The sequence below is a fragment of the Condylostylus longicornis genome, unplaced genomic scaffold (genome assembly GCF_029603195.1).
Source record: "Condylostylus longicornis isolate FDR11 unplaced genomic scaffold, ASM2960319v2 ptg000009l, whole genome shotgun sequence".
Lineage (NCBI taxonomy): Eukaryota > Metazoa > Arthropoda > Insecta > Diptera > Dolichopodidae > Condylostylus > Condylostylus longicornis.
The window spans coordinates 5067371-5139459 of NW_026577978.1; the positions used below are offsets into that span (position 1 = coordinate 5067371).

Below are 72089 nucleotides of genomic sequence, written 5' to 3' on the forward strand. Positions count from 1 at the left end.
TCCAAATTCTTACTTTGCATATATGGTAGATCTGGCGCTGGCATTGATATAGTGTGGCAAGGTGATGGCTAGTCGTGAATTAATTTTACGATAACATTTGTGAATCTGACTAATTTTGAATTAGCTATTCTAATCTATTAATTAGAATTAGTTATTCTATACAATCGAGGAAAATATTGTAATTTTTTACAAATAAAAATTTTTAAACTAACAAAGAATTTTATGTAATACTTTTTAATTCTTAAACATTTACGATAAATTTCTATATGGAAATATTGTTCTAGTGGTGCGAAATAAAATATTTGAAAATTATTATTTTTTTTTTTGTAAAGGATTCTAAACTTTTTAATTTAATTTTTGTATAAAATGCCTAAATTTATGCAAATTTAATAGAATAATAATTCAAGTGAAAATGATTTAATTTTCTGAAAATTGATTAAATTTTTGGAATTATTGCAATTTTTCAGATTGTTTGAGATTTTTTTTAAAATATGTCCTTGAAAAATTACAACAATATCAAAGAATACTATAGGAAATTGAAAAAATGTAGAGTATTTTAAATTGTTTATTAAAATTGTTAATTTAAAAATTAATTCGTGTAAATTCGTTAATTCGTTCGTGTTAATGCAGATCTAGTTTACTTAGTAAATTTCTTAATGTTTTCAAGAAGAAAACTGATTATAATTGAATTCCTCAATAGGTAATCTTAATTAAATTAAGGTGAATGGAAATTGAATGCTTTTGTATGTAAGAAGACAACGAATTTTGATAATGTTTCAATTTTTTCGTGAGTGCCTTGCAAATAATTGAAAATATCACTTTTCCTTTCTGTCTGCGAACATATAGGCTCTCAAAATTACTAATTTTTTCCTCAACATAGAATCACCATTAGAATCAATCTTTATATAATAGCAGTTCCATTATGATGCAATTAATTATATTATTGGCACACCCGACAAAATTAAAAGACAATTCATTTTCCAAATTAATAATTTTCTTTAATAATTAATTGTACAACACACCCAAACTGAATCCATTCGAGAGATTTATTTAACTTTTAAATCAAACTCTAATTATTTCAAGTATTTTTTTAAATACCTTTATTTCTTCAGAACTTCTTCCGTTGCACTACACATAGACAAACCCGCCTCAATTCCTTTACTTCTTTTACAATTTTATTTGTACATATTTTTTAATTTTTCCTCTTTTTTTCCCCTATATCACCATTATTTTTATTCTATTCTTTCCAATTTTTTTGTTACACATTTAATTATATATAATTTTTTTTTTGAAGAAAATAAGAGAAAAAGTCACTTGAGTATGATTTTTACTTATTATTATTGTAAAAGAGCTTCATTTTAAATGAAAGATTTTAATTATGGTAATAATAACGGTACAAGATGGTCTAAAGTAAATTAATGTGAAACAAAAATTAAGTATAGAAGTTTTGAAGCTCTGAAGGATTAAAAGGATAAAAACAAAATTAAAAGATAAATAGAAAAAAAGGAACTATGAAAATATTCCAACAATACAGGCAAAAAGAAAATTCATTAAGTAATTTTTGAGTTTTTTCTTCTCTATAAAAAATAAAATGAATTCTATGTTATGAAACATTTAAAGAAATTGTTGTTATGCTGGTAAAAAAAAAAGGAAATCACTACTCATTCATGCAAGAACATAAAAAAAGAAAAATCTATGTGTAGAAAAAAATGTAAAAGGATTCATGCCTTTGGTTTATTCTATTGTGATAGAAAACTATTGTACCCGTAGGAAAAACTATTAAAACGAGCAGAAAAAAAGGCATTTAAAGCAAAAATTTGAGTATGCAAAAATTCGGATGAAAAACTCTTGAAAATAAAAATGGTGAAAAAGAAAACGAGTATAGTAAAAGGACGAAGAATCATAGTTAATCTAATCAACTTAGAGAACCTTTAAAGAACTCTAGTTTTGACCTTTTTTCTTTGATTTTTTCTGTCTTTGTTGTTGTTTATGATTACGAGATTTTCATTTTGTACAATTTTTTCTAATTTCAATTTGATTTATTTGATTAAGATTCATTTTTGGTATTCAATTATTGGTGAGATTTTCTTTGTTAGCACTTTGTAATCAAAATTACAGATTTTAGAATACTTCCTTTGGTACAAAATACCAAAGCACCATATTAATAGAAGCACCTTATGGCTACTCTGTATCACATGGTTCCGAAATTATAGAACTTTTTTTATATGTAGGAAAAATCTGGTACCTTTTTCTCCAACAGACTATTGCTCTATCTACCCACCTCCCTCCCACCACACTGATGCTGTTTTTCATGTGAATTGTTAAAAAAATTTATTCCTGAGCTTATTTGCAGTACACCCTGTATATACCATTATTTCTAAGAATTTTTGTTTTGTAAAAATATGATTATCAAGTTTAAGTCTGCAGTTTACAAGTTTTCGGCTACATTGACTTATAATATCCGAATTTCGAAAACAAGTTTAAGTGATCAATATTTTATTCATTCATTTTTAATTAAATACAAAATTAAAAATTTTACAAATTCTTTGACCACACAAATATAATTCACAATATTGGAAGACTAATGCATGGAATCCGAAATGGTGATCTCAAGTATTTAAATTCGATTATCTTTGCGCAATTCTCTTACATAATATAAATACGATATTAAGGTATTTACGGCATAAAATATCCGTGTCATCATATAAGTTTTGTGCATTCAACAAATACTATGATTGTTAACTTTTGAAAACAAATCTAATCCAAACCTAATGCTGATATAAAACACCTAATCCAGGAATATGCTCAATTAAGACTTGAAATTTAATTTGTGAGCAAAATCATAGAATAATTGAATTCAATTAATTCTGCCTTTTCAAAATGCTCACCTATAGTTGACTACCAGGCTTAGTTACGGATACTGCGATTTTTCTAAATTGAACAATGACAATAAAGTCGTCTGAACTATGTAGTTAAACAACATCCTTTATAAGGCAATTTGTTTACATTATGAGTACACATATGTGTAGGCCCACATTAATTCCAAGTTTAATAAAAATTTTATAGTCACATTACTTTTATTAAAAAAAAAAAGGGAAACAGTAACCATTTATTTTCTCTAGACTGAAATAATTAATTTTTTGAAATCCTTTTAACAATACACATAAAATACGTTTACAATTTCAAACCATTACGCCAAACATATTGCACAGTGATATTAAAATATTAACACACTATTTAATCTAAAGAGTGCACAATAATATGTTTAAGCCTTACAATAGCAAATTGCAATTTATTCTACCGTAGAAAATTTTCCCATGATAATAACAGTAAAAATAAAAAATAAAAGAAAAAAAAATTTTACAAAATAAAAAACATTTTTTCTTTTTTATTTTCTGCTCATTTTTTTTTTTTTTGTTAATTTTTTTCGCTTCTTGCTTTCATGTCCCGTGTTGAAAGGATAATATTTAATATCAAGTTTTTCTTTCTTAATTTTTATTCATTGTCGTCCCTATGAGAAACAATGAGAGAAAGAAAGAGACATGCTGAGTAAAAGAAAGGTGGGTAGTGGTTGTGTGGTGAAAATGAGGACAGCGTGAGAATTTCTTTATTCTTTTCTCTTTTTCCTTATTTTTGTTTTTGAATTTTTTAATAAAATCTTCTTACGAAATATTTTATGATTTTATTGCATGTTTTCTTGTTTTCGGTTCCTACTCATGTTTTCATATTCTGTTCCATGTACAAAGCTGTTGTATGCAATTTCTATATAGTTACGTACATAATAATAGTATTGTAAGATAAAAAATTATTGTGTGTATGCACTCACAATGCATTAAAACAATTATTTATAAAAAAAAAGTGTAAATTACATACTTTGGTGTTTGATTGTAATAATAGATTTTTGATGGTGTTTTGGTAAATTTTTTCCATTAACTTTTTGAGTAGCACATAATCAAAGAACTTAAATAAAAAAAAAGGTTTGGTTATTTTGTTCTTCTCTTGAGCTGAAAGTCTATATTGTTTATAAAAGTAAATTTATATTGCGAAAACACTAATTAAATTTGATGTCTGTCTGTCTAACTGTCTGGAATGTAATTTGCACAAAAAATCATCAAAAACTGCAACGAAATTTCAATAAGAATTCTTCAGAATTACAAGAAGATGCTTACCTGGAACACATTTTACAAGAAAAATGGTCAAAATTTAGAAAAAATGTCAGTCTGGAACAAAATTTCGATGAAAATTCTTTAGAATATGAAAAAAATTGTCTGTCTATGTAACGCAGTTTCAATGAAAAATCGCAAAAATTTTAGAAAAATGTCTGTTTGAAATGTAATTTAAGGGATAAATCGTTAATAATATTGCAAAAATGTCTGTCTGGAACGCAATTAACATGAAAAACTAACTAAAATTTTTAAACATGTTTGAGATTTGAATCTTTCTTAGGACTAGATTCCGAAATTTTTTATTAACTCTTTATATTACCACCATTTCTGCTATTATTTCTCACAATTTACAATTTAATTTAAAATCCGTACTATTATAAAACTCGTATATACATAAATTTTTGTATATAATTTTAAAAGGATATTTTTAAAGGATATATTATGTAGGTAATAATAAATTTTATTTTTAATATCCAATTTTTCTAAAATAATTCTCTTGTTTTTCTCTATATATTTTATTTAGTGTATCCGATACACTCTAACACTTATATTATAATAATGTTGGCGCTATACACCAATAAGAGAAAATTTAAAAAAGAAACCAACCGTGTGTAAAACTATACTAAAGGCTTTATATATAGAAACACTTAAAATTTTTATACATTTAGTTAAAAAATATTTTCTAAATTTTTTCCGCCTTTCCTATTAAGTTGTAGATTAGTATACAAAGAAACAAAAAAAAAAATAAAAAAAAAAATGGGTAAAGTATTTAACGGCATGAGAGTAATTTCACTTTTTTTTTTGTTTCTTCTCTCGTAATACAATAGAGTTGCTGTTCTTTTTATTTTAAAAATATTGTGAGAAACACTATTCCCACCAACACAGTTTCAGAACAAAATAAAAAAACTGAGCTATAAAATATGGTTATTTTTATATTCTACTTTTTTTTGTTGAGAGAAAATTTGTTAAAGAATGAAAAAATATGAATAACAAAAAGAGTGTATGTAGGGAAAGAGAAGAAAATAAATAAATAAATAGTGCATATAACCAGGATAATGTAAAATGTAATTTTCCCTGACAGGCGATGCACTATTAAATTTATTACAATAGAATAAGAAAGAAATGAAAAAAAAGAAAACGAAAAGTACAACGGCTAGAATAGAAAAAGGATAATACTTATTATAAGCAATCCTTTACATTTGAATCTGCTATTCTTTGTATAATGTACAATGTATATGTGTATATATTTTCCATTATCACAATATTTTATTTATTTTATTAAACTTTGATGTACCATATTATATAACAATATTGGATCTTTTTTTTTTGTTATATAAAAAAGAAAGTAATAAGCATGTTTCAAGATATCGTGGAAATGCTATTGTTCTGTAATTTATGAAATATTAAGGCTTCTATTCGATAACATGCATATACATTGTGATTAAACCACATTACATGTAAAGTAATATGGCAATTTATTAATTTTTAATTAATTTAAAGCTAATAGTCGAAGAAATCAGTACAAAATGAACACAATTTTTTCAATTCCGCATCATTTCACCTAATTGTATATAGTTAAGCTGTGTAATTTTAAGAATTTGAATCTGAATTTACAATTTTAAAATATTATTATAGTGAAAATAAATTAAATTTAAAGTGGTTCAGCTACATTTTTCTCTAAAATATTTACTAAACGAAATAATTAAAATCACAAAATTAAAATACAACTTTTTCAGTAAAAAAAATAATTTCTCTTTGATGATTTCTAAACTATTTTTTGTATCAAGCTGTTTATTTTAACATCTAAAATTGTAAAGAATCCTTTATGATTATCCTTTATGAAATATTACAATTATAATGACATATTTTTGTTGTCACAAAGCATTCATTTGACTATGAGCAATAAAAAGCAAAGAAAAATTTTCTTTTCACTGACATTGCATATACAATATTACAAGGGTCATGAGATGATGACTGTGTATTAAATTTTCTCATATTTTTAGTTTATATATGTATAAAACAAATATGTACATTCAATTTTAATAATGAATGTTTTACAAATTTAATTTTTATAAATATATTTTAATTACTATAATTTTGTTTTGTAATATATTGCAATTCATTAATTTAAAAGACTGCTCTATAGAAATTTATTTTAATTATTAAATGCTAGTTTTTAAGAAATTAAAACCATCTAAGTGAATCTGTATGTATGAATGCATAATGAGAATAAATATAAGTCTTTATATATAATTTTTCTAGCTCTTAATATTGTAACTTGTTTAATGTTTTATGTGTTAGAATAGAAACTCTAATAGAAAATAGAATACTACTCTATTATTGTATACTTAAACTCTTATATGCTTGAATATGTTGATTCTAATAGAAAATATATTACAATATGGAGATTCAAGCAGAGAATTTTAAACCAATCATTCTCGTTCCCCAGAATATGCATAATCCTTAAATTAACACATATGTAAATTGTAAAATATTGTACATAATGTAAGTAAATAAATATACACGTACATACTATAAAGAAATTTTATCATATAATTTAGAGTTAAAAATGATAATTAATGGTTATTAACACAGTTTTACATTGACATAATTTCTAAAATACATAATGTTGGGGACACAAAATGTTAGCTTGTAAAAACTATTAAATATTAATTTGCTTAACCTTGTGACACTTTCCATTCGAATCACTATTATTAGATATTTGACTACATTTATTGCAAAGCAAAATTTAAGACTACAAATTGCTCTTAGTTTCTTTCTCATATGGATTTACTCATAATATTAAAGGATAATGTTTGATTTCATTTGAAATAGTTCATGCATCTTAACCCATAATATTCATAACCTCTATTTTAGAATAATTAACACCTTAACGTAAAATACAAATGTATTTGCATTAATTTACCCCAACTATGACTTATTGTGTATTAATTTAACTACGTATCAACTTTTTAAGACTTTAAGATTAGAACGCATTAAAACTTAAGAAATTTGTTTTATAAAGAATAACAACAATAACAAAAATAAAAGGACTTACAGCAAATATTCCATTATAAAGTCCTTGAAAAACTATTTTAAACATTATATATAATATGAGGGTCTCAGAAGCAAAGTGGCGTAAGTCACAAATAAAAAAAAAGTTTTTTTTTTTTGCTGCAATCGGTTTTGTACACCTTCTAAAATCAGTGATATTAAGTTCCAGTTTCGAAATGACCTTTTTTTCTATTTATTTTTCACAAAAGTACTTTTGCTTTTGTGAAAATTTTTTGATTTCGTAAAAATTTTCTGATTTTTCAAAAGAAAAACCCACATTGTGGCTTACGCCACTCAGCTTCTGAGCCTCTCATATAATGTACACACATTTGCATAAATACAATCCTTTAAAATGTGGTGTCTATTTTAATTATGTACGATAGAATAATATATTTCAATATTTTTGAAATTTTTAGAGGATTCTGCTAAGTTTAGTGATTATTAGAAGATGATTAGAGGATTACTAATTGTAATATTTTGTAATATAAGACCTAAAATCCTCAATGATTCTTACGAGCACAAAATATAATAATCTTTCGTAAAATATAATAATCTTTGAACCCAGCTCAAAAGTATAATATTAAAAAATATTAATTTTCTCAATTTATATTTAACGAATTTACCCTCATTTTCTTATTATGAAAGACTCGTTAAATTAGAAAGATTTATAATAGAAAAAATACTTAGTTTTATAAATTATTAAAATTATACTCTTATTAATTATTATAATATATAAAATAAATGTTATTAGGGTAGGGTTACACATTTTCTTTTAATGAATTTAAAAATTAATTTAAAAATCTTTTTTATAATAATCTTTAATTTAAATAACTACATAATATACCATATACCATTATAATTATTATACAAACGATATTAAAAATAATTATCCTTAAAATTTTAGAAAATTTGTTCAATTAAAAAAAAATTTTTTTTTCTCTTACAATTATTTCTTCTCTTCCTTTTAATTAAATGTTAAAGTATTAGAATATGTTATAATTATTGTGCGTTTGTTACTCACTCACATATGTGTGTTTGTGTGTGTGTGTGAGATTTACTTGAATGACAATGTGAATAATATCATGTATGTACGTGATTTCTTTTAATTATTTTTTCATGTCATCAACCAAAAAAAAAAATTCAAAATTATATGATTGAAAAATTAATTATAAAACTTTAGAATTAATTAAAACTTTAACATTTTTCTCATTAATTTTTCAATATTTAATAAAAAAGAAATTTTAGAAAGAAAATAATTGTAAGGAAATTCAATTTATTCATCTAGTATAATATTGGAATTATTTTGGGATTGATATTAAATTAGGAAAATTAGGAAAATTTAGGATTTTATAATTTTAATGTTATCTTGATAATTTATTTATTAATAATAAATAAAATTTTGTGCTCGAATTTTAATCAAATAAACTAAACAAATACAATTAAATAATTGGAATATTCTTCGGAACAATATTTTGATAAAATTTTTAATTTCCATATTGAAATTTGTTTCAAATTTAAACTAAAACACGCTGATTTCTACATAAACCTCATAGTTTGTTTTGAAAAACACTTTATATAACTTTTGAACTTTCTCAAAATTTCACTTTGTATCGGTACCTGAAAGTTATAAATCCCATTTTTGATAATTTTTATTTATCAACGCCTCCACGGTTACTTGATAGTTTACTTTTTGAAGGCAGATATAAAACGAGACTGGGATCTTTTATTACAGCTTGATAAGAATTTATTCTTTTTCTTTAATTATGATTTTGTTGAATGTATTCTGGTTCCAGTCATTTAAGATTCCAATTCAATTTATTCCAGTCCAGTTTTAATTTATTCTGTAAATACTTCAATGTCTTTTAAATATTTTTGAATTCTTTCATTATGATGGTGAATTCAATTCATTTCCTTTAGATATTAGAATGTCCCCAACTATATTTAAAATTTTAGGTCTAATTTTGGTTACTACAAGTATACGTACTACAAGTATACTCAAGTTTTATGAATTCGTTTATCACCTTGAATTTTTGTATATTTTATAATTGCAAGTCTATTTTCAGAATCTTTGTGTTTATATATATTACTTACTAGTATAATAGTTTAAGTTGATGAAAATAAAGTTTAATTATTATTATTTTTAATTTACGATATAAAAGTATCTTTTAACTTAACTAGCATGAAAAGAAGTTCAATGGCATAAAATTTCGAAATTTAAGATTTTTAAGGTAATCATAAGAATGTTTATGGAAACAGAAAGCAGTTATATCCAATTTTTTTAGTTGTTAGCTTCCCGTAAATCACATTTATTATAATTTGAAATTAATAATCCATACCCTCTGAAATTAATCATATAAAATGATAATCTATAAATATTTTCTTAAATTTTATATAAAATATTTTTCAAAATTAAAATCAAGTAAAATATTTGTGTTCACTTTACTTCCAATAATCAATTTATTGCTATTACTTAATAAGCAATTCATCAATTCAAGAAAGACTTTAATATAGGATAAATTATATTTTTTTTTTTAAAATCTCTTCATTTCGAAAAATAAAAATAAAAATTAACTATAAAATAAGGAGTTTAATATTTTAATATATGATTATGTTATACAGATAAAGACATCAAGGATATAATGATCCTCTTAAATAAATTAAAATGCAAATTATATTCAAAATCGATTTTATTTCGATATCATATACTATTCAATATACTAAAGTAATACTTGAGTAAGTATACACCAGATATCCTTCTCATTTACAATTTTTTTTCCCGAAAACTTATTTTGGTGTTCATTTAGACAACCCTCGAATACAATATTTTTATTGTTATAGCCAAAATTAAATATACGGTCATTTTATTTAAATCCAAATAAATAATATCCTCCTTTTCGATTCTTTAATCATTGTGCCCTTTATTTTTGTTTTCCTTCCCCATTCTTTTGTAATATCCTTATATTTCAAGTATGGTGTTACTATATTACAATATAGTTTAAGGTATATATATTTATAATATTATAATACAACTTTAGAATTTTTTAAATAATCAATTAGAATACTAAAATACTTAAATATTGAAAATCCTCTTAAAAATATATTATTTTGCAAGACTTCTCAATTATAAATTGATCCCAAACATAAAAAAACAGGAAAACAAAAAAGGTTCAAAAGGATAAAATGAATATAAAATAAAAAATAAACTTAGTATAATCTATAAGAGAATAAAAAAAAAAAAAAAACGAAACAAAAAATTCTTAAAATTCTTCAGGATATTATAACAGTAAAACAATAGAAATTTTGTAATAATAGAGTGAAATAACATGGAAAAGAAAAAATAGAAAAAGAAGACAGAAATAATGTGAAAAACACAATATATACAAAAAAAAAAAAAAACTAGAAATGTATGTGTGTGTACAAATGAAGTGGAAGAAATAAAAGTGTAAAATTTTATTACCATTATAGAAAAAGAAATAAGTAATAACAAAATAATAATGGGAAAGAAAATACTTAAGGACAGTGACAGTATCAAAACACAATAGAAAAAATAATGTTATATACAGTATAACAAATAACGGAAAAAAAAATATTAAGGAAAATAAAAATTCATCTACTAAATTGATCTTTTCAAATTACATGACCGTATACAACTATATTATATTGCATATAAATATAAAATACATACACGTATACACAATATGAATCGTACATTGTCCCGATTCTATATTAAGGGAAAAAAAACAGTAGTTTATTGTTTTAAAAGTGGAAAATAAAAAATCTCATAAATGATTGGATATTGAATGATATTGAACTGTCCAATATTAAGGTATTGCTTTGTATGGAAATAAATCTGTATATCAAAAGAGTTGCATCCCCATTTTCATCCATTTCAAATGTGAACTAGATGTCATTTTGTAAATACGCTATTACAAAAACGTAGTCAGCACCAAACATTCTTAATTGACTGCCTTTTCTATTTTTGAAATAAATACGTAAATTTCATTCTTGAATTCAAACTGGTTTCCTTCCTCGCATCGTTTGGTCATTTTGTAACAATTCCTGACTTTGTATGTCTTGCTTCATTAATTCGTGCAGCTAACCAATATTACAAATTTCCCAAAAATTCGTTTACCGAGACATTTTCCATTAAGCTTTTAATTCGAATGAAACTATCATATTTGACCATATTCTATTGTTAAATTTTTCTTCTTTCTAATAAAATTTTTCTTGATATTAGTAAATGTCTCCGAAGTTTATTTCCAACTTTTCAAATTTGCTGCCAAGTTACTTTTCGATTTTGTATACGTATCAACCGGAGATTGTAATTTGCATTTTCAATAATAAATATTTTATCATTTTTTTACATAATCCGTGAACTTTAAAATATTGGTCATAAATTGCGAGTATTAACTATTTTTTAATAAGAATTTATTTAAAATTTCCCTTTAAAGTGTAAGAAAATTTTAAAAATTTTTCATTGCCTTTGAAATTTAATCAACAAATGAAAAATAGGAAGGATATTCCAGGTTTTCCTAAAAATATGCAATTTGCAAAAATTGCATAACCATCGCTTTATAAAAAAAATGAATAAAACGTTCCCTTCCTGAGTCAGAATTAAAAATTTATGTTAAAAGAAATTTGTATAGGAAATTAATATGTTTTATATAAAAATTATGTTTTATAAATACAATATTTTATGCCCTATTTGTTATATTTATTCAAACTATATTTTAATACAGTCGAATCTGCGTAACACGAACCACCATCATACAATAAAATTAGTTCATTTCAGTGATGATCTATCCTTGATGGTTTAAGGGTTAAGAAAAGAAAATTTAATATGGTACAAAATGAAAAAAAAAACTGTTTCTATAATGAATGAAAAGCTCGTCTTCCTGGAGTTTGTACTATAAATGTTCGTCTGTAACATAATTATTAATAAATATTCAATTTCCACAATATGAATTTTGAGGTTAACTACAATTTTTTAAATATGCTGTACCTAAAACAAGTTCAAATATATAATTGGACCTAATATAAATAATGACCTTAAAATCGTTCTATAACATTCTTATTCTCTAATTGATTCTGTTATATACTTATACCAACCGGTAAAATTTTATAATTATAAAAAAAAAATTTAATATAATATTATTAGAGATTGAGATTTTGTAACATAACCTTATAGAATATATATAAAATCACTGAAGGACATTAAGGATTACTTTTTAACGATCTTATAATTTTATTGTGATTTTTTTCTTTTTTATATTTTTTAAATTTCATTTCTTATTCTTTTTTATTAAATTTTTTCTCTGTTTTTTTTTTTTCATTTGCAGGAAAAAAAAATATTTTAGAGCATCTGAGTACCTTATTATACATGAAGTACCTATATATGCGGATATAAGTGGAATACGTTCAACAATAATATTATATTTTTCTCCTTCTATATTATTATACTTTGAATGTTTATACTTACAAATGTGTATATGTGCAATAATAACAATATTAAATTTTACTCTTGAATACGACGGCGAGCACATGTAATCTATTCGTTTTTAAATCGTTTATTTTTTTTTTTTTATTATTATTTTTTTATTTTATTCTCTTTTTTGTGCTCTCTTGTTTTTTTCTTTTGCTTCAAATTTAATAACCATTATACATGTGTGTAATTTAAAAAAAAAATAAATTAGAAAATAAAAAATTGTAATAACTATTTTATAATAATAGTAATAAAAGAGAGAGAGAATAAAAAAAAGAGAGAAAAACTTAATATATAAAATTGGTGATTTAGTGAAATTATATACTGTTATACTGGTGTACGGTACGATAGAAATATGTGTAATAAATAATTGAATGGTATATACAGAAATAAATATATATTATTAAAAAAATATAACAATAATAAAAATATCTAAATAGCACAAATAATATGAGTTTCAAATATAATTTTAAAATATACAAGATAATTGAATAGTGAATTAAATTTTATGTGTATAATATAAAATATATGTATGAAAATCGAATAATATTGTAAATAATATAAAATTCATTAACAAGACTAACGATATTTGAAGTTAAAATAAAATTTAGAGTCTGAAAACCAAAAAAAAAAAATAAATATAATAAAATAGAGTGAAATAAATTCGAAACAAAATTATTAAACAGCCGATTAAATTTAAAGTGAATAAAATAAATATTTAAATAACAAATAAATAAATCAACTTGTATAACAATATAAATTTTTAAAAAACCCTACATAATATCTACATTTTTTCGTATATATATAAATGGGTATACATAATATGCAATAAGCTTTAAAAAATAATATTAATTTTAAAAAAATAAAACCATAAAATATTGAATGAATTGATTACAAATCTAGGCGAAGCAACAAACAAAAAAAAAGGATACAATACAAAATTAAGGAAATGGATTGGAAAATAAATGAATTGATTTTTTGTTTTTTTCTTTTATTTGGTTATATATTAGAACCAATTAGTAGCGCTAGACAAAGTAAGTATATACAGATCTAATTAATTATATTTTTTCCATATATTCTTTTTTTAATATTTTATAATAAAATTTATTATTAAATATGTAAGTATCCCTGGCTTCCATATTGTTAAAAAAGAAAATGATTTCGCAGCAATGTTTCATGTTCCATATTGCATTTAAAAAGCTTTTGATCATGTAGTATATTTAAAAATTCAAAAAAGCAGAGAAATTTCCTAAGCTTTTTATAAATTTTGTTTAAGCTGTGCTCTACTGCCACTGAATGTAAAATTTAATAAAATCTTTCTGCTTGTTAACATTATTTTGGCAATCTATAGTAAAAAATCTTAAAAGCTAGGTTTAACGAGAAAAAAAATAGAGTTGACCTTGTCAACTCTGTGATACCCGTACGAATTTGTTATCATATGTGCGAGTAACTAATGTGCCATAACTAACTATGGGGCAGACTATGACTTTAAGTTGCCGTATTACCATATTAATTTATGCAAAATTTCACTGCTGTGTTTTCAAAATACTGTGTGTGGCAAACTGCTATTGAAGTTGTATGGCAGCTACCAGAAAGAGCCAAGCAATTTTAACAAATTTTATCAAGCACATCGGCCTTACTAATATACTCACTTGAGTGAAATCTCAATATCACAGCTTTTATAGTTTCTGAGATATAGCCAAATAACTTTTGAAGTTGTATGGCAGGTACCAGAAGGAGCCAAGTAATTTCGACGACTTTTACCAGATACATCGGCCCTACTAATAAATTCGTTTGTGTGAAATTTCAATACCATAGCTTTAATAGTTTCTGAAATATAGTCAAATAACTTTTGAAGTTGTATGGCAGGTACCAGAAGGAGCCAAGTAATTTCGACGACTTTTACCAGATACATCGGCCCTACTAATATATTCACTTGTGTGAAATCTCAATATCACAGCTTTTATAGTTTCTGAGATATAGCCAAATAACTTTTGAAGTTGTATGACAGGTGCCAGAAGGAGCCAAGTAATTTCAACGACTTTTCTGGGGCATATTGGCCCTACTAATATATTCGTTTGTGTGAAATTTCAATACCATAACTTTTATAGTTTCTGAGATATAGCCAAATAAATTTTGAAGTTGTATGGCAGCTACCCGAACCGGTACCCCGATCATGTCCAATTTAAATAGGGTTCTGGCACTTACTACAATAAATCATTTGTGAAAATTTGGTGAACTTAGCTCAATTAGTTTTTGAGTTATCGTTCGGACGGACGGACGGACGGACGGACGGACGGACGGACGGACGGACGGACGGACGGACGGACGGACGGACGGACGGACAGACAAAGCTAAATCAACTCAGAATTTGACGCTGATCAAAAACATACACTTGAGTCTATATCTAAGACCGTTATTTCTTAGCGTTACAAACGGTAAGGCAAATTTAGTATACCCTTCGAACATACGTTCGTACGGGTATAAAAATGGCTTAAAAATTTTGTTCTTTAACAATGTAGAACTTATCCTATATATTGTATATAAAATTTCTATTGTAATAGGCGAAAAAAAATTTTAATATCAACAATTATTAGATTAACCCTTAATCACTTACTAATGGACTAATAGTATTTTCTCATCAAAACGTGCCTAACATTTTGGCTTGTTTTTCAAAATTTAATTTTTTTTTGTTTAAAGCCAAAATTTCCTCAAAAAATAAATTGGATGGCACGAAATTTTCTCAACAAATAAATTTAAAAAATAATTTGTGAGACTAGCTATGTATTTTTGTGTTTCTTTTCAGCTGACTAGCTGATGTAAGGTGCTTTAATACAAAAATATTTTGTTAAAGTTTATTAAACTTACAATCAAATAATTAATTATGAAATTGATATAATTTCAAAAATAGACGACAAAATAATATTATTAGAAAATTAGAATTATCAATAAGTTCTAAATCGACATTTTAATAAAAGTTTATCAATGTCAAATTTTTTATTCATACATACATAATATTATTTTCAAATGGGAAGGGGGTTATCACTATATTAAAATCGTAAATTATTTAATAAAATAATAAGTCGCATGATATTGTACACATGCCTTTGACTGTGATAGAATTTATTTTTGAGTCTTTAAAATTTATTATGAGTTAGAAATGAATCATATTCAGATAATACAGAAAATTGTAAACTTATATTTTATACACACATTTACATTTGAAATCTTCAAAATTTTCTGTAATGCTATATATTTTGTTGCTATAGACAATATAAAACACTGATTATTTAAAATATGAATAAGAATTATATTGAAATTAGAGGTGAATAATCGGTATTAGGCCAAGTTCATATAAAAAATCTTGAATTTTGAGAACTTTTCAGATGAAATTGCTTGTTATATTTTATTATAATGTTACAAGTACATATATTAAATTATGACATTGACATTAAATACCAAATTTATAATAGGCATGGATTTTATCAAAAAAAATTTGCGGAAAGCAAATTTGATTACATTAACTTCAAACTTTAAAATTCAATGCTCAATCTGGAGGGAGTTTTGAAAATTTTGATAATTTTTTATTTATTTATTCATTGCCAGGTTTTATACCTCCAGGTTTATCGATTTTTTTGTTTCTTTAAAGGTTAAGGATTTTGTTTCGATTAATTTAAATTTAAAGGAAAATGGAAAGAAAAAAAAATTTTTGAAAATTTTAAAATGAAATACTTTAAAATATGAACTTATACTCTACATTCTTACATATATAAAAAACCTACAAAAAATTATTGAACAAAATTTCTAAAAATCTTCTATTTATTAATTAAAACCCTTTTTATTTTGCAATTCTATTCTACTAACTCTCTTTTTAATGGATTTATAGAATTGAAACACGACTTCTAGAAGGTAGGCGAAAATTTGCTCGAAATTGGTTTATGCGGCTCGACCAATTTCGTGTAATTTCCCAGTCCGTAATTTTCTAGTAACAAAATGGTTTACCTTGTATTAATTTCAAAATTTTATTCTGCTTAGTAACATTAAATTAAAATAATTTTAAAGTAATATTAAATTGGTTTTTGCAGCTGAACTCCATACTGTAAAACCATACTTAAGAATCCCTGAAAATAATTTTCTTTTGATTTTTAAGAATTTTGACTGCTGCTCAAAATTTGTTAGAAGATAGAGAATAAATTGAAAAGTTACCATTTCTATTTAAATTCATCAAGTTATATATCCTATAGTTGTTACCAAAAATTAAAAAGAAAAATTGCAAATGAAAATATTTTGTAAAAGCTGCAATATTATGAATTACACGACAACATTTAAGTATGTGCTTATCCATAGTCTAGAATATAAAAATAATTATAATTTTAAATAACTATAATAAAAATTTTTTTGAAATAAAATTCTTTTTTTGTGTTACACAATACTCTTATAAAAAATTACTTTTTGTTTTTTTTTTTTTATTTTATTTTAAAAATAAATTAGATCCTTTAAAAGATCCAAAAATATGTGGAAGACCAATATGTGATTTAGATACAGATAAATTTCATTGGAATAATAAAATACGTTATAAATATGATTATATGGTACATATACGTACTGAATTTAGTGGTAGCGGTGATAATACATCAGATTTATATTTAAAAAGTAAAATAAATTTAATATTTCCAACAAAATGTGAAGGTATTTTAACAATAACAAATGTTGAATTACGTGAAATATCAACAATATCATTAAATAATAATAATGATAATAATAATAATGATGATGATGAAACACCAGTATATGATTATAATAATTATGATTATGGTGAACAAATAATACCAGATACAACAATAGATTCAAATTTAAATAAAAATTTAGATACAACATTACATAATAAAAGTTTTGATTTAGCAAATTCATTAGAAAAATATGATTTAAAATTTTCATTTCATGATGGTTTAATTAGTGAAGTATGCCCAGATCAATATGAACCAATATGGGTATTAAATTTTAAAAAAGGTATTATAAGTCAATTACAAAATACAATGTTACGTTTTGATGTTGATTTAAATACAACTGAAACTGATATATCTGGTATATGTAATGTTGCATATAGTTTAGAAGGTGCTGATGGTACAAATGTATTAATTAAAAAAATTAAAAATATTGATTCATGTCGTAATCGTATTAAAATGCAATCAATATTACAAACAACACCATATCATTTTCGTGATGATAAAGTTATATGGCCTATATTAAATTCAAATAGTTATTGTAATGTAAGTATATTTTATCTATATAATATTATATATACGAACATATTTATAATATTAAATAAATTTTTGAAATTTTAATTAACAATATACTAAAAGATTCTCTTTGTGCTATTTAAAAATAATCATCTTCTTCTTAAAAATTTTATCCTGGCCTCATTATTTTCTATTATTTGTAAAATGAGAGAAAAAAGTGCTCTTGTGTATGCAACAAGAAAATTCAAATTAAGCTTAATTATTATGTTAAATGAGAGAGAACTTCTGAGAATATCCTTTAATATTCCATAAATTATTTGATTTAATAAATTCACTTTAAATTCTTAGTAATTCCGAGTCGCTATGATATTTGATGATTCACTTCATTTTACTAATTGCGTAAATTCTAATATTGTTATATCTAATATTAGCGATTAAATAATTTGTAAATATACTAAAAATTTTAAAGGCAAATTTTACGAATACCAATCAATTAAAATCATCACCATCTGAGTATATCTATCGGAATATTAAATGGAAAGTGCAATTTTTTATGAAATTCCCACAAAAAAATTAAAGATCTTATTTGTGGAAAATATTTATTTTTTTTTAAAAGGTACTCGTAAATGAAATCAAACTCGTATTTAATACTAAATATGCATTTCTTTTGAATTATTTTTTAAATAGCCTTTGTATGCAATTGTATGCAATTGTCCTTTGCTCAAAAATGTAAAAGCGCAAACTATTAGAGAATAGATTCATATAGTTTAATTATTAATAAGCCCAATGTTATTTCGAGAATATCTAACTTTTAGTATTAAAATTTGAGATTATTTAAAGGATTGGAAATTAATTATCATACCTTGCTTTTGAAATTTTATGATTGAAAAATTATTTTAAATATTTAAATAAATTGAAATTTAAAATAGGTAATAGATTTATACTTCAAAAATGTTATATTTTTCTTATATACACAAAGAGAAATTAAAAATTATTTAATAGTAGGAAAAGAATCTGCTAGGGAATTGAAATTTGAAGAATTCATAATCTTACTTCATTTTCTTGTCTGTCATCTATTTTAATTTTGCGAATTATTCTTCAGATTACTGTTGATCATAATATATATCAGCAAGTCAACTGTCATGAAAAACATCAACTAATACCATTTTCACATAATACAAGCGGTGCCGTTACTGAAACTTATACGAGATTAATTTTGGAGAAAGAAGAAACAATTAAAGCGGACAGTTATGATCCATACAAGGATGATGGTAAATTGAGGAAGAAAATTAATACATTAAAAATTTTTTTTTCACATCTGCTTTAAAAATTTCTTGTAGAAAACGTAATAAAAAGACGCTCCATGTTACTCTTTGATCATACCCCATCATTAAAACCAACACATGGTGAAATTAGAGCATCTCGTGATTTGCTGAAGAAAATTTGTGATCTTGGTTTTCCAAATATTCAGCGTGAATTCATTGAAACTTTTACGAAATTTTTGGAAACAACACGCCTTCTGTCATATAAAGCATTGCATCAACTACTTTTAAGATCAGTTAGTGTTTGCGAAAGTGGTAATGGAAGGTATGATTATTGTGGTCTACGAAATCCATTCTTATAGAACCTTTATATTTTTATTATTTTGTTTGTTTTTTTGATTTTAGAAACCATGTTCTAGAAAGTCTTCCATATATTGGAAGTACTGCATCTTACCAATTAATGAGAGATGAAATTATTGGTGAAACTGTACCAAAAGAAACAGCACAAAGTTGGATGACTTCAATGTCATTTTTATTGAGACCCGATGAAGAAACTTTAGAAACATTTTATACTTTACTTGAGTATGGTAAAAAGAAAATTAATCCTGAATATACATTAGGTGCTTCAGCTGTTGTACATACATTTTGTCGTCATAATAGTGATTGTAATAAAAATGAAAAAGTATTGAAAATTGTACGGAAATTGGAAGAAGAGTTTTCAGAATTATTACAATCAGATTTAAATGAGAGACGGGTACATGAGCGAATAACAATTTTATTGAAAGCAATCGGTAATATTGGTGTTATGACAGAAGATTTTGAAAATAAATTGAAAAGTTTAATTCTTATGGAGGATAATTTAACAACTGAAACACGTCTGGAAATTGTATTAGCATTTAGAAAATTCGATTGTAATAAGAATAAAGATTTCTTCTTAGATATCTATAGAAATTTTATGCTTAATTCAGAAATAAGAATTTTAAGTTATCTACAAGTGATGAGATGTCCCGATTATTTATCAATAAATGAAATTAAAAGAGTACTTGAAACAGAAGAAATTAATCAAGTTGGTTCATTTGTTTGGTCGCATCTAAAAAATATTGCAAAATCAGCATCACCTGTTCGAGTTGAAGCACAAGGTTTATTAGCTGACGACGACTTGGGAAACAAATTCAGAATGGATATCAGAAAATTTTCAAGAAATTACGAATATAGTTTGTTTTTTGATGAATATAATTTTGGTAAGTTCAAATTAACAAAAGTATTTTGAATTTGGAAAATTTTAAAATTATTGCTTTTTTTGGTTTGTTTCACTAAACAGGTGCCGAAGCTGAATCGAATATAATTTTTGGTACCGATTCTTATCTTCCGAGGATAGTAAATTTGAATTTCACAGCTGATCTCTTTGGTGAATCGGTAAATTTCTTTGAAATCACCGGGCGAGCACAAGGTTTTGAACAATTCATTGTATCTATATTTGGACCAAAAGGGCCACTGAATTCTGAAGTTGTTCGTAATAAATTCAAATTTTTGAATCGATTTATGGGTGATGATAGCTCTGAAAATTCTAATGGTAAACTATTTTTTTAAATTTTTTCTAGGACAAGTTATTGATCTAGTATTTTACAGAGGATTTCTTGGATTTTGAAAAGTTACGTTTGAAGCGAACACCCATGCAAAATGAAGAAGATGAAAATTATAATTTTGAAAATGACGATAACGATAAAGATCCTGAGAAAGTGAAAACTCATGATCGTGAAATACATAAAGAAGTTGATCAATTGGGTTATAAATTAAAGTACGATCATGGACATCCGAGAGCAACATTGGGTCTTAGGGTATTTGGTAATGACTTACGTTACATATCAGTTGATGGAATGAATGAAGTTATGGGATTAGCACAAAAATTGAATCCATTTTTAATAGCTGCTAAAATATTATCTGGTCGTGAAATAACATATTCTCAATCGGGTATATTTTTGGATGCATCATATAATGTACCATTAGCTGTAGGCTTGCCATTAGGCATTAAAGCATTTGGTGCTTCATCGGTTGATTTGAGAATGTCTGGGAATTTGAAACGATATGAAAATGAAGGTGATTGGAATTTTGATATTCAAGGTAAAATTAAACCAAGTGTTTCTGTTGATGTATTAACAACAATGGAATCAGATTTTTACTATGCTGTATCTGGTATTAGAGTCAAATCAAATTTATATTCAAGTTCGCATTTAGAAACAAATGTTAAGGTTCGTGGATCCAAACTTGTATCTGTATCATTTAGTCTGCCCCAAGATAAAAATGAGATATTTAGCGCAAAATCAGATTTAATTGTATTTAAATATGGTGAAGAATTACAACAATCTGGAATTGAAAGGCGTTCATCTAATACAACATGCACGTGGCCAATATTGGATAGTGCTTTAGGTTTAAAAGTATGTTCGCATTATAGTCTACCAGATTTGAGTAATGCTACTGATGTAACATATCCTGGGTTATTATTAAGTGGACCAACAAATATTCGTATGTACTTGGAAAAGACTGATTTAAGTATTAAGAAATTTGTATTAGAGTATCGGTGGGATCAAGTTCAAGAAACCACTACTGGTTCGTTATTATTCTATACACCAAAATCAGTAGTTACAAGAATACTAACCGCTAATATTACAAAAACACCAAATGCTTTGAATGGATCTCTATCATTTGTATTAGGTGATAATTCATATTCGGCTGTGGGTCATTATAAAAATGATCCTGTTGACCAACGATTTGAATTTTTTGTTGAAAGTAATGGACAAAAAAATTTGGCACTTTATGCGAATATGAATCGAACAGAAATACGAAATGGCTACTTATATTTGCCAGAATTTAAGTTATATGTCAATGAAGCTATTATTGCTGGTTTGTCAGGTACATTGAAAATTAGTGGGAAAAATGGTATAAAACAGAGCGAAATTGATGTGTTATTTGAAACAAGAAAATTACAAGCACGTTTATATGGATATGTGACAGAGAGTGAAATTAAAACATCTACCAAACTTAGATTAGATTACAGGGTAAGTTCATATTCTATTTACATTATTACTACTTGAAATAAAATTCACAAATTTTGTATTTTTTGTTAAAGTTTGAGGAAAATGAGAAAGAAAAAATCGAATTTGAATCAGTGTTGGAAAATCGCAGTAAAAAATCTAGAACTGATTATAAGGGCAACGTTAAACTGGTAACATCGGCATACCCCAAATTGAATTTTGCTGGTAGTCTATTTTGGTTATCTGTCTTAGCACATACTGAATGCAGGCTAACTTATAATAACGCACCAGATTTAATAGATAAATCTTACAATACTGATTTAAGATTAGTGTTCATAAAAACTGAGCCAGATGTTTATGCTGAACGACTTGGGAAAACTATGACACTGGCCAAATTTGAAATTTCGAGATTAAAGGCTAATATCGATTTTGGTTGTGGAATTAAGTAGGTTATTAATTTTGTTTAGAGTTTTGAAAAATTTGCGATTTATTAAAAAACTATGTTTATTAATAAAGGTATGAAGAAATCGAAAAAAATGGAACTGCTCATGCAATCAGTACTGGATTGCGTTATGCTCCAGGTAAAGAAGTGACTGGAAACTTCTTAATTCATTTCCCGAGGAGAAATTTGTTTGCGATAAATACGTTTGTAAATATTACTGTACCTGATTTCGATTCAGCAACTATGCAATTAGGAATAAATGAAGTTAGAGTAAAAGACTATAAGGTAAGCACTTCTAACATTTTTTTGCAAAGAAGCTAAAATTCAAGTAGCATACATCCATGTTAATAGTTTGATTTCGCTGGAACTTGGTTTACAAATCATTCAATCTCTATTGATGGAAATTTCAAAGACAATAGTACACGGAGTCATGTAATTAAATTCCTAAAAGTTGTTGTACGCAGCCCATCTTTTGAAGAAATAACAGCTGATGTTGTTTATAGAAGAAGTGCACTTGAAATGTTTGTAAATGTACGTGGAACTTATAATAAAGATCCTTATGGTATAATGATAAAATATACCGGATTAAATAGTGGTCAAAGAAATACATATTTGGAATTCAAAAGACGCGAGGAAATATATTGGTTATCAGCTAAATTACTGAAAGATGTTAATAAATTGTTACAGATTGATATACATTGGGACAAGTAAGCCTAAAATTATAATTTTATATAAATTATTATAGAATCTATATTTTGCTTATTTATTTGCTTATTAATGCTAGGGCCCGTGATATAAATGTTAATGTTCGAGCAGTTTCATTACCTTTACGAAAAGAACTTTCTGTAGAATTAAAATGGGACGCAAATAGAGACCCAAGTCAAAGACTTGCCATCCAAGCACAATATAATAATCCACGTTATAGAAAATATGATGCAAATTTTATGTTAACATATCCTGAGAAGACGCTTAGTTGTGGTTTTGATGTTTATACTGGCGGTCCGAACTATTATGGTCAAGGGCGTGTTAGCTGGAATGCTGACGAAGCAATAATTGTAAACTATGATGCTGGTTTTATACCAAAGCCCGATGGTTCGGAATATAATAGTTGGGGAAAAATTGAAATAAATACACCGTTTGACGGATGGCGTCGTAATCATGGTAAATGTGGACTATATATTGCTAATAATTTAATATTGGCTAATAGTTCGATGCTGTGGGCTGATAACCAAGATATAAATGTAATATATAAAAGTAATTATGTAGCTGATGACAACGAAATGAAAGCTGAAATAAATTTTGCAGTTAACAGTACCATATCTGATGTACCTACAATGAGTTCCCATTTCAGGCATAGTCAAACAATTAAAAGAGTTTATACTGATGCAGATTTTAGGTATAAAACATCAAGTAGTAATGATTTGCAAGTTTACAGCATAAAATCGGACTGGGATTTTGATCAAAAAGATAATTATAAAAATATAACTGGTAAGTATGCAAAGTGATAACGATTTCTTTCAATACATTCGTGAGGTACATCCTTGATTCTTTAATATATCCTTAAAATAAATTTATTTTATTTCCAAAACAGGAAAAGTTAGTTTAAGAAGTCCTTTTGAAGGATATCAGACTGGTAATTTAAATTTAAAAATGAGTATCAATGATATACGCAAAATTCAAGCAGCTGCATCATTAAAATTTGAAGATAAAAGGTTTACTTTAGTCTTAGATGGCTATATAAAAAAATTCAATGACAATATGTTACAAGTTAATATAACAACACCATTACCAAAATTTCCAACAATAACGGGACGTTTTGGTTTTATTGAAAGAAATCGTCATGCAGTTACAATGTTAACATCACCTGGTGGTTCAATGGGAGCTGAAATAATGTTGGCAATTGATTCAATTGCTGATTTTGATATACAGTTCAATTTAGCGACACCAATAGAATCGTTCCAAAGAGTATTATTAGTAGCAAAATTAAAGCCAGATACTATGGACTATCGTGGTGGTTTAAATGAAGTTACTCTTGGTTTTACTGGAATTTGGCGTTATGTGAATACTACTGACATGGAGTATTCATACAGGGTATTTACACCATTAAAAAAATTTGAAGAAAGTGGTTTAGTCTTTAAATATTTGATGTCAAGTGAAGAATTTTTATTAAACGCTTACGGGAGATTTTCAACATACAAATTGGGAGTACTTTTGAATGGTAAACCTTTTCCACGACTAATAACTGAATTAGATACAAAAGCATTTGATGTACAGTTAACGAATGATCCAGAATTTCAAATAGCCCGACCAGATTATATAGACGAAGAGGAAGAGAGCGATGACGACGATGCTGAAGAATTGTTTAGCTACATTGGTAAAATTGAATTAGATACATTACTTTTCCCAACCATCAAAGGAATGATAGATATACAAGAAAATAGTGATTATTATTTTGTTCTCGGAAATCTTGATATACCACAGGGAAGAATAAGTTTCCAAGATAATGTTTTTTATCCAGATTATTTTCATGTTGAAAATGTATTGAAAATGAGTACGCCTTTTGAAAAATTCAAAGACATCAAAGCAAAGTTTGAATATGAAATTCAATATCAAAAATCATACGTATTTGGTTTGAAAGTTGCCAATAAAAGTCCAAATGATACCACAAAAGTTGGATATTTTGTTAATTATACAATTTTGAATGAACAAGACATTAGAACACGAGAAGTAGGTTTAACTATATATACACCTTTTGAACATTTTCAAAAAGTTGATTTAATGGGCTCACTTGAAATGGAAGACTATGCATATAAAGCTAACATTACAACTAGAACAAATGAAACAACCTTGTCATTAGCTGGCACATTAGAATACGATGAAGATAACTATATGGATATAACACTTGGTTTAGATCTTGATACAAAAGAGGTACCGAATTACGGTTGTTGGTTTCATGTTAAAAAAGATTTAAGTGGTAATGAGCACTCAATTGAATTTGCTTTTGATGTGCGTGAAAATTCTATTCCTAAAAATTTCAAATTTTTGACATTGTGGAAAGTGAATGGAACACATTTTGTTGATGGGCGTTGCCGTATCCAAACAAATATATTGCCTTTAAAAATAGCCGACTCATCAGTATTTATAACACGCAATCCAAATCCAATATTAAATTTTGATCTGAAACTTATTGATAGATATGGTAATAAAACAGAATACAAAGCAAGAGCCGACCGTAAGCGTAATGTTGTAAATATCGATTTAAATACACCTATAAAAAATTTTGAAAATATATCAATGTATGGTTTACTAACAAAAGCTAAAATGCCGAATGATTATACATTTAGTGGGAATTTATCAAGGAATTCAGAAATTTCCGATATTGATGGAACTGTATCATTTTTATCTGATTTTCCAGTTAAAGTTTATTTAAATAACAGACCAAAAGTTGGACCACCGGGTGTTATTGAATTTGAATTGAAAAGTATTAGTGAAAATTATGCACAAACATTCCGTTTTAATTCAATTGAAAATGGTAAAATGTGTCAGATATCGGGTGGTTACACCGTTTACAGTTTACTAAATTGGGAAGTTTCAGTTTTGGTACAATCAACACAACCAGAAATTTCTAGAATTGTTTTCAATACAAAAATTAAACCGAAATCTAAATCACACTTTGAAGGACGTTTTGATTTAGAAACACCTTGGCGTCATTTAGGTATTGAAACTGTTCGAGGTTTAACTAATGCTGAACTGACATCCGAAAGTGGCCGTGTCAAAACTGAATATGAAATTGAAAATTATAAAGGTAAAGGAGATTGTACATGGACATTTATAATGCTTGAAGATATGCAAATTGGTTTAGAAACCGAAATCGAACGTATTGATACACCAAGTGAACCAAAAATAATGACAGCCTATTTAATGTATATTAATCCGAACAGAAATTTTCAAAGATTATTATCTGGTGGAAAATTAAATGTACATTCAAAATGGATTTTAGATGTGAATGGTACAATAGCAGTTTCATCTGGTAAAGACATAAGATTAGGTTTAGCAGCAAATCTACCACAATTAATATCAAATGATACACATCGCTTTGGTATAAGATATCGTGGGAATTTACTTGAGCAGGCCGCTAATAATTTTAAAGAACCAATTGATGTTTTTGCTGAAGGAAAATATGAAGCAAATATAAAACAAACTAAATATTTAATAAAAGGAAATTTCCGTAATGTTGCTGATATTCAAGGTATGGGACATATTGAATGGGGTGCAATAAATCAATTCCAAGTAATTGATGGCGATTTCCAAATTTTATTAAAAGATAAATTGAGAAAAGAATTTTATGCAAAAGCAACAACACCATATTATCAAAATGAAGAAACATTCTATGTAACAGGACATTACGATAATGTTGATCTTTATCATTTGCTACAGTGAGTATACAGCTTTAACAAAACATTTATAAGGTATTACAAGATTTTATAATTTTTAATTGTTTTATTATGTAGATGTACATTAAAATCACCAGCATCTAAGAAATTATTTGAAACTGATATGGCTGTTTTAAGTGCAGTTAATATGAATGGCTTTGTTAATTCAACTATACCGTTCTTTAAATTAGATTGGTTACGTGGTGATTTTAATTTTACAACACATGGGTAAGTACACAAATATTGTATACAAATTATCAAATATCCTAGAACAGTCTCTCGTTTATTAATTTGTTCATTTAATTTAATTCCTTTCCAAGCTGTATAAAAAATTTAATTAAAATATGTAAACAAATTCTTCATAAAATTAAGATGAAGAGTAAAATGTTTTTCAACTTTTCAGAACAAGTTTTCGAAAAATTACTTTTCGAATTTTCTTTTTTTTGGCAAAGTTTGTGTGATTAATGAAAAATTTAAAGAAATTAGAGATTTTTTTTTTAATTTTTATATTTAACATATAGAAACTCTCAGCCACCATTCCATATTCCAATTTTTCCATTCCATATTCTGACTATATGTATGTACATTTTAGCTTCAGAATATTTCATGTGTGTCTAAGCGGAAGCGTGTAAAATTGATAAGAAAACAAACTTTTTCCAAACTTACTCCAAGTTTTACATTTCCTCTTTTCTAAATTTTCTTTTAAATAAAATTCTTTCTTCTTAATTAAAATAACTTTGCCGGAAATATTTTATTTTTTTCGTATGCATGAATTTTTTTATCCTTTTTATTTTGTCTCTACATTAATTCTTAATTTCACTAATGTCATTAAAATTTTTTCAAATTTTTTTATGAAAAAATTAAATTTGGTAAATTTCTTTTTTTTTTTTTTGTTTTTCCACAGTGGCAGCTCATATCGTTATATGAAAGGGACATGGCCAACAAATTCAGCATTCTTTAAATCAAATAGTGATTTCGTATCACATAATTTGGATCGAGATCTTTCCGGTACAATAACAATTGATGTACCATTAACATCAAGACATCATGCTGATATTGATTATAAACTAGAAGAGAGAGAATTAATTAAAACCGGACATGCTAATGTCGTATATAATGATCGAAAAGTATTACAAGGTAAATACAATTGTAATTCAGAGCAAAGATCTGGCTTCGAAAAGGATATTATCGACATAACATTAGAAAATGAATTTAAACCATTAGGAATACATTATATTCATTCGAAAGAATATAAAGATGCAGAATTCCCGGATTATGTAAGTTTATAAATTTTCAAAAGCATATATAAATATGTGTTTATTTATAATACACAAAAATAAATTTTATTTTCTTTTCGAATTTAAACAGGATATGAAACATGCTGAAGTTTTTGAATTAAGAAAAGAAGATAAATTCAATTTAACTGGTGAATTGCATATAAAAACAACTGATTCAGGACAAGAATATAAAATTGTTGCAATTCATCCGAATCGTACAGTTATATTGAGTTCAGAATATGATAATCAGGATACTATATCAAAACAAAAATCAAAATTACAACTTAGTCCAACAGCATGGATCGCATACAATGTTATGGTTGAGAATAATACAACGGTAAGTGTTTTGTTTTTTAACTATTAGAAAAGATAAATATAAAAATTTTGAATTCATAATAATTTTTAAATAAAAATCAATTTTAAAATCAAGCCTACAAAAGAAAGTCAAAAATTCTATGCTGAACTTTCATATCCGAAACGTACTCTATCAGCTGATGGAACCTATTTTAATACTGATGAAGAATTTGACTCAAATATAGCATTAAAATGGACAGCAAATAAAAAAAATAATCGTGATAAACCTGAACAAAAAGTTATTAAAACCGGTTTTAATTGGAGAAGTGAACCATTAACTGGAATCGATCGGGAACATCAAACAGCAATGTTAACAATTGGTCATCCATCATTTTCAAAAGATATGACATTAAAAGGTTTCTATTATCGTAGTCCAATTGAATTATTGAAATTTGGTTTAAAATTAGATTATTCAAATGATCCTCGTCATTTACTTAATGTAAATGGTGTTTTAAGAGATGAATCACAACAAAATTCTGGAATTTATAATTTTTCATATAAATTAGATGCAGAACATAATATATCAGATTTTATATTAAATGTTCATGGTATAGCATCAGCAAAACCAGCTTATTATTATACATTATCAAAAGGATTATATAAACGTAGTTATTTTCCTATTAAACATGGTTCAATCTTAAGTAAACTAGATATTGTGAAAAAGGAGATTGAATATGAAAGAAAATCACCATATAAAGCAGTACGTTTTTGGATGTTACCATATGCAAATTATCCAATTTATGGTTTAAATGGTACAATATGGGATACACCGGAGGTTAATAGTACCGGTTTTCTATATGTTAATTTATTAGATAAATTTACAAGAATGGAAATTAATATGACTGAAGATGCATCACAAAATATACAGATGATTGGATCTATACCAGATGCGAGAAATGCATATTTTGATCTATGGAGAAATTATGAAGAAATTCGTATTATTGATGTTTCATCATATATTAAAATGAATCATTCAAGATTAGTAACAGGACAATTTCATTGGAGACCTAAAATGAAATCAGAATTGAAAGAGAAAATGAAACAAATTGGTGATTCATTTTATGATTCATTCTCTGATGGTATTGATTTTTGGATTAAAACAATTTATCAAGAAAGTTCTGATGTATTAAATGATGTTTGGTATCATACTAAAGAGCAGACAAAAGGTTTTATGACTGATATTGGGTAAATATTAAAAAATTTTCATTTGAAATTTATATTTTGATTGTATAATTTTAGAAAATAGCTATTTTTAATTTTTGTTTTTTTTTTGTGGTTTTACAGCGAATTACAAGTTTTAGAAGATGATATTACTGACTTTAGAAGATTCGTTAATAGCTCTTACGAGGCAAATGATTTTTATGTGAAAACTTTAGTTAATTTTACATTAACTGTTCTAGATGAATTAGCTATAAGAGATCATATTGAATCATTACCAAAAATTGTAAGTGAATTTTGGCAAGTAATGGGTGAATCTGGAAAAGCTTTAAGAAAAAGCATTTTATGGTTATTTGAAACGGTAAGAATTAGTAAAATTTTACTAATTTTATTTTTATAATACGCATAAAAATCAAAAAGATCTTATTTTATTGTGAATGTGTAATTGTTTTTCCAAGGGTTCTTAGTCAAAGTCAAATTAACAACGAACCAAAATATATAAATTTAATGGAGAACAGAATTGATAATTTTTAAATTTATGCTTTATATTTCCAGGTTAAATCTGCTTACCATAAAGCTTTGGAAATTATAACAAAATTCTTACATGGTGAATCATTTAATCAGTTATCGAAATTAATGGAAGCTGGAATCGAAAAATATGATAAATTTATTAAAGACTTGCATATTTCCTTTATAAAATATGTTCAAAATATATGGGTTAAAGGAACAGCTGCAGCAACAACATATTGGAGAATAATGTTAAAGAAATTAGAACCACACATATTTAGATTTATTCACTATTTAGAATCTAGTTTGTGGAGTTTCAGTAAAGAAATGTTTGGTAAGCCTCAACAATATCAGCGTATTTACATTTTACTTTATTAATTAAATTTTTATATTATTGTAAATACAGACTTTATATACAATCGAACAAGTGAAATTGCTGAATCACCTTATTATAGTCAATTTTCAAGAATAACACAAGATATTGATCATTTATATCATGATATAGAAGATAATGATGCTATTACCAATTTTAAAAAATATTCTGCTATTGCATGGGAATTTATTAAAGAAAAATATTTTAAATTGGTACCATTTGGAAAAGAATTAAATGAAGTTATAACTGAATTAATACATGAATTAGAAAAATTAAAAGATTTGGCACACGTTAAATTGGCATTACAAAAACTTAATGAAATTAAAATGAAATTACAATGGATATCAGAAGAATTAGAATTAGAAAGAAGAATACATCAATTATGGCGTTTAATACGTAATAAATTGGGTAAATATACGATGACAGCATTACAAACTGATGATATGTATCGTGAAGCAAAAACATTATTTGTATTTGATCCTGAATCTGGTATAATTGATTTACAACAAAAATTACCAATGTCGTGGCATGCATTTAATGAAACACCAAAATTTGAAGAAATTCCCGAATATAAAATGATTAATGATATACAAAATTTCTTTGGTGGTTCAAATTTCTCAATAATTGGTACAATTTATTCAATACGTTCGAATTTAGAACCAAAAACATGGTTACCACCATATTCAGGTAATTTTCATTATATGTGCTTTAATTTTTTTCTTTTTAAATTGATGTGAAAAATGCAAAATGATTTTTATTTAATTTTACGAATTAAGAATGCTTATGGCATTTTATGAATTAGAAATTCTTCCGAGAAAAGAGTGAATTGTAATTTATATGAAAATTGCAAAATTAAACCTGACAGAAGATCTAAAATAATAATTGATTGCTGTATAGCAAGACAAAATAACTGGAATCCTGGACATTATTTGAAATTCTCAATAACTATTTTAATTCATAAAAGACATAAAGCCCGTATTTACAAGGCCATTTAATGAATTTTTTGCTTTACGAAATAATTTTTCAGAAAGCAATTAAGAATGTTTATTCGATGAAGAATTATTTACAAAATAAAATTTGTGTTGAGAAACATTTTTTTGGTATTGGTTACCATTCTAACATTTTGAAAACTCCCAAAATTCTAAAATTAAATAAACTAACTTTAATATATTTTTCTTCATTCGCAATTCATTTCAATGTATTTCTCAAATGCCAACAAATTTTTATATTTCTAGCACACTCTTTACTAATCGGATCAAGACATTATATGACTTTTGATAAGAAATTCATTGGTTTACAAAGTGTTAAATATGATATTTTGGATAGATCAAATAATCAAGATAAATGCTCATATTTGTTAGCACATGATTTCTTCCAAAATAATTTTACACTATTATTGGAACCATCCGTAAGTGTTTGATTGATTGTTATTGAAAAAAATTAAGATTTTATTAATTATAATTTAAAATTTTCTTTTATTTGATAAAAGGTTTTAATTTATAAGGAACAAAAAATATTGACTCGAAAATTAACTTTGCTAACCGATAAAGAGCATATAGAAATTGATATTAATGCTGACGTAAGTTTCAAATAAATAAATATTTTTTGTATTACAAATAAATTAAAATATGTAATTCTATTTTAATAGTATGTCAAAATTGGTAATAATCCATCACCAACGTTACCAGTAAAATTAGGTGATGCTGTTATATATCGTGATTCCGATGTTGTTGTTATACATTCCGAACAAGAATTTACATTAAATTGTAATTTACAATTTGATTTATGTTGGCTTGAACTTGGTAGTTGGTATTTTGGACAAACAGCTGGTCTTTTGGGTACAATGAATAATGAACCATTTGATGATTTAACAAAATCTAATGGTAAAATAACAACAAATCAAAATGAATTTATAAAATCATGGAGTTTAAATGATTGCCAATATAATGACAATAAAAATTATAATAATAAAAATTTTATTAATAATAATAATAATTATAATGATAATGAAATTATACAATTATGTGATGAATTCTTTAAAAAAGAATATTTTGCAAATTGTTTTGAATTTATTGATCCGACACCATTTTATAATATGTGCATTGATATGGGTTCAAATTCAATAACAACTGTTTTAAAAGATAATCATCCGGCAAAGAAAGGTGCTTGTACAGCTGCATTAGGTTATATTGAAGCATGTGATGCTATGAAAATACCATTAAGAGTACCAGATAAATGTGTACAGTAAGTATACCTATTGTTTATTTGTCGCATAATATTTAATCTTAAACTCCCGAACCAAAAATAGAATACTGTCCATGAATCTTTGAATGGAGCCTGTATTCCTGACAGCTCTAAATATTAAATATAAAGAAAAAAGTATTTTTGTCTAAAGCGCTTCTCAACTCTTCAATGATTTCCACTCGGTTTTCATTTTATACACAATTTCACATAATTTTACCACACAACAATCCTTTATTTTTTAAAATTTAATTGAAAATTTCTTTTGTAAACTATGAATGCAAACTGTTTTTAAAAAAAAAATTTCTAAATTAATATTTCTCGTATTTTTTTTTCCAGTTGTAATTTATCTAATGGTACATATGTAGCTGAAGGAACATTTATTACATTAGAAGCTGATTCATTACCAGATAGTGCTGATATTGTATTTATTGTTGAAGCAAAACCATGTAATCATAATATAACACAATCAAAAAATATTATGACTGTTGTTAGTGCATTAGATAAAGAATTAAATGATGTTAAAATGAAAAATAATCGTTATTCTGTAATTGCATTTGGTGGTCGTTCACCATTTGATAAACCACGTAATATTGTACATAAAAATAAAGTTTTTACATCAGATATAAATTTATTAAAGAATTATTTTGATCATATTAATACTGATAATGGTTCAAATAATGATATATTTGGTGCAATATCAATTGCATCAAAATCAATATTTAGACCTGGTGTATCAAAAATATTTATATTATTACCATGTTCATCATGTTCAGCTAAAGATATGAAGGTAAGATAATTAAATTGAATTTGATTTTTGATTGTAAATTTATTTAAAGATTATTATATTTTTTTTCCCGGCATTGCCGAATTTATATGCATTGAATATTGTTAAAATTGTAAAAATTTTTACGGTCCGGTCAAATATATTCACAAACTATTGAAGATTTTAAAGATGAAATTTTCGTATTTTCATAATTAAAATGCTTCTTTAAAATTAAATGCGGTTTCAATCCGAAAATCTTACTTTATTAAGAATATATTTTGTTGAACAATGTCATTCTCTTTTTATATTGGTAAAATTATTGTGCGCCTATCGGCAGGCAATATTATACTTATTTAAAATCAAGCCGAATAATCTATTCTAAGATGATTTTTTTTAAAAGAGACTAAGAAGTATTTCATGGGAATATCTTTCAAGAATTATATTTTCTCAAAAATTAATTTGGTTTTTGTAATATTTTTAAAATATTTTTTTTGCTAAAGCAATTTTGCGTTCTTACTTATTGTAAGAATTGCAGTAAAATAAGGGACAACTAATGTAATTTTTCAAATTAAGTTAATTTTCAATTTTAATAAATTGTAAGGTCGTTCAAATTCCAAATTATATTTAAATTTCAAACTCATTTCATTACAATAATATTAAATGTTATTTTAATGTTGTTCTAATATCATAAAGGAAATCCTTACAAATTCCAATAATGATTATTATATAATTTCAATTACAATTAAATAAATTGATTTTTATTAAAAATTTTTTCCATTCTATATAAAATATTTTTTTCTTTTTCTCTTTTCATTTAATTTTATAATTTTATATATATATAAATAGTTTGATTATGCATCTGTATTACAATTATTACAAGAAGATGGAATACAATTACATATATTAATGGATCAAGAATTTACATTTGAAAAACATCGTTTAAATCGTGTATTCTTTGGTTTAGATCGTACATTAGCATATTCGAAACGTGACAATAAAAAATTTACTGGTGATGAAGAATTACGTACACATGTACGTTTAACAAAAGCTGGTCTTGGTACATGTACTGCATTGGCAATTGAATCAAATGGTTCTGTATTTACAGCTAAAAAATTAAAACCAGAAAAAACAAATCCAGTTAAAAAAATCTCATCTGTATTTGCGAAACGTGTCGTTAAAACCGCTATACAAAAAACATGTCAAATATGTGAATGTACTGGACATAATACTGGTATTGCATATATGACATGTACATCATGTGATTATGGTATTAGCGATTCAATAGCATACGATGATTTAGATTTCTTTGGTAATGATTTTAATTTTGATTGGGATGATGATATGGATGATAGTGATTTAGAGGATGTATTTACCGATGATGATACTGAGGATATTGATGATGATGATAAAAAAAGAAGAAAATAAATAGAAAGAGGGATAAAAAATTTAATAGATTTTTTTTTTTTTTTTAATTTTATTATTAATTTAGGTGAAACGACAACAAAAAAAAAACCAATATATTAGACGAATATTTAGAAATATATATATATATATACATATATATATATATATATATTATAATATATAATATATTATATACTTATAAGGTAAACATAAGTATATAAGCAAAATATTATATAAGAAGACAAAAAAAAATTCGATTACAAAAATAATTTTCAAAAAATATTATGTATGAATGTATATAAGAAAATAGGGATTTTGTAAATGTTTTAACAAAAAAATTAAAATTTAATTATATTATATAATAATAAAATATGTAAAAAATTAAAAAAAACAAAAAAATTATAGATATATAATAATGAGGATAATAATAATTATAATTAAAAAAAACCTTAGATTTTAAAAAAACCAAAAAAAAAAAAAGACAAAATAAGTGAAAAAATAAAAAAATTTTAAAATTTGTTTTTAATAATAATTTGGTTTTAATAAGAATTTGGTTAAATTTAAAGCCCAAGTCCAACTCATTCAATGAACTTTATTCAATAAATAGAGGAAATTACAATAATTACAGTGACTGAGACCGAGAGGCCCTTACTATCATCATTTCTTTAAACTTTTATACCATTGTAGGGTGGAAGTATGGGAGCCGATGAATAGTCATAGCAGAGCTGAATAAATTACTTAAAAATTGAAAAATTTTGAACCATTTTATTGTTGATTCCATTGGAGGCTTCTTTTTAAATGAAAACGAGGAACGTGTGTTCTATGACTTAATTGAATTTAACAAACTTTTAAGGTATTTGATAAAAAAATCTACTGTCTTTGAAAATAAAATTTCGAGCATCTTGTCGAAAATATAGAGAAGATTCCCTTTTAAAAAGTAGGTATTTGAAATATTACATGACAGAATATAACAGATTTCATGTAAGTTAAATATGCGTACATGCGATTAATTTCAACTAACTAAAGCAAAATTTTATGAAAATTATGAGCCCACTATAGGATTTTATAATTTGAGAAGCTTTTATTACTGAGTAATATTAAATATTATGTGGAAACAGAATAGTGATCCTAAAGCTGGTACTATAGTTTTTTTTTTGTTTATTTAAAAATTTAAGATTTTTAGGGAGAACCAAAATATTTACAGTAAAACCATTTTATATATGGAATTGAAAATTTTTCTGAGAAAACAAATTTGAGAAAAAAGATATAAAAGGTCGAAGATGTTCAAAATTTTAATTGATTATAATTAAAAAAATAATAATAATTAAATAAAATATTCAAAATTTTAGTTGAAAAATTATTTTTTATAAAAAATCTAAAAATTAGGACGAATTAAATTAAAAAAACCTCCGAATAACCAAGTTTTATAACATTGACACAAGTACATTATGATTGTTTTATAAATACCAATCGCAATTAATTTTCAATTTGAATCGTATTGCACCATTTTTTTCGTAATACAGTCAAATTTCAATATCTTGCACTCTCTATAAGATAAATTTTTTTTTAACTACAATTTTTTACTTTAACCAATTATTATTTTCTTTCTATTTTAAAAAAATTATTTAGTTTTTCTAACTAACTCGTCTTTTTCTCTATCTCAAATTTTATTCCGGCATTTATAGAGTTCGAGGCATAAATGTTCCACTGTACACACATTCTAACGCACAGAAAATAATTGATATAGTCTACTCATGTAATTTCATGAAACTTCAATTTATTCGAAAATAAAATCCCATTTGATTCTTTTCAATTTATTTTATGCATATATAAATATCTTCATATATACCCTACTTAATATCATCAGAAATAAAATAATGGACGTCTAGAATAAATTGAATAAGAAATCTATAAAATAAACGTGAAATATAATCTGGTTTTGAGTAAAAGTAATTATTTTCTTGGAAATTTATAAATTTATATATAGCTATGTATTAAATTACAATATAAGGAATGGAAAATTCTTGGTATATTAAAATTCAATTATTGTATATACATTCAGTTTAGATTTATAGGCGAATTGATAGTTGGTATACATGAATGACATTGCTTTAATAAATATTTTATTTAAAAATTTTTATTTATAAATATTTTTCTCATAACTCCCATAATTATTTTATATAATACGTAGCTACTTATTATATTTGTATAAATAAATACAAATTCATTCTAAAATTCAAAATTATTCATTAAAAAGAGTAAATATAAAAAATATTAAATATTTGTAAATGAGTGATGCATAAAGCGTAAAATTAAAAATTAAATAGAAAAAAATTTCTTTAAATAGAAAAAATTTAATTTTTCGCGAAAATATTAGAAGCAGTAGCTAGCTACTGTATAAAAAAAAATTTGTCTAAATATGAAAAATTATTTATAGATTTCAATAAAAATCTAAATGATATTTTTATTTTTCCATTCACTGATGATATTTTCATCAAAAGAAAAGCGTGTACTCGTAGAATCTTTTCCACGCATTAAAATTGAGAAAAATTTTTGTTCTTGTACTGAATATGACATTTAATTTCCTGATACCATAAATTAACTGAAAAAAAAAAAACGTACTATTAAAATTTTTGTGTATTTTTTGTGTATTTTAGAGGGTTGCCATCAGTAATATATCACTCATGTTGTAAAGTCACATTCCTAGTAATTTAGAGTAGAATAAACTAAAAGCAACGTACGGTAAATCAAAATTATTATTAAGTTTTTTAGGTTTTCCCATGCTAATGTATGTACATAAATGTATTTATCTACCCGTTACGATGCGTATAGAATGCTGATGAGGCCAAGTCTTTATATAACAGCAAATAGATAATATCTATAAGATAAGTAGGCAGTAATTTACTCCTACTTTCTTGTTGAGAAAATATGAAAAAATTGCTGAATATTATCAAATTTAAATATTTCAAATATGTTAAAAATTGGTAAACTTTTTCAAAAATTTTCTATAAATTGCGTTAATAAAGAAATTGGAAAACTCATACAATACAAAATGATGAAAAAATCAGCAGTCTATCTTTCGATTTAAAACAGATAGCTTAAATTTAAATTTCCATTTCCACAAAAGTTTGAATTAAGCCAAATTTTTCACTTTTATTATTTTAAATACGAGCAATAGTAAATTCCATCTGCATATTATTATATAGCAATAAAAATATTTAAAATAAGATTTTTACGGTAATAATTATAATGGTTTATTTTTATGCATTTTTTTTTGTATGAAATATTAATATTAATTTCTTCAACAATTAAGAAAAAAATTTAAACGTTTTCAATTTTCATATTCATGAATTTTTATTTTTCTCAAAAAAAAATCTTAATATTTGCAATATACCTAGTTTATACATAATACATAATTTGTCCTCTTTCAAGTATAAAAGCAATTTGTTCTTCGTTCTTAATTTTCATTTTTTCATTTTAAACTCATATCATTCAAAACAATTTTTGACTTGTTGCAAAAATTTAAGTTGTCCTAGTCACCATCCATATATAAAATGTACATAATATTCTTTTTTACAAATGATTTTTGATATATCTATAATAATATATTTAAATAAATAGTGAATAATACAAAGAGATGTACATAGATAAATTTAACGAGAAATGGATCAAAGAGAAATATAAATAAGAATGAAATTTATATATACGAGTACTTAAATATATACAAAATATACAAAAAACCATGACTTTATAATAATGTATTATAATATGTTTGTATACATTGTATATACACATCATGTGTCTATGGTGTATATAAAATATTAATAAAGTTGGGTCAAACCAATGGTTTGTATTGTAGCACTTTTCCCTTCAACAAGCGAAAATTCTGATTTTAAATACAGTCTATGTATACCTATCACTTTATTAAAATTATTTTCATTCATATACAAAACTATTTCTAGGATTGCATATATTTAGGATGAGTTAACATAAAGCTCGATTTTAAGGGTTAATTGTGTGAGTTAAGAAAAATAATTATATTAAATTTCAAGCTTCTACATGCTGGGGTCTTGAAGAAAAACGACATCAAAAATTTGGAAAAAACGGACTTTAGATAACGATAAATTTGAACCGCCATTTTATTTTTCTAAAGTTTAACTATAGTATACCGCGATAGGGGAAGCAAGCCGCTACCTTTCTGCGTTTACAAAATTTCAATAATGCTTATGGTTTCATTGTAACAAATAGTTAAAAAAGGCCATTTTTAGGGTTTTGAGGGGGTATAACTTCTAGAGGAGGGGAGATAAATAAAAATAGACGGACGGACGGACGGACAGAGTGAAACTAATAAGCACTTTTTTTCAAAAAATTTTTGGAAAAGTGCTAAAAAGGAATAAGTTTAATACGTACAAACATAAAAGATCAAAAAAGAGAAGGAAAATATAAAAGCAATATCATTTTCTTCCATATGCATACACAGTAACATACACAACATAATCACCATATATACACAATTAGTAATGGAAGGATAAAGTTTTCAAGGAAAGAATGATTTTCTTGAATTTTTCTTTTTCCCTTTTTTGATATTCCATATATGTATGTATGTATAGTTGTATATGTATGAAAATATAAAAGCATTTCGATTTTATTTATTTTCCTTTTGTACTTTTTCTTTATTTGTGTATAAAGTAAAAGAGAATTTTTGTAAAAGAGGATGGCAAGAGAAAAATCAGTCAACACAAATTTTATTGAGCGTTGTTATTTTTTTTCCCTCTCATCTTTTTCCCATATTAACTTTTTTACCATATTTTTGCCCATTTACATAATGTTATATTTAGTTAATGTGATGGGGGGGGGGGGGGAGGAGTGGAAAGAGCATCATAATTTTGGTAATTATAGGGTATTTACATTTTACCATATTATATAGAATATAATATAGGAAAACATTCAATTCATTTTTAAATTTTATAGGGCATGAATCCGAAATGAATTTATTTCGAATTTAACACATAAAATTTTTCGATTATAAATAAGGCAAATTTATAATTGAGTAGATTTTATATTCTGGTTTTAAAATTCCGGGTAAAAAGTCAAGACTTAATTGTTCCAAATTTAAAAAGGCAGTGCAAAGTTCTACACCGTCGTTTTAAATTTGGAAATCATAACAATTATTGATTTACAGTTTTGCTCTCTTCTTATACAGTGAACTAATTTCTACAATCTACAATGGTTAATGAAAATATTTAATTGACAAGTAGATAATGATTAATGGTACTGATATAGAAAACAAGACATAAACTACAAATTAATTTTTTTTAGAATTTTGATTAAAATTCTCTCTTATCTTGCCATCTCAATACGACACACGAATCTTTAATGTTATTTAAACATATGAGAACTTTTAATATTATTGAATTTCTTAGTGTGAGAGAATGTACAATTTTTGATATTATTAAATTTTTAAAGAGAAATACGTACCATTATTTTAAAATTAAACAAATTAAAATTCAAAATTAAGTAACATTTTAATTTCATTTGCATAATATCAACGGTGACAATAATTACTTCACCTGCTCAATCTGGTACCTACAGTAAATTCTTAGAATTAAAATGCTTTCTTGTTAAATTTTAATTTTGTTCCATTTCTTCCTTTTTTAGAAAAGTATTCAATGGGATTTTCTAAATAACTGCTGATAAAAATTCAAATAAATCACAGAATTAAAATCGTCTTTCTTATATTTATCGCGAAAGTAAATTAATTAAATTAAACAATTTCGATGGTATATGCATATTTAGATATTTTGCATAATAAATTTTATCTATAAAAGACGATATAAAATTGATCAATGCAATATTAAGATACGCAAGGAAGTTACAATAGAAAAAAGTCTTTTACCAGAGCTACTTGGAGGATGATTAGACTGCATTTTATTTATTGCTGCATTGGTTGATTTGTGATTCTATATAAAGATGTAACAGTTAAGGAATTTAAAAAAGCCTTAGATGTAGTAGGGAGTGAGAATACAAAAAAAATGTTTTACTTGTATTACCTAGAAGAAGGTGTGACTCTCAGATTATCTGTTACTTCCTTGAGGGATTTGTGATTCCTTATGTAGAGGCAACAATTATGAAACTGCCAGAGGGTTAATAATGCTACTCATGTAACGATATGATCAACATTAGATTGCATTGATATAATGAAGCGCAGCGCAAAAGAACCCAATACATGAATCGCAAAAGGACCCCATGTTCTAGAAATCTATTAATTTTTATAAACTTGTGTAATGAATTATTATTTATTAAAAACTCCTTCAGTTTTTTTGTCATTCGAACAAGCAAAACGAGGCTAAATCTAGAGCAAATTAAATGCTTATAAGACAATAATAATTGGTAGGTAATTATTTTAAACACATACAGGCAAATTATTGAAACAAAAAAATTCAAATGAAATTTTCACGTTTAAACTGAATAAATACAAAAAGAAATTCTTTTGTTTTTCATTTCTCAGGTGTGGTATATACGAAACAAATTAAATTGAATCGCAATTAATTTTGAACAGATTTATTTTATTAGAAGTGGAAAATAAAATTTATAATTTTCAATTCTATTTAAATTTAAATTGAAAATGTGTTTGCAACATAATGTTGTACGGGTACGGTTGCCGCACAATAATAGAAAATAAATATTTTAGAAAATTAACAAGGAAAAAAAAATAAAGGTAATTTAAAAAAGAAATTGTTCCTGTTCTTCTTATTTCTCTTTCAATATACATACGTATGCACATATATACATTTAATTCTCTTTAATTCTCCTTATACGCCACATATTATGTACCTACTATGTTTATATATTGTTTAAAGTCGACCCTTTATAGCTTGATTTATAATACCAATATTCTTAAAAGGTTTCCCTTTGTGCATTATAATATGTATACATTTTGTACACGTATATACAACAAAACATATAAATAAAATGAGTAAAATTATACCAATAATACCAAAAGTTAAGTAAAAGCAAACAACAGAGAACAAAATACTTTAATACTAAATTGTAAGTATTAATGTATATCAGTATAATGTGAAGAAATGTGATGGTACATCGTCAAAATATTTATAAAAGAAAATGTATATATAGAGCCAAAATAACATGATATACAAATAAGGAAATGTAACAATAATATTAGTAAGTGTTGCCATTTTACCTTATGAAATGTTATTAAAGTCTCATTATCTTGCTAATATTGTTGCTAGTTTTTTAAATATGCCCATTGAAAATGAAAGTGTACCTCGATTTTAATTTTCTTTCAAATCAAAACTCTCATTTATTCAATTGGAGTTTTGAATTTTTCCTTAAATTATCAATTGACGCATTCACTCACTTTACCACCATCAAAAAAAAATGATTGGTAAGTAATTTTAGCAAATATTTTAGAAAAGCTGGGATTACACAATACTTTCGTACTCCAGTGGCTAATTTATGGATAATTTCATTCAACGTGACTCTGACTTGTAATTTTAATGAGAGTAGTAGCTGTTGAGCATCCTAATATATCCTAATATCGTAAATGTGAATTTAATATTACAAAATTTCATTCGGCGTATTTCTCATAAGCCTCAAAAATTTTGCGATTTTAAAAAAATTCAAATTATCTATTTCTATTCAAAGAATATGGCAATACTAAATAATCGTAATATTAGCAATAATATCGTAAAATATCAACATAAATTGCATTGCTTTATAAAAAAAAAAAAATAGAAACAAAAAGAAAAAGTTGTAAAATATAAAGGCGGTAAAAACGTAAAAAAAAAAATTGTTAAATAAAAAATTCCAACTGTAGCTACTTACCTAGTAAAAGTACTAAAAAAAAAATAAAACTTTTATTTTTCTTTACTTTTCTAATACAAATTCCAGGTTGTTGAAAATAATTCAAATAATATACAGGTGTTGGTACATTTATTTACATTTCAAATCATACTTACAATTGTACAAATATACAAAATGTAAAGAGACATTCATTCATACGCCTATATATATGCAATATAAAATTATTTTTAATTTCATTGTTGTTTCATTGATGTTGCTTATTTTTCTCCGTACTGTTTACTGCACCTTTATTCCACATAAGATTGCCTTAAAAGGTTATGGTATTTTAATGTCAACTTGATAAAATTTATGAATTTAAAAGTTTTAAATAAGAAAAACAAAAAAAGTTAAACACGAAAAACATAGAATAACAAAAAATATATGTGATCAATTTTAGTCCTTGTTCTAATACAACCATACATTAACATTTTATTCGTATGTAAGGTGTTTGTGTTTAATTTTTGAAATAAAAATGGATTGAAATTTGGGTGTTTCTTTTATACATATGTGGATAATACGGTCGGTCGTCATATATCTATGGGTACAGATGGTTGGATATGGATAATTTTCGCGAACACTAAAGTTTTTTTTGCAAAAACAAAATATTTATGAAAATTAAATGGAAAATTACAAAATAACAATAATGGTGTCTATGATCCTAATCAAATTTGGTATGCTGTATAATATTTTTATTGGTGAAAGCATGTATAATCTGTAGATGGTGGCAAACTTCTGCTTTTAAATGGAAAAAACATATGAACTTTAAAATTTTAATATCATTCCGATTACTTAGTCAAAACTCTATTACTTAGTCTCAATTGGCTATATTCCATTAGTAATATGATTTGAATACGCAATTTCATTTTCAAAATAGCTTTACTGGGTTATCGTTTTATTAGCTGTTCATCCTACAATCCTCTTCTTATTCCCATTACGTTCCCTGGTGTGATTGTCCCCACTCTATGTGACTATTCTATTCATCTCAATTCTTTTACACTTTTTTGAAAAAAAGTATATTCAGGCTATGTCGCATTTACTTCAAGACGAAATGTGCATTTAAGGTTCTTCACTTTCCTAATATAGTTGCAATCATCATTAGTAAAGGCGAAATTCTCCCTAATCTTCTAGGATACGGATTTAACTGTGGTTATTTTCACTATTACCGTTTCTGAATCATATTTTGTAAAATCCTAATTTTTTAAGATCCTAATTGGAAGGCTTCCTAATTTCTCTTCAAAATTTAATTTTTAATTGATTTATCAATACGAAATTCTACCTAGTATTTTGAGTAACACTCCTTAAGCTATACTTAATGTATACCTTAATTTATAGAGAGCACTTCGTTCCCGTATCATTACGTTATAGCAACTATATTTGTATAAGATAAACATTTTCATGTATATTAGTTGGGTGTCATTTTGTAGAGAAAAAAAGGATGTTAGGAAAATAACATTTTTAACATTGAACCAATTTATCGTATGTATGTATGTATATATCTATGTACGTAAGTAGTATACGGATATTGAAAAGGCTTAATGTAACACGGATATCTGTTTAGACATTATCAGTCTCATTCTCACAATTTTGTTTTAAGGTTGTATTTGCTTTGCTCTCATTACTGTTAATTTGAGAGAAAATATAAAATTTTAATTTTAGTAAAAGAAATTTTCGTTCAGAAAAATATTATGTTTCTCTATATTTAAAGGTATTAATAATTAAGGATAGTTTATATTAGGTGTCTGTCAGGCCACGAAGCTTTAAGGATTAAGTCTGTCAGGCCACGAAATAAATAATTTCAATAATAAACAATAAAAAATAATTTCTAAATTTGTGTGAAAATCACAAGGGTTGTTCAAATTCGCTATAAGAATATATTTTGAATAAATTTTAACACAACAGACACTTTTTTGTTCCCCGTGAGTGCAGAATTACAGATAATTGATAATTTAAAAAAAAAAAATTCTAAGTTACCTCAATAATTTTTTTTATTAGGACAAATAAAAAACCAAAATAATTAAAAAATATTTTCAGGAGGCTTTTTACTCAATTTGAATGAAGGAATTTCAATCGGAATACTTCGTAACATATTTAAAACATTTACAATTTGTCAATTTTGTAAAATTTCAACTTGAAGTCCTGATATACATAATATGTATATTGAATTAATTATGGAAATAAATATGTTATATGATGACTACTTCTTAAAATTTCACCTTTACTACTGATTTACCATTTCTAGAAAGAAAATAGAATTAAATAATTGAAAAAGTTGAATTGAATTTATTGTAATATGTAAATGATATCCTTGAAAGTTGATATGAAAATTTGTTATTTTAACAATATGATTGATTGGATTTTTGGTTTAACAATTGAAATAGGTATAATTTAATTAAATAAGAAAAATTCATAATTTTAAAGAATTACCATAATTATTATGATATAAATAAATTTTATTTTGAATTATTCTTAAATTAAGATTAAGAAAATATCTGCTATTGGAAAGGAAGTTATTTGAAAATTTAAATGAAGTAATTAAATATTATAAATAAAATATAAATTTCATATTCTAATTTAATAAAAATATGCGAATATAATAAGGTTTTTCAAAATTTCTACGAATACTTTTTCAAAATTACTGGAAAGATTTTTAATATTTTTTAAATTTAATCCAACTCAATTGATTTATAAAAATGTTCATTGAAATATGTATAAAATATCAATTAGATAAATTATTTTATTGAATAAAATTAAATGATTTGAGTACATAATTAAGCTGATTTTTCATATTGAATTTGAAAGTTATTGCAAAAAAAATATAAAAAATTAATCTATTCAATCCCATTTAATTTTAATTTACTCTTGATCTCAATAGAAAATCATTTTTTATGGTATAAGAATTTTTTTATTGGTAAATCTACATTTTTTTTTACTCGATTTTCTAATAGAATCTGAGAGTAATTTTTGAAAAGATTATTATCTTATATAGAAGGTTCTTTTCATGAGAATTAATAAATTAGAAAAATTTTTAATTAAGTAAAACTTCTTTAAAACTTATTGATATGCAAATGCGGTTTGATGATATTAGGTTCTATGACAAAAATATAGAGTTGTTTACGTTTTTAGGTAAAATAAGGGGTTTTTAACGTTTTTAACTAAAAATGGTGTTTTTTTCAAATGATATGAAAAATTCTGGAGTTTATATATTTTTAACGGAGGGTACTAGATTGCTTTTAAGTATTCTATGTTGTGTATAAATGGTTTGAGGATATTAGGTTCTATGACAAAGATATAGAGTTGTTTACGTTTTTATGTAAAATAAGGAATTTTTTACGTTTTTAACTAAACTTGGTGTTTTCTTCATTTGATACGGAAAATTTCGAGTTTTTATATTTTTAGCGGAGGATTCTAGATTGCTTTTAAGTATTCTATGTTGTGCATAAAAGGTTTGAGGATATTAGGTTCTATAACAAAAATATAGGGTTGTTTACGTTTAGTTTACGTTTTAAAATAGGCGCTTTTTTACGTTTTTAACTAAAAATGGTGTTTTTTTTTCAAATGATATGGAAAATTCCGAGTTATTTTTATCGGAGGATACTAGAGTACTTGTAAGTATTCTATGTTGTGTATAAAAAGTTTGAGGATATTAGGTTCTATGACAAATATATAGAGTTGTTTACGTTTTTATGTAAAATAAGGAATTTTTTACGTTTTTTAATATACATGGTGGTTTTTTCATTTGATATGGAAAATTCCGAGTATATACATTTTTAACGGAGGATTCTAGATTGCTTTTAAGTATTCTATGTTGTGCATAAAAGGTTTGAGGATATTAGGTTCTATAACAAAAATATAGGGTTGTTTACGTTTAGTTTACGTTTTAAAATAGGCGCTTTTTTACGTTTTTAACTAAAAATGGTGTTTTTTTTTCAAATGATATGGAAAATTCCGAGTTATTTTTATCGGAGGATACTAGAGTACTTGTAAGTATTCTATGTTGTGTATAAAAAGTTTGAGGATATTAGGTTCTATGATAAATATACAGAGTTGTTTACGTTTTTATGTAAAATAAGGGGTTTTTTGCGTTTTGTAATAATTTATACGTCATACACATTTGAAAAATTGAAAAATTTAATTTTCTATACATAATCATACCAATTAAAATTTAATTAGAGTTTTGTTATAATTTTGATGTAAAACAAACACATATATATACACTAAAATAAAATAAATTAATTTTATATTTACAACCATTCCATGACTATTTATACCAAAAATATAAACCGCAATAAATTCAATTTTAAATAGTAAGCATGTAATTCACATTTTTAGTGCAAGGTTCTATACCCTTATTTTATTGTTTTACATAATACTTTCCCACAATATTAACAATTTTCCCAGAATTATGCAATAAAATTTTATGATTTTTTAAGTTTTCGAAATCAAATAAATTTTAATTATTCGAACATTTCTTTTTTATTATTTAACAAACTACATCTTTAATGAAAAAATTACGTTATACTATAATCTCTAATTAGTGACATTATTCATCTATTTAATTAGCATAAATTGGATTTTGGGAATTCTCATATATTTTCACCTTCATGCTCATCTATTCAGAGTACAGATTATATAACACTTAGTTATAATTATGAAAATACAAAAAATTTACCAGTATAAATTCTGAACCACTCAGAAAATTAATAATTAAAAATTTTGTATGGATCTTGTAAAAGTATACTCGAAACTCATTATTCTTGAATTCGATGGAAGACATTTTCCATTGAATAGATTTTTTCCATTTTTGGTAAAATCAATAGCTAGAATGGCATTTGTAAAATCTAATGATCGTATTTTTACCAGATAGGGTTTTTGATACTTTTAAATCAATTTTTAAGAAATTAAACAAATAAACACAAAATGTATTCAGAAAATAATATTTTTAAATGTCGTTTTTACATAGGTAATGCTCAAAGGATATAAAACCAAATATGATAGGAAAAAAAGAAAAAACATTTATTTTTTTGCATGGTCCTCTAAAAATATATTGGTTATTTGAATTCATACAAATTTGTAAATGTTCCCCAAACCGCATAATATAGAAAATAAAATCAAACACAAATTGAATGTAAATGAATTCAAAATGAATTCGATTACAAGGATATTTTTTTTTATCCTGTTAAACGAATATTTTTGCTTTCATTATTTATTTATACTTTCATATTTTAAAAATCACCTTGTGTAACTGACCTTGCATATAAAACAAAATTTATCTTAGATAATAAAAAAATTGTTTAGAAAATCCTTTTTGGATTTTTGAAAACTCATTATAATTTGTTTATAATTTTAATAATTAAGGTATAAAATTTCGAATTTAAATAACAGAAAACTCAAAGTTAAATTGCATCAATATTTGGATTGATTTAATTGCCACTTACGATAGTCTTTAAATATTTTTAAAATCTTTACTTTCTTGGTTAAGACTATCTAATACGGAAATTACTTGTACAAGGTGATCCGGAACTGGTCTTAAAGCTTTTGGGAGTTAATTCATTTCAGTGTTTTAGGAAAAAAGTTTTGTTTTTAGGAAGGGGAGTGGGACTCAGACATTCAAGGGTAGTTTTCCGGGTTTAAAGAAAATCACATTCAAAATTTCTGTCTATAACTAAAATCAATAAGAGCTGTTATAGCAATAAAGTTATAGTAATGTGTTACTGGTCAATTTCTTTTTCATTTAATAGATCTGTATAACAGTTATATTAATGTTTGATGTGAGACTTATCGTTTCCGATTACGAGTCACATGAAAATCACATATGACCAAAGGGAAGATGGGAGTTCCCTCTAAAAGTAAACGTGTTATACAAATATTATTCTTATAACTACTCATATACTAAATTATCTTAGCATAATTTTCAATTATTTCAAAAATTTAAACATACATAAAAACTTACATTATTATTTTGTAAAAAATAGAAAAATTTTCATTAATTCACCAACCATAAGTTTATTCTAAAAATCAAAATTATTACCAATTTCACATCGTATACTATATATATTCCACATCTAAAATATATTCAAGGACTTAGAATTAAAACCACGAAAAACACAATTCAATGAAAAACCATACAAGCATATAAATACCGTTATAGACATAGAGTATAATTCGAAAATGTTCCTAACATTTAAGTGATTAAATGAATAAATGTGCATATGTGACTTAAAATAATTCTCATGTATACTTAAATTTTATGTGGCAACATGGTATAATTTAATTTGTAAAAACAAAATCATGTTTTTAATTTTAATTTTTCTTTACATTTAATATGGTATTCAACCTTACACTTTGTATTACAATCATATTAATTAAAGTACCTACCAAAATAATATTAAAAAGGACAATAGTGACGTATGCATTTATAGAGATTTGAGAAAACAAAATTCTCTTGTAACCAAATTTTAATAAATATTGTTTTTATGCACATATGTAACTATATATAGTTATAGTATATTTATTGTTAAATTACATTTATGTATATAAATTTGAAAACTAGGTCAATATTGTAAAATTGAACTTTTTAACAATTTTTCAATTGTATGTTGACAAAGAAAAAAAAATATGAAATTATTTTTTAGTTTATTTTATTTTTAATTTTAAATTTGATGTTTTAAATTTTAGAGGTAAATTGGAATTATGCGAATTTCTTTTATACAGCTGGAAGAGTTGATTCCTCTGGGTAAAGTTCAATTAAGATTTGTTTTCTTTTAATACAGATGTTAAAAATCGTCGAAACACAAAAATAGGGGGACCCAACCGGCAATAACCATTCTAAACTAGTCAAAGTGGCTAACCATTAGTTTTGCACTATTGTGTTTTTTTGTTTATATTTCGTGAAGTAAGGCAAGGAAGCGCTGTCACAGCACTTTAGTCTAATTCGAGTGGTGTCGTTCGCTTCAGCCCTTTCGTTCAAACCCTCTCTCCTATAAGTCGAGAGGCCCGACATATTTGAAATGCTGTTCGAAAATATTTCAAAAGTACACATTAAAGAAAAAAAAAACAGATTAGAAAATTTCTAGAATAGGCACAAAAAATCATTGAATTTTTTGAAAATTTCTAACACTTATCCTTCCGAATGTAAATAAGATATTTCAATATTGGATAACAACTTGGTTCAAGTACAAAATAAACGCTTCTTATATAGCTTCTCATGTATCTTAAACATAAATCACTCATATAGATAGACAAACCAATAGAACATATTATTATTTCGGAAAATAATTTCGACAACAAATTACAAAACGAAATTTTTACTCAATTTTCAATATGCTCACATACGATATTGACAGTGTTTTTACTTAAATTGCCCGAATTTATTTGAATATTTTAAAATTTAGTGTAGAAAAAGACTTCGTACTTGTTTTTGAATCACCCTTTGGCCTCGATTTAAATCTTCCTCAGAATAATTTTAATAAAAATCTTTTTCTCTTAAAATTTCGGTTACTCCAAACGATTCACTCCCTCAAAAATTTATAATAAAATTAGCAAAAAAATTTTATTATTTTCAATTCCAAGTTTCAAGTCCAATTTTTTCCAAAATTAAATGAAAAAAAAACAAAATGAACACCTCAATATAACTATAAAGTTATTCTAAAATATTATTTATAAAAATATTTTGACTAAATATAATACTTATGTTTACAATAACTTTTATACAAATAATAAAATAACAAACTACAAACAAGCAATGAAAACAAAGCAAAAATAATATTATGTGTGTAAATAAATAAAATAAGGGGGAGAAAATTCTCTAAAGGATAATAGTCTCTTGTATGTAAGCAAATACTTACACAAACACAATATTGTATATATGTACATACAATAAAATATTTTATAATATTAAATATTTATTTAAAATAAAATATCCATTTTATTTATTATGCAAATACCTAGATATTTTAGATGTAATCAAAAAAATTTATTTTATTTTATATTTTTTGAATAATATATGGAAAATTTTAAATTTTTTCTTTTTATTTGATTAAAATAAAATTTTTGCATTTTGAATATTTTTTATTTATTTTTTTATTTTATTTATTTCATTTACAATTGAATTTCGACCGTAGTTTGTGTAATTTTAATAATTTATGTTGTGCTCTGAATGTTTTCTTTTATGCCAAAATTGAATAAATTTGTTATGATTGATGAAAAATACTTTTTAATCCTTTAACAATTTTTCGTTTTCATACTCGTTTTTCCCATTTTTCTAATATTGTTTTCAACAGACTTCATATTATTATGTCATGTGTAATAGGTATTAGCAAAAAAAAATTTCTTAATAATAATTAATATTAAAATAAAATTTATAAAATCAAATAATTTTTAATATCTTTGAATCTTTTATTTTATTTATTTTAGTGTTTTTACTTAAATTGTCCGAATTTATTTGAATATTTTAAAATTTAGAGTGATAAAAGGTTCATAGTACATTTTATTTTAAATATTTGAAAACAGGAGATTATTTTTAAAGGAATTTTGTATACATGGAAATAAATAAAATATTAGTTATTTTAATAAAATTTAACTTTCATTTTAAAACTGTTATATTTTCGAAAAAAAGTAATTGAGAGTCTGTCTTCTGAATTCTGTGATATTCGTATGAATGTTTTTTAAAAATTTTTTTGATGCAAGTTCTCATACAGTTCGTGTTAACATTTTAATTGAATTTTGGTGTGCTCTGTTACTCAACTTGCTCTAGGGAAATTTTAGCATTGTGAGGTTTTAAAATTTTTTAAAGTTGTGTGGAAACTCTCGTAAGTTTCTATACGCAATCATAAGCAAATTTTGTTGAAATAGTTTGACAATAGTCAAAAATTTTTTTAAGCAAAAATTTGTAATACATAGTATATTATGATTTCCAAGAAATAGTATGTTGTCTTTTTTAAAGTTCTTTGGCGTCTAGTATGAGAATTTATGCAATTACAACAAAATTTATTTTTTGTATCAATTAATTAAATACAACGAACAAATTTAATTGTGAGTAATATTGCAAAGCTCGGACAATTACCACTGCTTCGATTGAATTCAATTTAAATATAGGGTTCTTGCCTTAACTATACTATATATAAGAAATTTTTATAAATATCTATTTGTTAGCGCTACAAACGGTAAATCAAGTTCTTTAATATTATTAAAATAATCGTTTGTACTAGAATATAAGCCTAAATTTAATGGTAAATAGGATATTATTTTCAATAAAAAAATGATTCAATAGGATATTATTTTAGTGTAATATTTAGCTATCATCATTCGGCTTAACAATGTTTTCTGACCTGTTAGGGTGTTACCAAAATAAATTATTTAAATCTTAAGTAAAATTATTTAAATCTTAAGTATCTTTGGTGTTCAGCGGTGTTCTGAATCTCATACAAATTTCCAAGTGTTAATAATTAAATTTCCACCATAAATTCTTAATTTGTTAAATAATTTTATAGAATGAAATTTAATTTAAAGTAATAAACGGTGATTTCCAATTTTCAATTGTTAAATTTCCAGTCATTTAAAACCCCACGAGTATATGAAAACTTTAAAATCCTTAAAAATTTCAATATCCTTAAATACAAAATTTTCATTCCTTTTTCATTTTTAATTCATTACAATTAAACACTACAAAATTTTTTCCTCTTTTATACCTCAATTAGTCTACCATATTATACAAATTATATATACCTAATATAATCATTATATAATTTTAAATTCTGTGTAAGAATAAATAATTAAATAAACATGACATTTTATAAGAAAAACGTGAAAATAACACAAAACATAAATGAATCGTTAAACAAACAATATTATTAAATAATATGTAAAAAAAGAATATTAAGTAAGCAAAATATTCAACACATTAAGATTTCCTTAAAAAAAAAAAAATGAAAAAAAGGACTCCAAACAGAATTCACTAATTTGAAAATTTCATTTTATTCATTTATTATTTAACACAGTTCTCAAAACAGTGAAAATAACAAACAAGAAAGAAAAATTAACAAAATTAAAAATAATAATGTTGATGTAAAAATAAACAGTTATTTACAAAAACAAACAAAAATAATGAAATCGTTATGTAATTATAAAGTTGTTTAAAATCCGTTACGCGTATTTAATTACAAAATAAAAGTACGTAATAAAATTAAAGTACAAAGTAAAAAAAAAAAAAAATAAAACAATAATAACAAAAATTATAAAAAAGAAAATTACATAATTTTCATTTTCTTCCTTGTATTTTCTCTTTAATTATTACACAAAAAAATAAGAAAAGAAATTAAATGTCGCGTTCCTCTTTTTTTAGAATCTTTGATATTATAGAATTATAGAAGGTGTACCTTATATACGGATTAGAAGCAAAGTATACGTCATTTGACCTCACATACTTTATCACTTTCGATTGAAATACTCATTCTAAATGAATTGACGGCAGTAACTATTCTATAATTAGTGATTTAGGTGGCTAATGCTAGATATGTGGATTATAAAATTAGTAGTCCTTAATGAAAACAATTAAAATGTCTGAGTCCATGTTTTCCAGTTCTAAATTTAGATTACATGAATTGAACTTTCTAAAGTTCTACTTATTATTTAATGTAGCAGAATGCATTTCACTTTTTATTAATAGAAGGAATTCGGAAGAAATAGTCTTTTGTTCTCAGTCACAATTTTTATAATTTCAATTTTTTGGTTTTTAATAAAAGTTTCTTTAACAATTTTTCAGATATTGTGAGGTTATTATTTGTTCATTTGCCATTACAATTAAGAACATAATAATTTCATTTTTGAGGTACCTATTACTAAGAAATCACAATTTCAAAATGACAGAAATTTAATAACTATGAGTAAAATTAGATGGTAGGCGTGAAAATTATTTTTCAATTTTAAGATTTTATAATTTCATAATATAATATAGTAATTCCTAAAATCTTATAATTTCAAAATAAATAATTGCAGTTGATTTCAATAAAATTTTTCTAATGAAAAAAATTTTACAACCGAATTCCATAATCTTAGCGAAAATAATATAAGAAGTGTTTAATAATTTAAAATTGACGAAATTATTATCAGTTAAATTGATCAGAGAAAAATATCCCTTATAAAATATGCAAAAATTTTTAATGTTTAACACAATTTTTAAAGAAAATTTTCTTGATTACTAAATTTATCAAAAATTTCCATCATATTTTTCTTATTTTTTAATTTTGTGACTAAGATTTTAAGAATATAATATCATGTGGCCTTATTACTCTATTAAAATAAAAAATTTATTAAGTTCTTATACAGGAAATTAGAATAATTATAGTTATTAGAAACCCCAAAATTTACCCACATGTAAAATGAATTACTTTTTCCATAGTTGTGCATTTCAGTTAAGGTTATTTACAATTTATTTAGTCAAGGTTTAGATTTCAACTGAATGATTCAACTGAAATGGTTGCAAACTATTAAATTTTATAAAATCAAATTGATGCTCTATTATATTAAGTTAGAAATTATTTAAAAATTAAATTGTATTAAAGATTAAATATTGTACTTTTAAGTGTAAGTACGGTACCTTTCTCATGTAGTTTTTTGAGAACAGAGATGAGAAAAACAAAAATATTTCAATCAGTAAAACAATAACATTTGCTCTTCGCCTCTTCCAAGTTTTCTTCATAAATTTTTTGAGTAGATTTTATGGCTGAAAATATTTAACATATCTTTAACTACATATACATACACACATCATGTGTATAACATGATACACATGATTCACACAATATCATAAAGTATATTGCTTAATTAAATTTTAAAGAAGCGTAAAATATACATATATAAAATAAAGGTTATTAAACTCCAAAAAATAAAGTAGAATAAAAAATAATTTTTACTCAAAACAAGTAGAAAAAACTTTCTCCATGTACAAAGCAATTAAAAAATCCTTAAAAATCCTTAAAAAAAAAGAGATACGGAAGTATGGATGAATAATTTTTATTATGAAATTTAATATTTTATTTTGTTAATTTTATCGTTTGTGTTACTATAGTGAGTGATTTACATAAGAGTGTTCAGTGTTGAGCTTTTTCTTTTTCGTGTACAAAGGTATAAGTGTGTAGTTATGATGGCTCTCTTATTTTTTTTGGCTCTTTTGTATATGTGAATTTAAAAAGGGAGATTTGTTATGAGTTTACAAGAAGTTTTCTTCCTTAACTTAGTTACTCATCAGTAAAAAAAAAATTATTTAAAGTTTTTAATTTCAAAAAAAAAAAAATTCTTTTTTTTTTGTATTATGAGCGTTAAAGCGGATGAAAATTTTTAAACTTTTTCCTTCCTTCCTTTGAAAATAAAAAAAAAACAAGAACCAAAAATTTGTTTTATTTAAAAAATTTTTATTTTATAAGCAAATTTTCATAAAAGTTTTTAATAATTTTTTACTAAAATTTTGTTATTTAACGTTCTACAGAACAACAACAAAAAAATAAAAACATACACACATGTAAAAAAATATATAAAAAAATTTTTGAGTACTTAAAAAATTATAACAAAACATAAAAATTTTTGAAAAGTTCACTTGGTATTGTTGACCAATTTAAATAGCCAAACTTTGTGTATGTTACCCAACTTACCTTATGCATGGCATATAAGATTAAATTTTTTAAATAAACTGGTGTTTGAATATTAACTATTATACAGCATTTTATTTACTATTAAAACAATAAATTCAAAAATATGTTAAAGTTTTTCTCTTCAAAAGTTCAGTGTACTTGTGCTCTTATTGATTTTAAATATAAATTGAGCGACATAAAGTTAGTGCCAGCAGTATGTTTTTTTTTAGGGAAGCAAGCGTTGCAGGCTTTATATTTTAATGTTTATCAAAAGTGCTGTTATTTCTAAGAAAATTCTAAAAGTTTAAAAATTCTGAAACCATTTAATGAATAATTTTAGAATAAATTCGGCATGTGAAAATCTGAATTTCGATCAGAATAAATTAAAGAAAAATTTCACAGGAAGAGAAATTTTTATATTTCTTGTCTAATAAAATTGTACTTTATTTATGTAAGTTAATTTTTGGTAGGAATTAAATTTATTTAGTTGATTAGGTCATAATGTATGCATCGCACCTTTTTATTCGATGAGTGAGAGGAAAGTGTGTAAAAATAATTTTAATGTTCGTATAACACAAATTTCAAATAAGTAAAGAATTTTTTTACATATTCCGGGTTTAATTTTTCTAAAATCTATGTTATACAAAATTTAATCACTACTGATTCACTTTGTTTTTAATGTTGCCAAGTTAAGACGTAATATTAAAAGAACAAATGAAAAAATTTATAGTTGGAATAGCGAGAAATCTCTCTGGAAAACTGCTATAATTATCCAATTAAAATAAACAAAAATTTCCATTAAAAAGAGAGTAAAAATGGTGACTGGAAAGACTATTGATACTTAATCCAACGATCAAACGTACATAATATTACTCAAATGTAAAGAAAAGCTTTCAATTCATATACGAAACGGGTAACCCCAATTCATTGTGTTATTTTAGCTCTTAGTATTAAACACTGTAGTTGGAGTAAAAATTATATTGTGTGAATATTGGCGGAGTATAACGAAAATTATATTCCTCCGCTTGGTTTTTATTAAATTTTAAATAATCCTTTCTTTTTACAATTTGATCATCTTTGTCACAAAATAATTTTTTGAATTCAATTTATTTGAAAATTTTTCAATTTACTATCCTATACCCACCCTCTACCTCGCAAATATATTTTCCAAATTCTTAAGATTTTAACATTGATGTTTGAACAAAAACATTGAATTTAAATTAAAGAATTAAATAATTTGAAATTACGAACAATCTGACATATGTATAAAAAGAAAAAACACCCTCTTGAATTTCTCGCTATACATTCTTTGTTCTATAAAATAAATTCATATTTTTTGGTAATAATTAAAGTTGATATGTTTCAAAAGTTTTTATTCAAACGTTTCCAATATAAAAAAAATTTGTTTTAATTGAAAATTTTTATCAAACTTTTGAAGAACTTTATAAATAATTTTTTTTTATTTAAAGGAAAATTTCGCAAAATTTTTATTTGAATATTTTTCCGCTCTTAAAACTCACATAGAGAATCTGAATATAAATTTTTTATGATTTAAAAACAAAATGATGGAAAACGTGATAGAATATACAAACAAAAAACTTGAAAAGTTGTAAATGTTCTCTTATAGAGTAATTCATTTCGAGATTTTTAATTGGAAAAACTGTCAAAGATAACTGATATACAAAATTATTAAATAGAAGACGTTATTAGTTAAAACAGTGAAGATTTACTAGCAGACTGAAGGATTTTTGTGTTTGCTGATAATATATGGCTCCTAGTTCAGATCTATATGTTAATATGTAAGCATACGTAACCAACACAGAAAGGAAGGTGGGAGAATTTTCAATGCCTGTGTTAAATCGTTAAGGCTATGAAACATGGACGGCGAAAACAACTCATGCCAATAAAACACAGACGTATGTTAAAAATTGTCTAAGTATAATATTTGGAATATTCTGGCCGAGAACAATAATCATAGTAAAGAACTCCAAGCGATTACCAGCATGACGACAAAAAAAAAAATCTAGATGACTCGCACGCACATTGAACAGTATCATAGCCGGGCAGGTGCTAAATTAGAACCCACAGACAAAAAGGAAATGGTCAAATTCCCTAACGTATTGCGACGAAACACTATAAAAGAGGTTGAATCAAACGTCATTTTCCTAGAAAGTTAGGCAAACACCAAAAACACCGAAATTACAAATCGAAACAACGAAATCTCTTTAAAAATACTTGTTGTTTTTAAATTTCTCTAATGTTAAAAATTATTACCGTTATTTCGATATATAAAATTAAATATGATCACAATACCTTTCCATATTCTATGAAATTTGTCAATATTAAAAATTAGTAGAATTAATAATTCTGGGCTTTAAACAACGCACACTTCACAAGTAGTTTAATATTATTAACCATTCCGTTTTATATTTACATGGAAGGATCTCTTAAGTTTTTATATTAAAAACTTTTCAAAATGGCTCTTCTTTTATAATGGTCCGCTACAATATATAAAAAAAGCAAAAAGAATTTTAAAATTTCGTAAACATTTCTAAAAATTCTGTTTATTTATTAAAATATGATGTTGAAAACAAATTTACTTTCCAGGATAAGACTATAAGAGCCATTCCTCATTTTGTTTTTGTTTCTAATAAATTTACTACCTATATTAGTCTCAATGTGTATGCAAAATTGGGTCTCATCGCATTATCATCATTATCAAAAAAAAAAAGGAACTTAAAACTTTTTTTTTCCAGTTTATAAGTTAAAGTGGACCTTTTTGCTGTATTCAGTTTATACAAGTACTTAAGCTATATTAATAAAAATATCAATAATTTTTATGAAAATTTCTAAACCTTTAAACTTTTAAAATTTTATATTATATAAGCTGGATACTCTTAAGTTTAAAAACAAAATCACATTGAGAAAAATATTGAAAAGTTTCGGAAAAATTTTTAAAGTAAAAATATTTTAATAACCCTCTTATTAACTTTAAGTTGAGCCATTGAAAATAGCTCTTTATTAATTTACCCTTATAAACTTATGTAGTCTTCTAGTAAAATTATCCTTTTACACTGAGAAAAAAATGGTTATAGAAAACGTAAAATTTTCCATTTTTTTTCTTCTGCTCCCTATTTTTTTCTTTTTGTGTTAATTTGATGCAATCAATATGAAAATTTTGTGTTTTTTTCTATTTTTAATTTTTTTTTTAATCTTAACTTTCTCAAAACTCACTCAAAAAGTCAACAAAAAGAAAAACACATAAAAATTAATTTCGAAACCAATTAAATTTTCTTTCAACATCCTTTTAATAGTCAACTAACCTTCAACTCTAATCATTATAGTTTTATCAAAATTAACAAAAATTATAAAAAAAAAACAAGAACAATAACAAACAAAAATAAAAAAAAAAACGAAGCTAAAGAAAATTTTCCTTGTTGAAAAAGTTTTTTATAAATTATCCACCCCCACAGAAAAAAAAAGAAATATTAATTGGATATAGGGTGTTATACTTCTATTATTAAAAAATTACGGTATGCTGAAAAATAAATCAAAATTGAAAATGAAAATGTGATAATTTCACGCCTATATTTGACGCCTAAATCGCTACCTATTTAATTAATGATTATGTCGCTTTATAATAAGAGAAGAATGTTGCTGCTTCACCATATATTTTAATGAATAATGAGAGGAAAGTAAAAAGTTTTATAATGAGAGAACCCTTGATCTACAGAATTTTTTCATTTACGGGTACCATAAATGTTTTATGATTAATTGAATATGGTTAATTTGAAATCCTAGGCTAAACTACTATAAAAATCCTATAAAACTGATCTGTTATATCCGTAAGTGTTATTATATAAAATATTTGCAACAAATTTTAATATCTTCTCCATATCAGAGTAGAATAAATCAGTTGCTTCTACGTGCCACTTTCGCGTTCCTGTATATTCATAATGGTACGATACTTTCAAACAATAAAATTTGTCTCAGATCCGCAAGTTTATAACATAAATCGGAATTGTATAAAAGCTAATTTTTCCAAAAAAAAAAAAATTTTACTTAATTCCTATAATTTTTAAGCCTCCTCAATTATTTTTATTAAACAAAATAAAATATGTGCGCTGTATGGGGCTGTATACATGTACAGGGCCGCAAATTTTAATTTTAATTGTAATTTAGAAAATATAAAGAATTAAAATAAACTATAATAGAAAAAATTTAAATTTTAAATTTTTTTTCAATAATTATTTACCAATCGAAAAGTTAATTAATAAACTGAATTTTCTCCAGTTGACTTAGATTGTACCTTTAGTCGTACGGGGTAGCAAAACGGCAAATTTGTGTTAAATGAGGTGCAGTGGCCCAACTGTAGAAGTCACATCAACCAGTCAACTAATTTTCTGTTCATACGTCCTCGTTAACCAATATTCAAAAACAAAAAATTACTGATCTCGTAAATTAATTCGCCCTGAAATAAAATAATAATATCTATGCTCAAACTGTATTAATTCTGAAACACCCTATTTAATTTTATAAAGAAGATCTATAATTAAATCTATTTATAAAAATTTAAATATTGTTAAACAAAAAACTTTTATCCATATAAAAACGAAACTTAATTTATACATAAACACAATAACATTACAAAAATTTATACACCTATAAAAATAAAATATATACACAACAAAGCTATGCAATACAGCAAGTATGTACACAACAACAAAAGCAAAACATTATTATTTATGTATTAATATAATATATAGATACCCTCATAATATCGTAATTTTTATAATTACGGTATTACTTAATATTATAAACTATTATAGAACAAACAAAACAAACAAAAACAATTCAAAACAACAACAAATACAATATCATATACTAAACTCAAAACTTTAACTTTTAAACAAAACAAAAAAAAATGTAGGTATACGGTAAAAAAAACAAAAAACAAAAACAAAATTATGAAAAATTAAGGTGAAATTCCAGTTTCATTAAATTATAATTTTTGGAACATTGAGTGTCATCTTGTTAAGAGCATGTACATAAGAAAAAAAAATTATTATAAAAATTTTATTCTTATTTTGTTATAAAAACAAACAAACAAACATTTAGTAATATTATAAATGAGGTCCTTTTTATGGTTTACGTGTGTGTATTTTTTTAGTTTTTGTTTTCATATACAATAATAAATGATGTAGTGCACACATATCCTTTTTGTTTTCCTTCTCTTTTTTTGTATGAACTTAATAAATTTAACAAAAACATATTATAATCAAGAGTAACTTTTTTACTTTGTATAAAAAATGTGGGTACCAAAACCAGAAAAAAAAAAATTCATCATAATGATAAATGAACACATCGTTAGTTTGTGACAATACTGGCGTAAATCGAAATTTTTACATTTGAGAAAATTGAAATTAAAAACTTTTGGTGTTAACGCATGTTTCTCTACCTTATAGCATAATTTTATAACATATTACATGTGACGTTGTTCAACTTAGAGAAATGGAATTTTTGCAAAAGGAACGGTATGTTTTGAATGGTCATTTCTGTATAAAAAAAAACTCTGAAATCGTATTCTTTTGAGTTATGTCACTGTTACCGGAAATGAGTGAAACATACCCGACATTTTTTTCTGTAGGTTTTTATTCTCAGATTTTTTCTCATTTTTTGTTACCATAACAGAGAGAGAGAGAGAGAGAGAGTATAATATATTTGTGTATTTTTTTTTTTTTTTGGTTAAGTGTAATATTAGATTTGTTGTGGTATATGATTGAGTTTACAACTAATAATAATGAAGTAAAAATGAACAAAATGGAAAATAAAAAGAAAAAACAAAATGAAAATGAAAAATATATTTAAAAGGGCATTCATGGAAATTTTTATAAAAATCTATTTTCTTTTTTCTCCTACATTAATAAATGTGTATTTGTGTATGTATTAATAATGGCATATAAAATTTATTCATAAATTATTTTGCCTAACTTTAGGGGTAAAATATTTAATGATTTAAAATTTTAGATCCTAATTTCGAAATTTAAAAAAATACGGTATTACAATTTAGCATCTTCAGAATTCTGTTATTTTGAAATCAAAGAGTCTAACAATATTAATCTTGTAATATAACCAGTCTAGCTGTCCTCTGACTTAAAAATACCTAAATCTTTCAATATAAAAAGGGAAAAATCTTGAAAATATAAAAGCTGGTGAATAAATCTATAAATAAAATGGTTGTATAAATACCATAATTGGCCCTTCTTCAAGTATTTCACCGATAACTCATGTTGTGCTACATATATGTATTTTCACTATTGAAATAGTGAACAAATATGCCGGACTCTCTTATTACTCTCACTTTCTATATCATTAATTAAATGTGTGATATTTGGGACTTCAAACATAATATCAGTCAGAATGTCGTGGGTTATTTTTTAAAAAAATCGAAAATTTCTGTTAAAGCTTTAGTTGTCTTCCAAGTTAATAAAGATAATCAGGTTATCATCTAGGTTAATTCACTACGATTCTGAAAGTGACTCTGAACTTAAAATCTCTTTGCCGAGTCTCAAATTGCATTGAGGTATTTTAATTTTTTCTGAGATATTTTAATGTGTTTAATGTGTTCTGATAATATGTTCCCTTTTAAAAGCGAGTGAGCTCTTATTTCTTGGATTAAATTTTCTTCACTCTTCACTCTTATTGTATTCGTTTTGTTATTATAAACGTTATTTTAAAACTATATTATGACTTTTATAAATTATAATAGTTTTTTATTATAAAAATGTGAAAAATTTCTAGATATTGTGAAAATGTTTATGAAAAGGTGATATGGCAGACAGCTTGTTGCTAAAAAAAGGTTCAGTGTTTTTTCTTCGTTTTTGCGTTTTTTTTTTTTTTTTTGCTCCTTTGTGATCCTTTTTCCTTCTGCTTTTGTTTGCCTGTTAATATTTTGTGTAAAAGATTTTCTTTTATAAAATTTGAAGAACATTTTTTTAAGGATATTTTAACTAAGTATGTTTTCATAATCTAAATGACAAAACTGTAAGGAAATGTTGTGATTGAAAAACAAAAGAATGGGGTACATAAAATAAATTCAAAACTTTTTACTTTGTATAAAAAAAAATAAAAATAGGACGATAATGAAAAATATAGAATTTAATAAAGAAAATAGGACAAAACACTTAATTTACTATTGGTATATGAAAAAATAACAAAGTACCCTTAAATGAAAAAAAAAAAATTAAGAAAATTTTGGATTAAATTTTTCCATTTTTTTTCATTTTAAAAAATTTTTCGAAAATTTTTTTGTATTTTCTTCTTTATTTTTATTATTTCTGATTATGTTTTTGTTTTTTAGCTTGTCCTATATTTAATTGTGTTTTAACTTAATAATAAAGTTGGGTCAAACCAATGGTTTGTATTGTAGCACTTTTCCCTTCAACAAGTGAAAATTCTGCTTTTAAATACAGTCTTCGAGTATGGATACCTATCACACTATTAAAATTATTTTCATTCATATACAAAACTATTTCTAGGATTGCATATTTAGGATGATGCATACATGCAGTCTTTGAAATAAAGCAAAAATTAATATAAAGAGGGGTTAACATAATGCTCGATTTTAAGGGTTATTTGTGTGAGTTAAGAAAAATAATTATATATTTTAATGTAATGGAAATTACCGTTAACTTTTTGCGTTTATAGAAATTTGAAAAAGCTTGCGGTTTCGGAAATATAAGGTGTCAAAAGTTCAAATTTTACAAATTTCAAGAGGCGATAACTTGAGAGGGGGTGGAGATGGAAAAAAATTTTCTTCTAACAAAATAAACTATTTGTTAATGTCTAAAAGGCCCTAAAATTTCAAGCTTCTACAGGCTGGGGTCTAGAAGAAAAACGAAATCAAAAATTTGCAAAAAAAGGACTTTAGATAACGGTAAATTTGAACGGTAATTTTGTTTTTTTAAAGTTTGACTATAGTATGCCGCAATAGAACCAGCAAGCGACTGTCTTTCTGCGTTTGCAAAATTTGAAAAATACTTATGGTTTCATTGCAACAAATAATTAAAAAAGGCCATTTTTAGGGTTTTGGGGGGGTATAACTTTTAGAGCGGGGGAGATAGGTAAAAATTTTGTTCTACGGAAATAAGTTTCTAGTAAAGATCTATGTACGTACAAAATTTCAGCTTTCTATCTTCAAGGGTGTAGAAGTTTTGTAAACAGACACACGGACAGACGGACGGACGGACGGACGGACGGACGGACGGACGGACGGACGGACGGACGGCCGGACGGACGGACGGACGGACGGACAGAGTGAAACTAATAAGCACTTTTTTTCAAAAATTTTTTGGAAAAGTGCTAAAAACAAAAACGTTGAGGACCACAAAAAAAAAGCAAAAAATTGAGTAAAATCTCTAGTGCCTAAGGAAAAAATTTCAAATGAAAAGAAGAAAAAAAAAATTGTTTCAATGCTGTTTTTTTGCTTTTTCTTTTTTTTTATCCGAGTTTGTGTTATTTTTTAGGAAATTGTCACTTGTATTGTATTGGACATATTTTTTTTTTGTCTCTTATATGTTTGTTAGGATTTATGCATGATAAAGTATTCCTTCCGGGGAATGAAAAATATCGCCAAGGACAATGTGAGAAATTTTCTTTTTTTTGTGTGTGTGTGTGTTTTGGTAGTTCTGTTCAATTGATCTTTTTTAAATGGGCACTTAGTTTGCTTCTTTTTTTTTTTACTCGAAAAGGGAAAACATTGAAGTTCCTAAAATTTGTTATACACTTAAAAGGAAAATTTTTATTTTTTTTATTTTTTTTTGGTTATAAAGGATGTTTTATTATGTAAAGAAATTGATAACACATTGTTTGAAGATTTAATACATTAATATTTGAGTAAACCGAGATATTTTTTGATAACTATGTAACGAGAACGAGTATTTTTTAAAGAAAGTTTTTGGTTTCATTGTTCTGGCAAAATACAAAAATGCCATGAATACGAATAGTGAAGGATTCTGTTCCTATTTTTTAGTTTTTATTTATTTTTCAGTTTTAGTAAAACAAGTTTTTAAAAAATAAAAATTTAGGTTTGTAAATATGGAAAATCTAGGGTATTTTCATTTATTCGTATAGCAATTATATGGAAAAGTTAAAAAATTTTTCATAAAATCTTGCATTGAAGTACAATACAGAATTTTAAAATTTACATTAACAAATTTCTCAATGTGTGGGGATAATCAACCGGTTGATAATGTTCTAAAAGGCAATGCCAAATTCTTGTATCCACTCTGGATTGTCTTATCAAAAGAACATATTTCCATACTACCAAACCATGGTGTCAAACCACGTTATTCATAAAAACCTCATTTATGCTCGGTTAGGTTAGGGTACGTTGACTCGGTTCATTGAAGGGTAAATTTGGGCCATTGAGGCTGACTGATTGAATTTTTCAAAAAAACAATTAAGGTCTTTGGCATTTATTTACACTAAGTCATTAACCCGTTAAAAAAAGCGAGTCAAACAAAAATGCCTGCTTCTGGTTCGCCAGAGTCGAATGTAGGAGATAAGGTAGGTGACTGCTTTCTGTGTCACCCCGCCACAACTGTCTCCACAGAGATTGTATGTGGGCCGATTCATGTTTCTGGAATATTCACCAATTATATAATGAGCCGATAAGGCTCTTATTAAACTACCGATGTCTTCTCGTTGGCCATAATAATCTGGGATTGATTTGCTATATTGCTTTGTTGCGCAGCAACATTTATGTTACGAGTATAATTTCAACTTTTATACAATTTTTCTGGCTTTCTGGAATCTTTTCAATTCTTTTTGTTAAAATATTTTTTATTTAATAACACACTCAGCAAAAAAAGAAAGTTAATAAAAACTGAAAAAATAATTTTATTGTTCTATCAAATAATTGTCTAAATTTCGATGTTATGCAGGTTGAATATACCCTGTAGAGGTTATTTTAATGGTCATTATATAATATTCCTTTTGGTTTACCAAAATACAAGTACCTACTATTCTTGTTCTAATTTAAATTCTTCATTAAACAATGTAATACGAATTTTTTTGAAAATCTTTCAAAATATTTATCTTATTTCGGTAGGACTATAGTCAGAAATTTTAACAATGAATTCATACAGGCCAGAATAGAAAAATAATGAAAAATACGGAAGAATATTGCAAAGAGTTGACAAAACACAAACTTTTATTTTATGTTGTTTTTTGTTGAAATTTCGAAAAACTTATTTTTACTTTCATTTTCCTTGGTTTGTTTATTTTTATTATTTTTTCATTTTAAGTTTGTCATGTAATGAGGAAATATTTTGTATTTATGCATGTGTATGTACAATGTACATAAAAGAATTACTGTGGAATTTTACACACATACACAAACATTTTATTGGGCATTTATACAAAAAATCGTTCTGTACAAAACTATTGTGGGTCTCGTGCTTTTTCCCTACTTCTTTTTTTGTATTATTCTGTCTGATTTTGTTTTTATTTTTCTTTTTTATTCCCTTAAGGATACACTATTGTGGAAAATATATAAATTTTTTATTTTTCTGTTTTTAATTTGTTTTTTTTTTTTTTTTTTTTGGGAAAAAGAGAAGTTGACACAGTAGTTACTTTAATTCTTTAGAAGGATGTATAACACTTTATGTACATAAGATCGAATTGTCGTTTTTCGGTTAGTTTTGTAGGGATGCAATTGTTTTTGTTTCTTTTTTTTACTTTTTAACTTTTTTATTCTTAAATTTTCTTTATTTCATTTTCCATTTCTTATATTTATTTTGTTTTTTTTTCTTTCATTACTGTTCTTTTATAGTGTCAATTTCTTGTTATATGTGTCGTTTATATTCGTTCTAGTTTTAGTAGTTTTTCTCCATACCAATTTAAGTCGATTATATTTTGATAATACTGGATTAATGTCGGAGAATAAGAATAACGTTTAGATATTTCATAGCGTAGCGTTTTTTATACAGTTTTAAGAGCAATATTCTTAATGGAAACACAAACTTTTCCCCACTGATAGTGGGTTTTTTCGGTGTAGTCATGTAACAGAGGACAAGTAGTCATATTCTGAATATTCGGAAGCATTCACCAGTTTTTGACATCATTCAACATTTTCAATTTTTTTTTTTACCTTCACGCCGCCCATAGAGGTACAACACCATACCAACCCTAAAAATTATTTAAGTTATAAAAAACAACCTGAGACCTTAAAATATTGAATCCGGTCTCAAGGAAAGTCAATATATTTTCTCAAAAAAAAAAATAAAAAAAAAAAAGTTAGAGCCTTAAAATAAATTTACATGCCCTTTCCGAAACAGTTAACGGACGCAAATTTAAACAGATCGCAACAACGTTAGAATTACGTCATTTTGGTATATTTAGTTCGTTCTGCTACATCATAAAAAATAAAGACAAATATTCAAAATAACAAGCTTCCATTCTTTTGATTTGAGATTTCTTTTCATTTGTTGCAGAAGCAATATGCAAAATATCTGTAGCATCACCACCTATGAGGTCAGCAGTATTTTTGTTTCTGGTTTTCAACTAAAACGAGAAAAAAGAGTTGATAATGTCCACTCTGCTATACGGCTGCATTCGACCATTTACTCAGAAAATAAGGAAGAATAATCCAGGAGTGATTTTATAAATCGTAATTGGGACCTTCAATTTGCCAATTTTGTGATTCTTGATTTTCAAATTCAATACAACCATATTCGTTGGTTCAATACAACCATATTCGTTCGACGCATAGGGGGAAACCACCATGTTGGTGTCCCACTATGCGTCGAATATCCTATTATCAATCGGAATAACTCAATTACCGTTTCCCTACGAAACGATTTCTGTTTTATTTTTCTCCCTTTTGGACACGATTTAAAGATAAAAACATGAAAATAAGAAAATAAAAGAAAAACTGCATTTCAGAGTTTTTCCAAAGAAGTATGTCAGTTTTGTTCTAAAAGGAAAAAACAAAAAAATTTAAAACTGAAAACTAGTAACATTTCAAAAACAAAAGTTTAAAGGAAAACACTTATAAAACAAATTCAGAAACAAAAAAAAAAGAGCAAAAAAAAAAGGAATTTGACATGAAATTGTTTGCAATTATCCTTTTGAGAACAAAATTTTTTTCTGTTCTATTTTTTTAAATCGCTTGAATTATTGACGTTTCTCTGTTATGATCTTGGCAGGTAAAATATTTTGTTAAACTAAATAATTAAAAAAAAGTACTGTAAATATTAAGTTTATTATGAAATTTATTATGGATAAATAACATTATTTATTGGTTTACGTATTGTATTTTAAGTGAGTTCCAAAAATAAATTGGGAAAAAGAATGTACTTATTAGTTCTACACTGCCTGTCTTTCGGTTTATTTTCTCGGTTGACGTGAAAAGATGATATCTAAAAGGGAGGTTCTTGGTATACACTTGCTCTAGAACAAAATTTTTTATTTATCCACCGTTTGCTTAAAGTATTATAACATTTTCAAAACGCTCTGAAAAAAAAATATTTTGGCAATTTAATTTTGAGAACGTAATCATCAATTTTTGAGATCGATAAAAGCAACAAGATTCATTTCTGTTATGCCAACAGCATATTTTGTTTCCTCAATTCAAAATACAAATTATAAATAATTTCTTCAACCCGCTCCGAGCTTTCGTCTCTCGAAATTGGAAAAGAATTCAAGTCTGTTAGAAATTATTCCTAAGCTAAACTATTTTTATTCGAGTAAATGGCCTTTTATTCAAAAACATGCTTTTATTTCTGCAAACTGAGCTATTGAGCCACATAATTCAAATAATATGGTTCTTATTCCTCATATCTCAGAAAAACTTGTTAATTAGTCCTCCTGAATATATGCAACAAAAATGTAATAGTACGACAATAATATTAATGGAAAATTATTTTATAAAAATATTGCTGATCTATATTGTCTCGGACAGGAAATCTGATATTTAACAAATCATTAAAATTTGACCGAGTGAATTTTCAAAACAAAACTTTTTCTTAAATGGTTTATCTTAAAATTTTACATTTTAAAAGTAAATTGAATTCGGAACAAATATGTTAAATGGTTTTGTTTTGAATTTCTTTTAACTTTTAATTGAATAAATTGAAAATTTTGTGGAAAATTTTTCATGTAATTAATAAAATTTCATTTGAAAATAAAGTGATTAAAATTTCATGAAATGCAATATTGGTTTGGAAATTAAAAGTAATGAACTAGAATATATATAGTATATTGAAAATCAATATTATATAGATCTCTATTGAAAACATCTCACAGTTAATAAGAATTCGCGAGATATTGGACAATAAAGTCTTTGATAACTTTGCTAAGTTATCGATTAATTGAAGATTGAGAACAAAATTTCTGATTGTATAATTGCAATTTTTGACAAGTTAATTTTAAAAATTTTTAGTAAACTTTTGATAAATTCAAAAATACTTACAATAGCCATTTAATATTATTGGAATTATGTTAGAAAAACAAAATAAGATTGAAACGCAATGGTTTTGTAAATCAAATAATTTTCATAGAATAATTTTCTATTATAAAATATCATGATTTTAATTTCACATAAATTAGTTCATATTCGAAACTAAAATATAGCAATGCAAAATAAACAGTTTTGAAATAATATCCTTGTAGTAAAATAATTCCCAACCAAATTCAAATTGAATAAAATTCTACTTAAATGAACTTATTTAAATTTTTAGGACAATTTCCATTCCAAGGCTTCTTTTTTACTTGAAATATGTACAAACACAATTATTGAAAATTTTTAATTTAACCGTAATCTAAATTCAATATTTTTAGCTATTTAATATTATCCTTAAATTTTTAAAATTTTTAATTAAATTCGGTTTTCCCAATTTACTTAACCATATTTTAATATAATAATAACTATTGAATTTCTAAAGGTATTCATGGCAATATCCAAAAACTATAAGAGTATTTCCTTTTGTTTTATAAAATCAAATTTAAATTAATATCACCTGAACTAGATCCTATATACTATTAATATATAGTATTCCTATATGTTTATTATACGAATATTAAAAATTCCTTACTAATAATATGATATTTCCTTTTTCCCTCAATTTGAAATAATTAACCACGAAAATTTTAATTAAAATAAAATTATTAAATCTATAATAATGGCACACTACTTTTAAATTGCTCAACAATTAGCTATTCTATATAAAATTTTATAATAATACTGTAAAAACATTTACTATATATATATATAATATATGTATTAGGAAACCATTAAGAATTTATCAGATATTAATTAAAGAAACTCAAAGGATATATTAAATAATTTGCTCAATATTTTTAATATTAATTTTTCATAAGTATTCAATTTCAATATGATTGAATGAAATCTCGACATGGATGTAGATTTTAAGTGGTATAATGAATCTATATAATAATATTATTAAAAGTATTTTTGGAAAAGTATGCAATCAATTAGTTAAAGAACTTATATCTCTTTGATATTTTGTTAAAAATAGGAAATTAAATAATTTTAAGAAGGCAATGGATCAAATGGATGACAAACAAATATTTTTTGAGATTATTAATATTGGCATTATTCCGAAATGAGATCTTCATCAGATGCCACTTCAGACAAAAGCAAAACTGAACTGAATTTTCCTCAATAATACCACAAAAGATGGGATAGTACTAAAAACATTTCTGAAATAACTCAAAAATTATAAAATTCCTTGTATAAATTCGAAAATTTGCGCTGAATTTTTTTTTTCTACCTTGAACGCGAATCCTTTACGAAGAAAATGAGCATAGATCGTAAAAATAATATCAGTAATTTCAACTCACTATACGTAATTTTTTTTAACGTAGAAATTTTCCAGTACCAAGTATTATATTAAGTGAGGTGTACGTGTATACATTTAAAATTTGATTAAATAACATTACCTATATCAAATGTAATATGTATATATACATGTTGTATATGTGTATGTAATAATATATTTAATAAAATTAAATCAATCTGTGTACCGTATAATATTAAGTCACGTTCATTAATAATATGTTTAAATTTAAATGAATTTAGATTATATTTAATCAATTCATATAAACATTTGTATAAGTATGTATACGCACAATATACACACCCTACATATTATACTTATAAAGCTATTATTATAATTTTTATGTATTCAAGTTTTATGAGAATTTCACCCCTTTTTTATTTTCTTCCATTTTTATTTAAATACAAAAGGACTCATCTTGAAATTATCATAATAAAACTATCATCGTCAACGATTATTATTATTATCATTTTTACTATCATTATTATCATTCAAAATTATAATAGTAATATGAGTAGTTATTTTTATTATTATACTCGTATGATGTTAAAGTACATTTTATAAAATGATTTTTCATTTCTTAAAACTGATTTTTCTCCATGTTTTTTCACAAATTGTAACAAAATTTTTATATCACACAAATGATGATATTTACTTATTTTAAAGAAGATGTATACATAGATCAATATAGAAGAGAATAATGTATATACGTTAAGTGTTTGATATTGACAGAGACCATTTACATCACTTAGTAACTGTTGCCTTTATTTGAAATAAATCCAAATCAAATCAATATAGTCTGTAAAGTACCACTCTTTCCTTGAACAATTGAAAATATTTTTTCTAAAAAGTCAGCTATTTGCTATTTAAATTACTCTTATTAAAATAACAAATATCTTAAAGTATTGCATACATTTAGGATAAATGAAAAAAAAAATTGACAGAAACGTTAACATAATAATGATTGAATTTGGAAAAAAAATAGTTGTTGTATTATTTGATGGCATGATATTTCCTGTTACCTTTTTTGCTTCTATGAATATTTAAAAAAGCTCTCAGGTTCAAAAATATAAGTTACGCAGAATTCAAATTCACATATTTCAAGAGACGATAACTTCATCATTAGTGGCTAAACACTGGAAAATATCAGACTTGTACATATAACCATCTCTGAGAAAATTGAATTCAAAAAGTTGATCAAAAAGTTGAACAAAAAGGACCTTTAGGTAACGATAAATATCAGCGGCCTAAATATTAATTTTCTGCAAGTATCTTAAATAACGTATACAATGTCAAATTCCGAAAATGTAAGGGAATCAATGAAACAAACAGTCATACTTTAGATGATTCTCTAAAATGTTTTAAATCTAATCTTTAGAACAACATTGAAGTCCATATGTTATTCTCTTTTAAATTTATTGACTAGCAATAGTTGGTTACATGCAAAACTTCCAGGATTTTTCCTTCATCCCAATAATTCATCCAAAAAAGTTTGATGTACGAATTTAAAGGACTATTTTCTTTTTTTCCCTGAAATTGTCGCAGCCTGGG

At 25.0% G+C, this 72089-nt stretch overlaps 1 protein-coding gene across 1 annotated transcript; it reads left to right on the forward strand.

The window, feature by feature from the left end:
- The first annotated feature begins 12566 nt into the window (after window positions 1–12566).
- On the forward strand, window positions 12567–35633 carry LOC129618631 (uncharacterized). Its single transcript, XM_055533489.1, has 24 exons — window positions 12567–13736; window positions 17194–17972; window positions 19045–19213; window positions 19283–19529; window positions 19610–20445; window positions 20526–20777; window positions 20834–22260; window positions 22332–22681; window positions 22753–22963; window positions 23030–23385; window positions 23463–24166; window positions 24270–27114; window positions 27190–27339; window positions 28016–28388; window positions 28480–28725; window positions 28819–29927; window positions 30027–30261; window positions 30456–30741; window positions 30814–31467; window positions 32016–32188; window positions 32270–32359; window positions 32429–33024; window positions 33361–33811; window positions 34634–35633. The coding sequence occupies exons 1-24, from the start codon at window positions 13652–13654 to the stop codon at window positions 35210–35212; spliced, it is 13203 nt and encodes a 4400-aa protein (XP_055389464.1). The 5' UTR covers window positions 12567–13651; the 3' UTR covers window positions 35213–35633.
- Window positions 35634–72089: the final 36456 nt, after the last annotated feature.

Excerpts from the sequence above, each read along its gene's own strand:
- LOC129618631 (XM_055533489.1), top strand. The coding sequence starts at position 13,652 with ATGGATTGGAAAATAAATGAATTGATTTTTTGTTTTTTTCTTTTATTT. Across the intron at positions 19,214-19,282 it reads TGATCCATACAAGGATGATG|AAAACGTAATAAAAAGACGC; the intron begins GTAAATTGAGGA and ends AATTTCTTGTAG. Across the intron at positions 31,468-32,015 it reads ATGGTTACCACCATATTCAG|CACACTCTTTACTAATCGGA; the intron begins GTAATTTTCATT and ends TTATATTTCTAG.